This window comes from Coturnix japonica, chromosome 7, assembly GCF_001577835.2.
Source record: "Coturnix japonica isolate 7356 chromosome 7, Coturnix japonica 2.1, whole genome shotgun sequence".
Lineage (NCBI taxonomy): Eukaryota > Metazoa > Chordata > Aves > Galliformes > Phasianidae > Coturnix > Coturnix japonica.
The window spans coordinates 28497751-28552610 of NC_029522.1; the positions used below are offsets into that span (position 1 = coordinate 28497751).

Consider the following 54860-nt stretch of genomic DNA (forward strand, 5'->3'; position numbering starts at 1 on the left):
AAATGTGCACATAAAAATACCTGTGAAGATTAATTTCAGGTAACAATAAAAGGTACCAAATCTTTTTGCCCATTTTGACAATTCTCCACATCATAAAACCAGAGCTATTGATAGGAGGTTTGAGAAATTACACATTATAGAAGCTGAGAATGTTACATCTCATTTTCCCTTTTTATGCTAGTATTTGGACCTTTGAATACTCACATAGATACCATAAATGATGATATAGCTGTCTGTAAGTTTATGCCCAGTATCAACTGAAAATATTTGCAAATTTAAAAGAAATAATTTTCACCTTTAATTGCAGTAGCAAAACTATTCTTACTACTGTTCTTACCATAAAACTGCAGGGCTTGTGTGGGCAAATTATCCCTCTTGCTGCTAGATAAAAAAAGCAGAACATGAAGATGCTGAAATAATCTTGCAGTATGGGCATTTAAAAATGAAATTAAAATGTTATTCAGAGGTTCAGAGAATGAGCAGTAAAGAACTCTTACTGGTTTTTATGCCTACATGGTGATTTAGCTCATGTAATTTCTCTTACAAAACTGTTTCATTGTTCAAGTGGCTCAGAGAGCGTTCTGAGAGTGTCATTAGCAGTAAATTTGACAAAATGAAATGTTGCTTTCCATCAACATGTGCATTAAATCCATTACAGAATTTCCACTAAGAAGTTTATGCCAGTTAATATAGGAGCTGTATATTTCCCACTACTTACTGTATCAAATTAAAATGCAATATCTCATAATCAGAACTAGACATTAATACACTGTTTGCTAGGATTTAACAGAGAACCCTTAGTTGCATATTTTCTCAGCTTTCCCAAATCTGTGGCTAGGGAAATAAGAAATACGAGAACCAAAGGACAACAGTACTAAGAACAGGAAAAATGTGTGTTAAAGGAAGATTCAACAAGGCATGGCATGAGAGCTCTTAGATACTGATACCATAATCTCCATCTTACTGTTAAACTGTCCTTCAGAAGTACACACAGGGATTCCAGCACAAGGCTCTGATTGATTTTCTAGATAGCAGTTCCCATTGCCTAGACAGCTTGCTACCATCCTTTTAGTAGAGAGATGGCCTTCAGAAAGATGGCAACCTTTCTCTGGAGTCCATCCACAATCCTAATAAGCATTCTCCATTTCCAAGGGGTGTTAACTTACTTATAGCTAGAAGAAACCAACACCTTCCTACAAATCTGAGCAAGCCACACATCCTCTGAAAATGCTCCCTGCCAGGAAGACCTCTGCATGCCCATCACTCCCTTAAATTTTACAGCAATGTAAAGAATGCTGATTAACTAATATAGTTCCATTTTCTGCTTACAGCCTTACCTACCTGTCTCCCATTAGGTGTCTTGCTCCTGACAAGAAAAAGACTAAGTTCAATACCATTAATCAACCTCTCTGCCCAAGTCTGGTTGAGCAGGCATAGTGTTAGGACCTTCTCCTGTGAGAAGAGGGAGTAATTTCTGCTCAAGAGTAGTAGAATAGAAGTGATTTCTGATAAAGCAAATTTGCCGCATTACATGCCTGTAATTATTTTCAGTTTATCCTGATGTGGTCTAAACAGAATTGATAGCTAGAAAACCTGGAGCTGGAAATTGAGCCTAAAAGTGGAGGATAAGTTCACCTTTTCCCTATACTAAACTGGTTTGTTTATGATTTGCAATTGTAGCTAACTGAAGGGCAGGTTCCTGGTTTTGGAAGATTCAAGTTTGGATAAAAATGATAAAATTAGTTGCAGATAAAAAGAATAGAATTAATTCTTCCAAGCATTTATTAGCTAAATTGTCAAAAACCTTTCTATTAAAAAAAAAAAAAAAAAGAAAAAAAGAAAAAAGAGGGATGAGTTATGACTCCTCCAAATTCTGTTTTTGTTTGACATATCCAATCCATTTGGTTCCTACTCCATGTCACATCTGGTCAAAACAAAGATTCAGAAGTAGAGATGGTAGACTTAATAAGTACTCAGATACTATAATTCTTCCAAATCAGTTTTGCCTATATTAAAAAAGCCTCTACTAAGCCTAAGGCCATGAAGGTCTCTGGTTTCTCTGATTTTTAATCACATTTTAATGCAGACTACAGATATGACACCAGGAGAAATCAAACAGCTTATTCTACTTAAAAGCAGTACAGCATTATATACTCAAGGATGCAGTTTTGGTGTTACATTTGACTTAGTACTGCTGAAGTCTACCTATTTACAATTCCGAATAACTGAAGTCACTTAGGAGCAGTTTGGTACAACATTCTAAGAGTCTGTACAAGAGTCCTGATCATTGCAGTGACAACATAAAAAAGCAACACTTGCTGTTGTAATTACCATCTCTGGAGAACTTGTCTTTCTAAAGTGTGCAGATCACATTATGAGAACTTTGCTTCCCACCTGGGTTTCAAAGTGAAAACTGAGCCACTGGAACAGTGTGAAAAAAGAAAGAACCTTGGCTATTTTTCAGAATGAGATCCCCATAAGCATTCAGATGTAATTCACTTTCATATGTTAAATTGAAAAGGAGAAGATTTGAAGTTTCAAAGGCCTATTTATCTTCCTCCTAATCTAGCATGCTTGTTCCCTTTGCTGTGGAACTCTTATTGTTATTTGCTCCTGTCTATTACTGCACGATCCAGTTCCTCTCCAGTCTTTCTGACCTTCACCTGCACTTGCTGCTTCTTTCATTCCAAGTTCCTCCAGGGAATCCCAGCTCTGAAATGAAGTGTAGCTGTTTCTTTGCAAACTCCTTTTTGAAAATCCGCATCTGCTGTGACACGTGTAAGCTACGAGGTGACTAATAACAGGCCTACCAAAGGGAACTTGGGAAATATGTGACAGTAAAAATAACAATGCCTTCTTTTAACTTCTATCCTTCTTTTCTGCTCTTCATTGATTGGTTTCTTCAGGCACGTCTCCACTGTACAATGCTACATGCCACAGAGACACCTGAGCCACTACTGAATGAATAAGCTCTGCAGGACTGAGCTAATTAGCCCAAGCACAGTGCCTTGCCAGCAGCATTACATTGCTTTAAAGGAAGAAGTTCGTACATCTGCACAGTGCTGCTCACTGCCCTATCACTGCTTCAGTAGTGATTTCTGCGTCCATCAGAGAGGGACGTTTCATCAGCAATTGTGCAAATGCATCTCCACTGAAGTTAGCACCATTCATACGAATATGTTTCTGTAGGTACTTTTTTTCTTAAGGCGGGTGCAGAAATACACTTTATCTCATAAAAAACCACACTGATTTTCAGTTTCCATTCAGTAAGTATATAAATACACACACATGCATGTAAAAAATAAACAGTTTGCTTGTTTGCAAAAATATATTCAACGCTGAAAAAAATCAAGGGCATAAATTACTCAGAACTGGGTAACTTCCAGTGCTTGCATGTAAACCAGCCATTTAAAAGGTGTGGAAAGCAACATAACTTTTCTTGAAGCAAGGCACTCAGTCCAGCAGGTGCCATGCATGTGACTGCGCACAGCACTGACTGACCACTTAAGGAATAAAGGTCCAGGTGCGACCAACTTCAGCCTCCTTTGCAGGTACAGCTCTGCAGTATCACAGTCTTTGGAAATGTAAACATCTGGAAGCAAAGGGTTCATCTAGAATGCAGTGCAGTGAAAATAAAATAAATAAATATTCTGATTAACAGTGCACCGTGATTATTTATTTATTTATTTATTTATTTTCCAGGGTAATCAGTTCCATCAAATACACTTTTAGGATGTGTTCATCCTTGACATTTTGGCTTCTGTTTTTCCCCAAGTGAGTTGCCTAACAACAGATTTCCAGTATGCTCCAAAGTGACTCAGACATCATCTCTGCTCTAGCCTGATTGCCCTGCCACCAGTTCTCACTCACACAGATCACTACACCCACCTTCTGAATCAAACCGGGAGCCATATCTTATTGGTCAAGTGGCACGAAAGCTTTAACAGCAATTACATAAATGTTTTTCCTCTGCTGTAATTACAGTGAATTCAGCATTCTATTAACCTTTAAATTACTGGTATTTTTTCAGGAAAGAACTGTAACAAATAGTTAAAAGTTCTGTGATTTCAATGCAGAGAAAATGAGCAAAAAACAAAGCAGAGGCAGTATGTCTGGTGCAAATACACTGCATTGATGGGTACCACTGCCTTTCATAGGCCAGGCCCTCAGCCTGGATGGGTTAGAATATCTTCATTGATTCTGGGAGCCCAGGGTTTGTAAAACACTGCTTTTATTTTCAGCCCTTGGATCTCTACAGAAAAGTGACCTGGGACTCAGTCTGCTGAATGAAGGGTGGTAGGTACCTATGAATTGTAAACGGGGAGAAACTGCTCTTTTGGACATACTCCTCAGCATACAGGAACGAGCACTGTTCTGGGCTCACCTTAATAACTGTATGCAATAAAACACTAAAGATCACATAAGAGAAATTATTTTCTTCCTTTTCTGATAGTCTATTGTCATCTGTTACAAGGTTGATTTTATATTTTCTTCTGCTGGTGAGTTTCCTTAATTCTAAATTGTAATATCTCTTTCAAAGAAGCTTAAGGGAAGAACTGGTTGGCAGAGATGATACGGCACGGAACAAGTCAAATGTAGCAAATATTTTCATGCATTCTGAAAATGGTGTTAAATCATTTAGGGATGCTTAGTAAGAAGAAATTGGTTTTGTCCCTCTGTGTCATCCAAACATTTCTTTCCTTTAAAGGAAGTCTGTGATTATACTTCCCATGAGAAGAAGATTATCCAGGAAAAACATGAAACCGTTTAAGCTGATGCATATTTTTCACTGTTGTTTCTGGCGGATGTGCTTGTTCCACAAAAACACTTAAGTAGCCACATATGCAATCATCACAGACACTTTATGATGATGCAATTAAAAATTTCTGTTTACAATGACATATGCAGAGGCATAGCATAGTAACAACACAGGAGAACAAATGATGGAATAAAGTGACCTAATAACCTCATTCACATCTGGAAAGAACCCATTCCAGAAGATTATTCATTGAAACATTATTATTCTCTACTTCAATCACTCACTAGCTTTCATAGACAGTTCCTTATTTCATTTAGAATTCTGCTGTGTGTTCATTGTAAGTACATTTAGGAATATTACTTTATGCTGTCTGCTCTGTTTGGGTTTATTTATTTATTTTTACCGTATTTATATGTATCAGCTCTGTGCATTGTAAACTTCAATCAACCTATTTATTTCTGCAGAATGAGTGCTAGGGAAGAGAGCTTGCACTCAAAGAATTTTTTAAAGTCAACCCTCATTTTCATTTTTCAGCATCTTTTCTAAGAACTATTCTAGCTCATATAAATTATGATAATAGTAATAATAATAATAATAATAAAGACTTAGGTGAAGTAAATGCTGAGAGTCTCACCTAAGACTGAAATCTTTGATCTAAACCAGGCAGGGAAGGAACTTGAACCACCAACCTACTTCCTCACTGCATGACACGGCCACCATGCCATAGGCAGTACTGGATTGATTCTCTGTGTCTGGGTTTGAAATTTCAGATTGCACAAGAAAACAGAAACTGCCCTTCTCAATGGAGAAGTTTCAGCATTTCCTCAGAACAGTTTTGTAAAGGGAATGAAATATCATGACCAGCTGAACTATATCACGTTCTGAAACAGACAAGAGGTTTTAGTCATGAGAGTAATTTTGAATAGTTTATGCCTTTAGAAGCCTTAATCTCACTTGATTTCCTTGAAGGTGAGAACAGTCATCAAGGATTTACCACAGGTCAGATGAAGATTATACAAAGCCAGAGGCATACTGGAGCATGTAATGGCAGTATAACTCCTGTGGCATTAGGAGCACAGTGTTTTTCTGAGCCTTGGCTGAGGTGAGTGACTCCAACACATAAGCTCCTAAATTAGCACACACACTTACTGAAAATGCACCTACAAAAAATTCAGTTCTAATGAAGCGAATAAAAGGAACTGAAATTGCTTAGTTTATATCTTTAGCAAATCTTATTCATCTTAATATATTGGCATTGCTACAATTAATAGACTATTTGAATTTCCTTTACAGTTCCTATTTTAGGAGGTTTATAATTCATGCATAAGAATCTTACTGTGAGCTGAAACTTGTTAGTTAACTTTTAGCTCATTTCACGCAGCTTTTCTGCACAACTCAGCCCACCCCCTCCCCCAAACACCAACAAAAAAGGCTACGTGGGGTTCATCAACCTAGTGTGCTGATAAAGGGTCAGCAAGCTCTGCATGCTGTCTGCTTTGAAAATTGCAAGAGGATATTTCTAAAAGAATCACCCAGAGCTGCCCAAGAGTAGATGGGTCAGAGCTCAAGAAGTAGCTCCTCTAATTAAAACTTCTAACACCCTCAGGGACTACCCCTAGAAATGTACTGACTTCTTATTTGTGTAACTCCTCAATGAGGAACTTAATTGTACCTGTTACCTTAAATAAGGATCCTACTGGCCTACAGGTTTTTGAGATGAAATGATCTTGTAGAGGGCAGAAGGAACAAGCACAGCTTGTCTATTGAGAATGAGACTGAGAAAACAAAAGCAAGAACAGACCAACAACCAGGAACAGACCAAGTGTTAGACACGTAAGGGACTAAAGGATAACCTGGGGATGTATTCAAAAAACTTCTCAGAGATAGACAGGTAAAGGAATGAGCCACTAAGGGTATGGAAACAGAACCTTGTCTGGAAGAGACTTTCACAGTGTCAAGAGAATGATGACATTGGGATTCTTTCCAGAATTGTCATTACTATTCTGATGCCAGCCATGACACCACAAATATTGGCGCTCTATCTGTTCAGTTGCAAAGCATTTTTCCATGCAGATTTGATTCAAATCAGTCATGGATTCAAACTGCACAGAAGTACCTTTAGACCAGAAGTGGAGGTTACATAACATACATGCATTCTTATTTTGTCATTTCCTATCTTGTGAATGCTTGATTTTGCTCTGCTGAAGCTGTTTTTATGGATTTCTATATGGAAATGAGGAGATGTCACCCAGGGAACATCAGCTGGAATTGACCGTGCCACTCACCGTGACAGTCACTTTTCTTCTCTATTCTTCCACATCTATTAAACATGAATATCATAAGTCATTTACTTCACAAAAAATCTCAGCAATTCGGTTAATCAAAGTGCTTAACTGAAAAATAATATATATGAACAGCGCTTAAGGAAAGAGCAAGTAAAAACTGCAGTTAGCAAAGTTCCTGATGAAAAATTATAATGAGAAGAAAATTAGCAGTAAAATATTTTTAAGGGCTTTGTCAAACTTCAAAGGCTATCACCTATGAGAATGTGTTAGAACAAAATTCATATCGAAGTACCATCCTACTCTATGTATGACCACAGATTAATACTGAATAGGCAACCACCGAGGAAGCTGTGTTTCTACTGTCCCATCAGATCAGGAAATACTGTCTTCTTTTTTATGTGCATTGTGCCAGAGCATGACCAGATTCTACATCAATTCTTGTGCTCTGAGGCAGATATCTTATAAACAGGGAAAACTCCAAGGTTGAATTCACATATTTCAAATCTGAGGTTGGCAGAGTTTTCATGAACCTTGAAACTAACCTAATGCATAGGGTCTTATACTTATTCTCTCTTCTCAAGAGAGAGACAGTAACCTCTCAACTGTACCATACTTTGATACTAATGACGTCCACTAAGCCTGGATTTCAGCTTCACCAAGTGCAGGCCATCACATTCAGCCTGGAGCTCCCATTAAATAATAGATGCTTCTTCACTTTGCTCTATTGTGACATGTTAATTTGAAAGAGAAAATTAGGAAAAAATATACAAAATTCAATTCATGGGATGTTCCAACACTTAGTTTGGATTCGTATGATTGTTTCTGTAATACATACTGGATTAGAGCTGGGTGGAATGTTTCTGATATTGAGAGAGAAAAAGAACTAACTGAACTAGAAAGGTTTATAAATTCTCAGATGAAATGATACATGATTCATTTGGAGGCATCTACAGCTGAGAAGCTGTCCTCCACCGTGACAGATTGCAAGACTACAGTACAATTTGTTTTTTCAAGCTGTCCCTGAAAGAAGATTCGGGGTGAAGTTTTTCAAGTAAAGAAACATGTGCCATCTTCTTTGCTTCTAGTTTATATCCAGTTTACAGAGCTGAGAACACTTTATATCCTCTCAGTTTGAATGTTTGTCAGTCTACTTTTATAATTGTGACACTTGCGAGGTTTTGTTAGATCAAAGGCTGGGGTTTGTAAAACTGTGAAGTGTGAAAATAGCACAGTCATTCACAGAGAGATTTGTTTTCATAAATATTTAAAAACAGAAGACTTGCAAGCTCCCAGGTTCTCTTAGACAGATAGATGGGAACTGCTGAATCAAGGCCTGAACCACTGATTGAGCACCTGGGGAAAGGACCGGGTCAGCCCTGGGAGCACAGGTGAAGGCAATTCAGCCTGGCTGCACCTCTCTTAGACGTCATTTAAGGGCTGACAGCCTCTGGGGAAGGATTTCTTTCTGGAGATCCCTCCTTGGTGAAGCTTTTCCCTGTGAATCTGGAATCTTCTGATACAGGTGAGCAATTTTCTTCCCTTCCTTCACAGCACCTTTCTATTGTACTGGTCCTTATGTCATCACACCTTTGTTGTAGCATGTTTCCTTTTGTATTGATCAGTCCAATTGCTACAACAGCTTATACAATGCAGGCTTTGTCATGGCTCTCTCATATGTAAAGTGATGTCTTATCCTATAGCAGGGAGCTCTAACCTCTTCTCACTATCAAGGTACATTTTTCATTATTGTGGCACTTTCCCTGATTCCCTTGGCTAAATACTCACTATCAACCAGAATGTTGAGGAGAACTGACATTAGTGATTCTATGTCAAATTGTATTGAGGTATGTCTGAAAAACAGGTAGGTAGTGTGAGGAGTTAACCTGTTTGGGACTAGTGGAAAAATTCTGTTATACAAGTGTTTCATTTTGACTTTTCCTTATGGAATATTTTAGGGACCCCTTTAAAACAAGAGAAGAAAAAGAAATTGAAGTTATTTAACTTTATTTATAGGAGAAGTGAAACATGTCTGTGATGAGTCAACCTGTTGGCTCATGTGAGATACTTACTCGGCTGTTTTGGGAGATAGATTTCCTGGAAGGCAAAGCTCTTCTGTGCCAGTTAAAGAATACAGTCATCTTCTCATGAGGATTATTTTGAAAGCCAGCTCTCAAAAAGCTGCAGTTTTCTTCTCAGATTCACCCATCTCCCTTCAAATACAGTTGATTATCTTTGATGCTGGAATAAAACTGCAGCTCTGCCAGTCAGGAGAACCCAGCTGGCCACTGGTCCAATAGCTGAGTGGTAAAAGTGGCAGTCAGACTTTTCTGGGTATTAAGAGTGCCTATGGAGAACGCCAGTAAGAATCTTGTCACACACTATCAGTTCTTCTTTCGTTTGTTGTCTCTGTGCCTGATTCTAAGTACTTCAACTTTCATTTTCTTTGTTCTCCAAAGATACTTCCCTTGTCCATGTAACTCTCAACAATATTTGCAGGCATCTTTCTTCCTCTTGCAGATACGCTGAATCATAATGATGTCTTGACTACTTTTATTTTTATTTCAAAATCCTAAAGCTCTTTACCTGAAGAGACAGCATGAATGGATTAAAAGCACAGATAACTCTGTTAACTTCATGGCTGGGCGTTAACAGCTTTTCCTTGGACTAATGTTTTGAGCTCACGGGGGTAAAAGCTAAGGATGCCATACCATGAGTTTATAAAGAATCTCATGTCTAGAAAACCAGTGGTTAGAATTCTTCAAAGGGTGATGTTCCATGCTGCATCATAAATTGTATTAGATTATAAATGAGTGTAATTGATTGACATGGCACCACAAACTGTTTTCAGCATAGATGACAGGCATGTTCTCTTTAAAAAAAAAAAAAAAGATATAAGTTTTCCTTCAGTATATTTTAATCTTTTTTTTCCCTGTTGATGTCAAGTAGCTACTTATATACATGCACCCAAAATAGGTTTTAGAGAAGCCAGACTGATGATAATACACTGGAAAAATTAATCTCAGTAATGGTTGATAAAGCTTAGTCTATCAACAAAGACTGATCAAAGTACTAAACCCAAACTGTTCTCTACCCAGACATAATGGAATTCATAGACTTCTTCATAGGGTATGGAATGAAAAATTAAAACAGATTTCTAGAACAACAGAATAACAAAACTACAAATCAAAAGCATTTCAAAAGGCATTTTGATTAACTGAGCTCAAGTTACATATTGTGGCAATTGATCTCTGTTTCATTCTTGCCAGGTATTGCTTCTGATTTATTTCTCGTCTCTCAAAATAAACTGATCATATTCAACAGTGACCTTAAAATTATCATTAAGGAAATATGACTCAGAGAGCCTTGGATAGCCTCAAGCTATTCTGTGTTTATGAGATCATGACTTCCTTTGAATCTATTCATTTTGAGGATACGTTGCTGTCATCTTCTGTTACCTGAAAACTCATAGAACAGGATGGATGTTTTAGATGACAAATCCAACTGTGACTGTGTTCTTAGAAGATTGGTATTTTACAATTGCATCTGTGACTGCTGAGACTTTGAGGTGGTAACACACTTCAAGTGTGTGTTGGCACTCAAAGGCAGTTCAAGGTAATCATCCAAGATGAACATCTGTAGCTTATTTTTAACTACCTCATATGCTTGCAAACACATCTTGAAAAACTGCAACTCATTACTTTCCAGTTAATTATACAACTACAGAAGCACGAAAAGTATGTCCATTCTGTTATTTATCTGGTCTTTATCATCAGAGCACACTATTATTGACTTGTTCTGTACTTAATACCCTGCTACAATTGTTCCATGGTCAGCTCCTGCTTTCATGAAGTGATCGTTACTGGACCTACAGAGATACTCAGGGATACGATAGATATGAAAGTATCAGATTCTAAGCTTCCATTATGTCAAGTAAAATAGTGGAGGTATAAAAAAAAGACAACAAAAGAAACTAAACAACTCATTTGAGTTGGGATAAAATTGGTGTTTTAAAATATATATGGGAAAAGCTCTTACAGTTATTCTTTAAGACAAATAAGTATAGAATGAAATCTGCATGCAAATGTGATGTTACGAGGAATAACTACTACAAATCTCGAGTTTTCCAAATCAGTGGTGTCAATAGAATACTTAAACAAAAGTAACTTCTACATTTTGATGGACAGTGGAATCCTGAATTTCTCAGAGGATAATGTGCATGTATTATGTTCTGCACCAACAAGCACTTGTCTTAAGTAAATTTGATAGAGCAACTGAAAGGCAAAATCACAAATGGAATTTGTATCTAATTACAGTACTGCAAAATGACTGTTTTATCACTGTTACTTTTGTCAGACAAAATCTTACTCAGAAGATCATTATCTGCATCAATCCACCTTTTCCTGACTAGCAGTTTTAAGCTATCTTTACATATAGAATACCTCTGTCACATTTTACTCGTACTGCATTATTCATCTGAGCTTTTGCTGTAGGAACAGGATACTCCCATACTGGTCTCTCAAATCCCAGAGCAAAAGGAAGTTTATGAATCATGATGTCTTGAGAACGCAAACTGCTTGTCAGCAAGTAGGACTGAACTAGATGAAATCATCAGCTGTGCAAAATCTGTGCTAACGAGAACTACAGAACTTAGAGTGAGCACTGTTTTATAAATGGTGTTAAGTCAAAATAAGCACCAAAGTAAATAAAAATGAGTAACAAATCTCTGATTTCTCTTAGGATGAAAAAGTTTGCTGCCTCAAAACTTTAAATGTCAAGCACAGTCCCATTAGGAATCCCAGTGTTCTGTGTCCTCAACTTTGTATTCAGCATTTGTATTGGTATCTTTCATATAATTCTTTGATGTGCTTTAATTTCCCTTACTATTTATAACAGATATATTGACTTCTCATAGTTGACTCAGGTGTCATACAAATCTTTGGTGTTTCTTGGAGACACAGCTACCTGTTCTGTGCATGAAAACACATTTACTAAAATGACAGTCCAGATTTTAGTCATTATTATATGCAACATATTTACTGCTCCATGCTCAAATGTTTGTTCTGCAAAATATTATAGAAGAGCTCAGTCCTATAATACTAAATTTAAAGCAGTACTAGGCTTTTACTATGAGTAGTGACAACTGAGCCAAGTCCTGGCATGGAGCTCTACAGACTTTGGGAATATTGATGTTGGGAAGTGCTTTTATGAGGAGTACAGTTGGGGATTTTGTCAGGCAGAAAGCAGGAGGCAATTTCAAGAGGCAATGCCATAGGAATCTCAGACAAAAGCAGGAGTTCACAAGTGCTTCTCTTTGGAAGTTGCTCTTAAAGGTGTTTTAATAGTTGGTATTTAAATGAGGATGAAGACTCTGCACCTGGATTCACGATCAAATTCAGGAATATAAGCCACAAATTTGCTCTATATTGTGTTTTGGTATGAGAAGTGTACAAGCATATGTTATGTTGTGTGCATTTTAGAGAGCATAAAGAAAATTTCTATATTACATTTAAAAGTATAGATTTTCGATTTCACTCTTGAGATAGGAATGCTGATACAAAAACTAACAACAAAAAGGAGGCTTTCTCATCTTTTTTTTCCATAAAATTCAACAGAAACTCCATCATCTTTCTCACTTGAGAACGTTATTAAGTTTCTACTGCATTCAGGAATGTATTTAGTTTCCAAGTTACAACTTGGAAAACTATATTTCTAAAGAAATGTGAACAAAGCAGAACTTGGTGTTTTCCTCTTTCACGTTTTGGATGAGGATCTTTGCGTTTGTTTTGAATGCATGAAGAAAGGGAAGCATACACACAACATCTGCTGAGCTCAGTGGAAGCTTCGAAGTCCCAAGTTTCTACTAATATTTCTTTAACACTGCGTAAGCAGGGAAGAATGGGTAAATTTCCTACTGCATGTCAGCCGGTAGCTCGGCAGTTAAGGCCTTTTTTGTGGTGTAAAAGACAGGAGATCAGAGCTGTAGCCTGGAAGGCAAAGAACTGAGACTTGAATCTGACCCACCCAACACTGTCAAGACTCTTCGTGATAGTTCATGGAATAGCAGCTGTCTATTCAGATAGCAAACATGAAGTTTCTGAGAGAGTAAAATCTTTCCACCAAAGCTAGCATATGTTTTCTAGTGAAGAGTGCTGGTTTCAATACTTCGACCTTTTCAAGAGAAGGACCGTTCTGCTGAAATGTTACTGATTAATTTTACAGCAGTTTCACTAACGTGTAAGAAATTAGTTGGTTGTTGCAGCTTAATAAGATTTATTATTTTCCTTTTTACAAAGAATACCTAGAGGCAACATATACAAAGAAGTTAAGGTGATGAAGTCAATATAAGTTGGTAATGAATGTCTTAGCACCCTGGAATTCCAAAAAAGCAATTCGAATTTTTAAGCTGCTACGTTATAAAAAGCCTGAAAAACTTCTTTGATAAAGTTTTATAGCCTTTTAAAACTGAGCACAAAACAGGGACTCGTATCAGCCAAACAGGCTTTGAATTTATTTGATGCAAAACCAAACGTATGCCTTGGTAGTATTCTTGAAATGTTGCTCTTTTAATAAATAAATAGTGTAGAACAAAAATATTACAGATTGGTAATGATTCCCTCAAAGTTTTTTCATTTGGACAATAGATATGAAAGCAAAACAGAAAGCAAGCAGCACTGCCAGCATCACGAGTTGCCTGCCATTGATTTCTCTCTCTCAGTATCAGTTAATAAAAATGATTGACTCGCTTAAGAAATTAGACAAAATTACTACTCATGTTTTGACTTTGGCTCAGACAGTTGATTTTACTGATTTAACCTTGCTTTCAATCTGGAACGCGTGTTTGCATGTGTGTGTTAAATGCTTCCTTTCACCAAAGAGATCTCAAAGGGTTGTATAATGAATGAGAATGCATAATTTCACTATTGAAATGCGGTTACTTACTGAGTAGAGAATTACTTCCACTTGCAACTTCAACTTGCAAATCACTCAAGTGCATCTTTACATACACAACCGCTTCCCTTGAGTCTGTGGGCCTGCTCAGACGCCTAGCACTGATGAGAGACTATTTTAAACACTGTGTTAACATCATGTACAGCAGCTGAATTCATACAGTCCACCTCATGTCACCTAACAAGGGTGAGGAAATCCAGTCAGTAACACGGACTATATTCTCTGTTTCGAATAGCACAGGCAGACAGGGCTGTTATGCTGAAGGGTTTATCTAAGGTGGTAGTCCCGACTGCTTGAAATTTGGCCACCCTGGAAAGACGAAAGGTTTGTGTTGTTTGCCCAGATCACAGCAGTTCACATCTCCAAGTACCCCTACAAAGTGCTTCCTTACTCTTTGTAGGAGCGCTCCTAAACAAAATCTTTCTGTTCAGAATTGCTGAGCATGGTAACTAAATAAGTCCACCCTCAAGAAAAGGTCCACAGAGTAATAAGAGAACTTCATGGAGAAGGACGGCAGCACCTCAGTGCAGTGGAAACGCTGCTCTGTCCCAGTGGGAGATGAAAAGAAAGAACATCTACAGAGGTGTTTTTCTCTTCGGCTTTTACCTGTATAGACAGTAAAATAACACGGCACGTTTTCCCGAAAAGCTTTGATGAAGATATAGTAGTTTAAACAAACAAAAGTAAGATTTCTGCTAGAAATAAGCCTATACTGTATGCGTGTATCCCTGCGGAGCTTCTTGTCTGACTTGGGAAGTGTGATCTATGTAATACATTCACTCTGTATTGAGGAAAGTTGAGTTCTCCCTCTGGGCTCTGCTGGGATCTTTGCTCTCGAAGAGTTGTTTGACCGTTTCGTTCTGTCTTATTTTTGTTTGCTGTTTTCTGTCCTTTATAATTAGAATTTAAACTCTCCCTTTGTCTCGTATGTTTTGTAAAACGTCTGGCATAAAGGGCCACTTATCTCAATTGACCTACTAAGTGCTGCTATAATGCAAGAGATGATGAGTCCAGACTTGAGAGTATTTCACCTTAAGGTGATGCAAGAGGTCGGTACTGCGTGGTGCGCTCTAATTTGGCACAAAGGAGAAACAAATTTAGGATATGGAAATGGGAATAGCAGGGAACAGGATCGAGCTGTTGTTGAGGAAGGGCTGGGAGGGGGGAAGTGCAGGAAAATCATTTTCTCATAAAACCAACTGGAGATTCGGATCTGGAAAGTGCTCGTTGCTTTACTTGGCAACTACTTACATCAGCGGCATTTACCCACACAAAAGAATATCTGAGGGCGAGAGGAAGAAGTTTGTAGGCCGATGGATGGATGGATTGGTGGCAGCTAAAGAACTTCTGAGCTGTAATCTCGCCTTTTGTCCGCTGATAAATATGTATGCGTTCTTCACGGCTCCTGTTAATGATCTGTAATGATCTGCAGAGACTTTGCCTGAAGTGAGACTCAAAGGAGATGCCCGCCGGGCCCCGCCCCGCAGGGTGGTGTTTGTTAGTGGGGGTGTTATGGGGTTGTTATGGGGGGTGTTAGTGTAGGGGCGTGGCGTCGCTCCATGTCCCGGATGGAAGCGGCGCTGCGCGGCACCGCGTGACCCCTCCCTGTCCGGAAGTGCGGCGGCAGCGGTGCCGGAGCGGCGGTCAGCAGCCGGGGCTGTACGGGAGCCGCAGCGCTATCGGCGGTCAGCTCAGCTCGGCTCGGCTCGGCTCGGCTCGGTGCGGTGCGGGCAGCGATGAGGCTCCGCTCCCGCCCGACCTCGCCGCTTCCTTCCGCCGCCGGCCGTCGGTGACCGTCACGCCTTCCCCCGTCTCGGCGCTATGAGAGCCGCCGCGCCTCCCAGCCAGCGCCGCGCTCCGGTACGTAACGACTCCGGGTCGGCGGGGGGGAGGCCTTTGTTGCGGGAGGGGCGGGCCCGGCTCCTTGCCCCGGGGCCTGCGGGCCTGACCGAGCGGCCCCACCGCTGACGGCTGGTCTGCCCTGGGCGGTGCGGGTAAGGGGGGCCCGGTCCGGCCTCGCGGAGCAACCACTGCCGGCTTTGTGTGTGTGTGCGGGTCCCCTCCCGGTGTGCGGTGCGAAGCCGTCCTGCTGGGAAGTTGCCGTCTTGCAGCAACAGCTGAGGTTGGGGGGTGCTGTAAAAACTTATGGAGGTGAATAACACCGAAGGGTTGAGGCGGCGGTGCGGCGTGCCCCATCTTACACATGGGCAGGAAGTGCGGCTGAGCTGGGCTGGGTTTCACCTGGTGATGTCATCTGGTGAAATCCGCCGGGCTACCGGTGAATCAGTGCATCGTATGGGCGATGAGAATGAGAGGAGGGAGATAGAACTGAAACAGAAGAGATCCTGAGGCGCTCAGCCTTCGGCCGCAGCGTAGCGAGCACGGTTGTGTAATTAGAAAGATGGGCTGAGCTTCAGGAAGATATTCTTAACTTTTGACACGGTGTGAGGAGGTACAGGAATAGCGTTTGAACAAAAAGGATTGTTTTCCAACCTCCTGCCAGGAAACTCTGTGGGATTCCAGCTGGGTCGTTCCTTGTTCTTATCAGTTCTGCTGAAGGTGTTATTTTGATGGCTGTTCCATATGGTCGGATGGGTTTGTGCCACGGCGGTGCTGAAGCTGAGCTCTTAGTGGTTTGAAGCTGCTCAGGTGGTTTGTTTGAGTGCTTTGATGATACAAACGCTGTCAAATTTCTTCAATTTTTCAGTTTCCACTGATTTTTATTTCAAGAATTAAAAAAATCCTATCAGTAAAGGTCACTAAACAGTCACTGTAAAGTGCCCCTTGTAACTAATCGGCTGTTAGAACCATAGAATTGCTCAGGTTGGAGAAGACCTTAAAGGTCATCAAGTCCAACCGCAACCTGATCATCATCCCAACTCTAACAACCCTCTGCTAAATCGTGTCCAGGAAAATCAAACTGAGATGATCGCTTTTAATTAGCGTATCAACCTGATACTTGAAGAGTTGATGGGTACAAAATACTGCACCATCAGAGCATGAACATGAAAAAAATGTCAGTGTTGTGTCATTCTCTCCTGTGTATTTTTAGGTCACTACTAATAGTAAAGCATTTTGTCTTAGCAATCGCAGTTGGTGGAGGTGGTTAAGGAAGCACCATATCAGCCAATAGGCTGCCCAGTAGGTGATGGGCTGGTGTAACCAATACACTGGTATATCAGCTGGTGTGAATTGCATGGCTTCAGAAGTCAGTTATTATGGTGAAGATGGAGGAACGTGCAACCCCCTCCTGACTCTGGGGGGGCGGGGGATCCTCATGCTGAAGAGGAAGTAAAACCCAGTAACTATAAACACTGTTTAGTCCAGTCTTGCACTCCCAGGTTTTGGGGATAAAGTTCCTACTTTAAGGCCCTTGCCTTACTGGTTATTTGGTGTCTTGGAGCTGTTGTTCCTGGCTTGAGGCTGATAGAGTTCTGCTTCATCCTCTCAGAGATGGTTTTTTGAGAGGTTTCCATATCATTGCACGTGGTTCTTTCCTCTTTCTTTAAAATCCTTATGTATTCACAACAGATTTCTTTGGCCACTTGTTCATGGATGGCTTTAAGTAATGTGTGAACTCTGTTATATAGCATGTCTATTGTGGTGCATAAAGGCTTCGGTTTTTGTAGTGCTTTTATCTGCTCAATCCATGTACTTTGGCAGGACTGTGTTCAGTATTGAAACAAACTTAAACAAAAACCCCTCAACTTTCATGATACCATTTTACTTCTATAACAGCTTTCCTCTGTGGTTTTGGTAACCAGCTTTAAATTTGTTCTTTGTTGGCTATAAAGGTTTTTATGTGTTCTTTGTCTACATGCTTGCTAAGAGATTCCTTGTATCTGCCAGTGTCCTTTTACCAGTGTTTGCATAAAGCATTTAGGAAATGTAGTGGAAAGTGAGATGTTCTGCTGTTTCACAGGCTCATTAGTATGGAATAATCTAGAGAGATCGTGCATACAGATTCCCTCAATTACCTGAGTGTGTTACCTGTGATGCTACCTTCCATATCCCAAAAGCCATTTATTATTATCTTTATGCAGAACGTTGTGTTTGTTCTTGGTTGGTTACTACTCTTTCTCATGACGCAAAGCCATTTTAGTATGTTGTCCTGCTTCACAGTTGGAGAATTTGATAGTTGCTTCAGTGGAAAAAAAGCTGTCATCCTTTCAGTGTTGCTTCTTCAGGTGTTAAAGATGGGCTGATTTTAAGTGGACTTTGTGTAAAGGTGAATGTTGGGTGGGCAGAGTCATCACTTCTGTGATGAGTCTTTATGAAAGAAGCTCCTGTACATACTCAGATGCTTTTAATCATTTCTTTGTTTTGTTTAGCATTAGAAATATCTGATATGCTCTTCCTCTCTAATTCATTTCTAAATGCACAGAATGAAGTGGTGAAGTTTTATAAACACTTGCAAAGTGGTTATGTACATTTTGTGACTCTCTCCCTAAAAAGCTGTAGCTTGCTTAGGTAGGAAGCAGCATTTGAAGCTCGGGTTTGATCTGTTCTCTTGCTATATGATTTCTGTAGAATGCAGAACTCCTTAGCCTTTAATTAGTGGTACTTTGTGGGTTCAATATTGAACAGTTGGTGTTATGTCCCATCCACTTTCCTAAGAGTCGTGTTTGCTCTCTGCACTTTATTGTGACCTTCCTTCTTGAGTAATACAAACTTGAATTTATCATTTGACATGCCGTTTACCTTGTTGCTTTATAGAATGAAAAAGTGATTGTGTTACAGGAAGGGATGCAATAGAGTAGCTCCTGGCTAAGGCAGTGCTGCTCGTAGAGGGAACGGCTCCAATAGTTGGGAAACTTCCAGAGTTCACGGGGTGGGAACATCTTGTTGTACCAGCTTGTGCTGTGCTATGGAGAGGATGAAACTTGGGAGAGCCAGGCTTTCTCTTCTTCCTGATTGATGCTTTAATGCTTATTCCCTCCCAAGTGCTCGCACACCAATTGGTCGAGTCACTTGCAAGTCAGTTTTTATGCAAGGCTGCAAATGGTGAAGAAGGGGATGAGGGGATATGATGACTTGCACTTGATTTATTTGAAATGCCTTGTTTTGTTGCATATTAAACGTTTGGAAAATTAATTATGCTTGGCTGTTAAAGGGTTTGATGTTAGTTGCCTTAAACTCAGCTGTTGCTTCCTGAACATCTGAAATTGCATGTAGAAACAGCTCTTTCTGGCCTGAAGGAGAGTAGTTGCTGTAACTTTCTCCTCTGGTGTCATACTTTCTGGTTCTCTGTTCCATATTGACATTTTCTTTGGAAAACTACATTTCCCAGAAGTTTTATTCCTGGCTTTCTTTATTCATACTCAGTTTTTAATGGACGGATCTGTTTTCTCCATTAGCATTGCCTGTGGCCTCTGAGGGATGATCATTTGTAACGTTCTAATAAAAAAAACAAACAAAAACCAAACCAACCCTCTGCTTTCAGTTGAGAGCTGAAGACGAGTCACTTATTTTGAGCACTTAGTGTATGGGTGCAGAGATTTGTATTAGCTAATGATTTCTTAAAATTCTTTGGAGCAAGGACTTGTTGACTGTCTGCAGCATTTAACACAGTAAGGCTCTGAATTGCTTAATCTGTAGACATTACCTCAGCAACAAAACAGTACTCTTAAAACTGAAGACAGTGGCACCAAACAGATGGATTCTTTGGTAACTAGGTTTATTTTCAGAGTCAGTTGTAATCAAAACCCTTGAAGCTAAAATCAGAACTATTTGGTAATGAATTTAGCAACCAAGTGCTTGATATACTTTGCCTCAACTTCTTGGGATGGAGTAATATGTTATAACATCCAACTTCTTTAACTGCTTTTAGTGAGCATCATTTACTGGCCATGGTGACAGGTATCAAACTGAATAACTGTTCTTGTAAAAGAGGACAAAATCCTTCCAACTCATCTGATGTGTGTGAAGATAATTCCATCGTTAATCACATACAGCTGTATCTGTACCTGATTTTAGGTGCTTTTTCTATGCAGGCAGAAAGTTCTGTTTGTAGTCTGCATCAACTCATTTAAAGACTTCCTAAACTGAAGTTGTATCAATCAAATGTTAGACTAGAAACCAAATTACCTGAAATCTCTAGTTAGCTTCTTTGGGTAGTTGTAGGTTGATGTATAGCAAGTGCATTGCTGTATTGAGCACTGAAGTTGATGTGAGCTTAGTGCTGTTGGTGTATGTGGTTTCAGAGGATCAGACTGAGTGTAATCTAGTTTTGATGTGTTCCATCCATGCTGAATCTGCCAGTGTAGACTTTAGCAGTTCTGTGCATGTAGGAAACAAACTTCTGGTGTTAAAATGGAAGAATCTTTATGTTGAAATATGTGATCTCCATTTGTGCAGTGATTTTTTTAAGTTATAAAACTAAAAGCACTGCGCTCGTGGTTGACCTGAGAACAGAAGTGTGGCAAATACACGTGGCTTGATTTATACTGTAACATACTGTAACAGAGAGGCTCTTGTAATGTTTATGGCAAAGTTTGTCTTGTTTACAATCACTTGGTCTTGGTGACTTCTTGATTTCCTGGTAGTAAATAGCCTGTTTTTCTCCTGTTATCCTTTTCTGTGACAGCAGTTTTGTGGAGCTGCTGGGTGGTTGGGGAGGCCTGCTGGTGTGACTCAAGGTGGGGTTACCTCAGGTGCGGACTGGCAGAAAGCAGCTTTGATTCCAGCCTCTGTGAAGATAGAAGCAAACCGACTTGCTGGGACTTGTGGAGACCTTCCTTAAGCTCAGCTGTTTGATGATGAGAGTCAAGCCAGAAGGGGGATTTGACTTTAGGTGCAGTTGAAAGGCCACTGTGTCCAGGTCTTTGGCCTGCTGGCCAGAAGCCATGCCTCCAGCAGTGCAGATGGCCGCAGTGGTAGTTAACAGCATTCTGTTCAGCACGTTTCCCACAGCAGCTTTGCAAAGGCAGCTGAAGATGTTTTTGATAAGCCAGCAAGGCTTGGTCTGATTGAACTTGTTGCCTTTTGTCAGCCCAGTTGCTCTTGTCAGGCTGAGATCTGCTTCACCTTGCCCGGATAAGCCCTGCCACCCCAGCGGCTCTGTAGCAGCCTTTGTTGTGTGCCTTATTGCTCCTTTTAACCATCAGTAAAACAATCTGTGTAGGGGAACAAACGATGGTGTGAGGAGGTGAAAAAAGTGAGTAAACATCCTGCTTAGGAAAGGGTGAGTAAGGTTTTATGTATTGGCACTTTGGTCACTAGGGCTTTTTTGCAAGACAGCATGTTTTCCTATTGCTCTGGTGCCAATCCTCAAATGTTTTGCATGGATTTCATTCACTTGAGCAGATAATGTTTTTGCTTTCTGGGGGACGAGTTCTCAAGCAGGGGAGCCTGATGGGCCACCTCTAGGTAAGTGGCCTGCAGCTGCAATAAGAGCAGCTGGGGAAGTGATGGGGCTTAGTGTTGTAAAGCCAGAGCAGTTGTTGCTGAGTGATCATTTCTTGTGAGGCAGCAAATGGTTCGATGGAAATTGAAAGCCTTAGAACACTTGTAGCAACTTTTAAAGAGATAACCCTTGTGAGGGAAAATAAAAAGTGAATGCTGCTTTGCAAAACAGCAAATAGCAGGTTGTTTCTGAAACAGCTGAGTAGGGATGATTGTGTACTTGTATTTGAACTTTGGAAACCAGCCTCAAAAGGTTAAGAACTCTTAGGATTATCTTTTTTAGCATTGTGTGATCTTGTTGACATCTGTATTGGGCTGTTTCAGGTCCTGTTGGTAGTGATGGCTTTCACCAGGTGTATTCACACAGCTGTGCTTTCAGAGGCTCCTACTTCAAACTCACCAGAACAAGTGAATGTGCATCTCAACTCTTGATGCCTGCCTTTACTGTAGTGCAGCTTAATCAGCTGCTGATACCATCTCCACTGATATTAATTCTCTTTGGAGACTGTTAAGGTGAGCTAGCATCAAGTGCAGTGTAGTTCTCTGGCAGTAGATGGAAGAATAGTAATTGTTTAATGTACTTTCACGTGCCATTGATTTAAGTAAGAGAAATGGAGTGAAACTAAGGAAAGACAAAGATGGCATTGGCTGTATACCATCGGGTGTAAAAAATGACAGCAGCAGATTATTAGGATAGAATAGCTTCCTGAGAGGAGTAATGGTGGAAATGGCAGTATTTTGGATGCTGTAAAGCTAGGCTGAAATGCAAAGATTCTTCTTACAGCATTTCAATTTCAATTCTTCTCCAGGGAAGTGTATAGATGAGTCCTATGGGGAATAGTTTAGGTTATCTAATATGGAACACCATTGGTTTCCTATACTATAGAACAATAATGCAAGGCTAATGCTGAGGGTTTTTTATTAATAAGCTTGGCTGATGTAAACTAGACAAAGTTCAAACTCTGCGTTTCCTCTTGGCTGAAGGAAGATGATCTTTATGTTTCAGAAGCTTAAGGGTAAGAAAATTCTGAGAAAAGCCTTTAAGTGATGCATACTCAGCTGTAGTTTTTACAACTAATAGTATAATCTTGTGAAATTTGAACTACCATCTTCAGTGCTGTCATTAACAGTTGCAAAGCCATCCTCTAGAGGAGCTGTGCATTTTGCCTTGCTGGGGCTTCTGCTGTAGGCACCTCAAGGATGTGCTTTCAAACTCTGATGTCTCAGCTGCAGCTATTTTAAGATGTGTTCTGACCCCAGCTGCCTGTTCTTTTTCTATGCTGGAGTTCAGTGTCCCTGTCATAGAATGGCAGGGGGATGCATGTGTAGTTTCTCAGCTGTCACAAGCCAGGCCAGGGCATTGGTTTTTCTTTCTGGAGTTACTGTTCAGCTCACGGTGTGGGTACTGGAGGTTGGTGATAGTGAGACCTGAAGCAGCTAAAGCTTGTGATTTATGCCCCAAAGCTGGTTTAGGCTTGTGTGGTTTCCAAGTAAATACATGCTTAAGTAAGCATTTTTAGTTTTGTGTTCTATAAACCCTCTTTTAACTACTACAGACCTTGCACATCTTCAGGAAGTCTCCATAGGGTTTCTCTGTGTGTGACCCAGCTGCTGTTCCCTTGTTGCACTGAAAAGGAAACTTTTGTGTTAGAAGTGCTACAAGTAACATTGAGATGTAGTATGTGCTCAGTCAACAGCTTCAGTGTGAAGGAGGTGGGAGTATATAAATACGTTTGTGTGTGTGTATGTATATATATATATACATATGTAAATCCACAGTTAAGTATCAGTAACTCCATGCACTCCAATGCAGGAGTGATATAGATTAGATTCAATAAATACTAAACGTTACATTTAAATAATCTTCAAGGTGTATATCCCGGGTCTATTTTCAGGCACGCAAATGATGACACTGAATAAATTGGAAAACTGCCTAAGCTAAATAGATCCTTCAGATGTCTGTTATTGTGCTGTGTATCATCCAGCAGAAAATTCGGTTATACAATACAGTTGGCTATATAGGAAATGTGTAGCAATTCTTTTGTAATGCTCAATCGTGAGGAAATACAAATCCTTCCAATTAAGAACAATTCTGTCTTTTACCATGTGTTCTTTCTACTACTAATGTCTTATGAATTTTCTTAAGCGTAATCAGCTTACAAGAGTAACTCTTACACAGGAAAAAAAAAGTTCTCTCTTCAACGGAATGATATTTTTAAGTCTCTAAGATGTGGAGAGGAAGATGTTTCTCGTGGATTTAATCAGCTCAGGAGTTCCATGCCTCATTGAGATAAGCCTGACCCAGCTGATGGGGGTTTTTACACCAGTCAGTACTTCTACACCAAGCTGGAAGGAGCATGGCTCTGTCACCCTGATACAGTTGGCCATGTAGCCACATCCTTTGGCCTTTAAGCTGATGCTACGTGGAATTGTGAGAGTCAAGTAGACCATCAAACTAGGAAATCAGATGGGCAATTCAAAAAGTACTTAGTTTGGGGCCTAAAAATGGCTTTACCTTCAGATTTGACTGTTTTGCTCTGGTTCATTTCTGTTGCTTCTACCTTTGAGTCCATTTTTGTATCTTCTCTTACCCAAGAGTGAATTTTAATACAATTTGGTATGTTCCCATGGCTTTTTATTTTTTTGGATTTTAAAAAGCGTGTATTGAAAAATAAGCCCTAGCACCTTCTTATTCATTGGTGATATTTCCTCAAACTGAATGTGATATCTCTGTAACTAGAGTGTTTATTTAGACTAGATAATAGGAAGAAACTCTTTACTGTGGGGGGTGGTGGGACACTGGAACAGGTTGCCCAGCAAGATTTTGGATGCCCCCTTCCCAGAAGCATTTGAGGCCAGGCTGGATGGGGCTGTGAGCAACCTGGTCTAGAGGGAGGAGGTGTTCCCTGCCTATAGCAGGGGCTTGGAACTACATGGTCTGTGAAAGGTCCCTTCCAACCCAAACCATCCTGTGATTCTGTTGTTTTTGAATTGGATTCACAACACAAAGTTTTGGCTGGGGGAGCAGACAAATTACGTGTGGTTTCTGAACTGCCTGTTTACTTGGAACAAAAAGTTGGAGGAACACTGTGTTGTTCAGCGATTATCCTTCAGAAAGTAGGTTTTCATTTAAATTTCAGTCAGTGATGAAATATCAGTATTTCCAAAGGTTGGGGAGGGTGGGGTTAGGGAACGTTCGTCACAGCTTTGTGTTCCTTGAGATGTTCAACCCCTTTCAGGAAAGGCTGACCATCCAGATGAAATACACAGGACACGCATGTGGAATTGCTTGGCATGCTCATTTATTATGCTCAGCTCTATCATGCAGTGAGCGCTGAAGTCCTGCGATGTGCCAAAATGCAGCAGGGGAGGGAAATGCTTTGATCCTGGAGGCTGAACCCTTTGCCAGAAGGGACAGCAGAGGAAAGCCAGGGAAGGACTGCCCTTCCAGCTCACAGTGTGCTTTCCCTCTTGCTTGTGACAGAATAGGATGGGGTCATTGATTTGCTTGGCAGACTGATCTGTGGTTGGGTTCTGGCAGGCAGGGGTGGACTTCTAGCATCTGTTGGATGCCCTGTGGAAAGCAGTTTGTCTGTCCAGTTCTATCAGTAATTTGTTGGCTAATACTTTATTGAAGTAGAAAGATAAAACGTTGCTGTGCTCGCTGCTTACGTAACAGGTGCACACAAGCACATGTTAATGCTACAACTACTCTGATGAAAGAAATGCTAGAGTGTAGTTATACTGAGCTTCCACTGCTACGTGTGAGAGCTGGCAAAAGATCCCGTTAACACTAATGACAATTCTTCAAGTAAGATTTGAAGTGCTTTGTGGGTTTATTGAGGGATTAGGGAATTCCTGTTGATACTTTTGCGGTGCTTTCATAATATGTTGTCACTTTTCCAGTGTAAAAGCTATTGATTCCAACACAAGATGTAAGACTGAATGTGGTGTACTGTAGATCAGAAGCTGAGGAGTAACTTTATCTAGAATAACCTTCAAATTGTGCTTTGAGGAACCACTTGGATTTTTTGCCTCTTTGCCCTGTCCTGCTCTGCAAGTAGTGCTGAGCTGTGGGAAGTTCTGGGTTTTAGACAGACTGCTTTATTTGACAGAATGATTAGCAGTTGCCATCAGTGCAAGAAGCCCATTATGTTTGGGATGTGAGAGTACAGGTTAAGTAACAAACTTTTGAGCATCTCTTCTCTTGTTTTGCAGCAAGACAAAGTAAACTCTCAGCGTAAGAATTGGCAGTAACTGCTGCATGGCATCTAGTATGGATATATCACCTTATTTAAAAGAAGCAATAAGCTCCTTGACACATTTCAGAAATAAACCTATTTTCCATTTCTTAAAGCCAGAGATTTTTGTCCTCATCCCCTAAAACTTCACAGTGTTTCCAAGTGAATGTAATCATGCATGTTTCTTGTGGTTAGAGAAGTCTTCCTAGCAAAATGGAACTGGTTTGTTAAGCCTTGTCCAGACAGCTATAACATTGCCTGAAAACGTTTGGAGGGTGTTGTGTGGCAATGTCCTGTCACCTCTGATGTTTTATGATGTGCAGAGGAGTAGATGCAGATTCCAGTGTAAAATTGTCCCTTACAGTAAGTGGTTTCATCCTGCAGATAACAAGCCTGTCTTTCTGCACTTCATTGATTTAATTCCACACCGTAATTTGCTGACAGGTTTTCTGAACTACAGCTCTGTCTGTTCCCAGCCATTTGATCTAATTGGCTGTGAGGGGGAATTGGTGCTTGGAAACCTCTTTGTCTGAGCTGATGACAGTGGTTGATCAATGATTCATAAACACTTTCTTCAAGGTAGTATTTAGTCTTTTCCCCAAGCAAAGTGTAGTATGTAGATCAAAAGGTCAGCATGTAGATGCATCTTCTCACCTTCAGTCTGTCCTTGCAAGGTCCAGTCTTGGTTCTGGTGTCACACAATCACAGAATGACCCGGGTTGGAAGGAACCTCAAGGATCATGTAGTTCCAACCCCGCTGCCTAGCAGGGCCACCAAACATACACCTTTACTAGATCAGGTTGCCCAGGGCCCTGTCCAACCTGGTCTTGAGCACCTCCAAGGACGGGGCATCCACAACCTCCCTGGGCAGCCTGTTCCAGGGCCTAACCACTCTCCTAGTGAAGGTATCACTTTCAGTGAGTGAGGAACACGAAACCAATTGGGCACCAACACCTGGTGGGAGGAAATCCTTCCCTTCTCCTTGATGCCTCTGTGTGTCAGGGTAGCATTTCTATGGCTCGTTGCTTTCAGCTTGTAGTTTTGGTAAATATCCCTACCACTGCCTCCAAATCCTAATTAATCAGCTAGGTAAAGTTAATTAAGATGATTTCAGTACTGCCGATAGCTCCCCACTGTTCTCTGGCAGTCCTTGGGTATGGCTTGCCAGAGCATCTCTTTTGTTCAGTTTCCTGGGTTTGGTGTGTGTTCTTCAAAATTATGCACTCAGGCGTATTTAAAAACAGGACAAAACCAAGCAATAACCAATCTACGCTCCTAAACTCAGACTCCAGTATGTCTACCTGTTTAAAATTCTTGTTTTCTGTTCTGCAAAGGCATGTCAGCAGCTCAGGGAAGTCAGTCATCTACTGCTAATGCAGTAATTAGAAACTTCACGAAGAGCTGGAGTTTGTGAATGACTTGAAAAATGTACTTAGTCATGGCTTCTGTCAGAAGCTGTAGTAAATAACAAAAGCCACACAGCAGGTTGGAGCAGTCTCTGAAGCACAGATGCCTGAATTAGAAGCAGGCTCAGCGACAGACTGACTTGGAAGCGATGGAGTGACAGTTAACCACCTTTACAAAGATCACGTGTGTCCGACCGCTGGTTTTATGTTTTTGTTGCCCTTTTTTTAGCGTTTTAATTTTAAAAAGGTTCAATTACTTGTGTACGCTAACTGTATTGCTTATTTCATATGCAGCTCAAGACAATTCCTCTTCACTTAGTGTGGCACTTAGCACTGAAAGGATTAGGGATGTACTAGAACTGGGTCAGTCGTGTGTACTGACAACAAGGAACAGTCTATATTTCTTCTTCCTTATTTATTAACTTTGGAGAATTGAAGAGCAGGTGGGTTGAGTGAAGCTGAAGTAAACTCCAAAAAATATTTAAGGTATAGTTTTAATAGTTCCATCAGCTGTTTGAGTAATAGCATTGGTTGTTACCACTGAGTAGGATGTACTTCCAAAAGGTGATATAAGCACTAAAATTCTTGCTTTATGAAAGAGGGATGTTCACATATATCCTTTCAAGGAAATTTTTTTCTGGATAGCTCTGTCTAGAATATCAAAACAAACTGAGAACAAGAATCTGTGTAAATGCAGCTTATGGAGTACTTGTGATTCCTACTTAAAAGAAAACCAGAGAAGGAGGACCAAGCAAGTTCCATCATCTTATACATACAGTGGCTGATGTCACCTGTTAGCATCTGTGGAAAGCTCTAATTAAATACTGAGGACTGCCATAAGTAAATACAGGTTTTATTTGGAAAGAAACGTTCTACTACTTATGGGAGGCCTGCTGAATTGTGTTTTTGATTACACTTGAACACCTTGGTGATCTTTATCTGGCTGGAGACTGAGCTGCTGATTTCTTTGTTCGCTGAATTCTATTAAGAGCTGATTACAGCATCTGCTTCCTTGTCCGGTGAAAACTGAGAATTGTGTTTTTTCCCTTGAAGGCTTTATTTGTGCATCGTCCGGAGTGATTCCCATGCCAGCAGGCTTTAATGTATGAGAGTAATTCTTACAGGAGAAGAGAAACCTGAAGGGCATGGGATAGACCATCCACTGAGGATCAAAAGATGATTATTATGGAAAGCAACCACATCTATATTCATTCCATATTTGTTTTTATTTTAGAAGAATTACTGAAGTTTGGATTGCTGTTCAGATACTATAATCTGCAATAAGTGGCAATGTCAAGGGTTCCCACCCCACCTCCTCCTGGGGAGATGTCCAGTGGACCTGTGGCTGAAAGCTGGTGTTACACACAGGTAATTTGCATGAATTCCAGGAGCTTCGCTTTCTATTCATCATTACCATGAACAAAAAAACCCCGACAAAACAAAACCCTAAACACACTGAATTGTGCTGACAGATTAATATTTTCACAGCTAATGGCTGATATGCAAGCTGCACTTTATTGAAATTTTCTACATCTTTTTTCCAGGTCAAAGTAGTAAAATTTTCCTACATGTGGACCATAAATAACTTCAGCTTCTGCCGAGAAGAGATGGGTGAAGTTTTAAAGAGTTCTACATTTTCATCAGGGCCAAATGACAAAATGAAGTGGTAAGGTTTTCATTCTGCCAACTGCTTTCTTTTTAGTTTTCACTAGCAAAAGTTGCAAAGTCAAGTTGCAAAGAAGTATCAAAACTTTGTGATGTTTTGTTGCAGGTACAGGTTGCTTCTAGTTACATAGTTACAGAAGTCACAGGGGAAACACTTGTTTTAACATCATATGGCATTCTCTCTTAAAAAATGCATATCTGTCTATTTGAAATTACTCTGTGTATGATTTTTTAAAGGCATGTTTTTTTGCATTTCTTTCAGGTGCCTGAGAGTGAATCCAAAGGGATTGGATGATGAAAGCAAAGACTACTTGTCATTATACTTGCTTTTAGTCAGTTGTCCAAAAAGTGAAGTCAGAGCAAAATTCAAATTTTCACTGCTGAATGCGAAAAGAGAAGAAACTAAAGCAATGGGTAAGAGAATCTTACTGTGGTACACACAGATTTATAAGAACCTTCCACTGAAGGTTAGCTTAGTCATTTTTTTCTCAGTTGAGCAGAATTTAACTCTGAGGAGACCTGACAATATCTTCCTTAAGATCCTTTTAGGAACTAAATTAAAAAATCTTGTTTCACACAGTTCTATTCATGGAGCAGTATAAATTGCAGTGGGTTACTCACTTTTTCACTCTGGATTCGTGTACCCTAATTTTTCTAGCAGTTTATTCTCGGTTCCTGTTAATAGAGTTGATTTTGCTTTTTTCTAACTACAGTGAAAGTTAGAGTTCCATATTACATTAGGGTAAACGTTTTTTAGATGCTCCTTTACAATGTTTTTGTGTACTTAATCTGATTTATACTATAATTAGTTTAAAAACATGAATCACGTACCCAAGGAACTAGAAGACTAATAATTGACAAGTTGGTTTAATTGCCTTCTTGTTTTCCAGCATGCAATCACAACCTTTACTGGAAATGCTTTTTGGTAAAGCTGGAATTCTTATTAAAATGTTTGTGAAAGTTGGACTTTACTTAACACTAAACAGTATGAGGTCCTTGATAGTGTAGCAGTCTATGGACATTTTAGACTGAGTATTTAAATAAAACATTTTCGTGTATGGTAAGGAAAATCATAAATGGTGGTATGACTTCTGCAGGGTAGCCTTCAGCCAGATGTAGGGTATAAAAAAGATCACCTTGTCTGTTCCCCTTTGTTGAGTAAATTCAAGTATACTTTCTTTTTTGAGCCTCTTGAAATGAAAGCGCAAGTCCCCTGTCACCTTTCAGGTGTTACCTAAACCCACTTGTAATTTTGAATGTAAATCCACAAAGTTCAGTGCACTTCTATATTACATTAAATGATTTGACTCCTGGGAAGAAAAATAGATGTACATATTTTGCTCCATAATCGTCCACTGATAGATTTTACTGCATCAGTCCTTGCAGGAGTCATCTCCATGAGGCCAATGAGTTCTTAGCCCTGCAGATGTACACAGGCCTCTCATTCCTCCTGTTTCTTCCCCACACTGTTGTGCATGACTATGCGCTTTAGAAAGGCACCCAGTTGTGCTCTTTTCTCAGTAAAGGTGTGAAAGCTGCCCTAAGTGAGGGCTGTTCAGTGTAGGATGGAAGGATCTGAAGATCATTTCCTTCTTGGTATTCTAAATGCTAAAATTCACAAGGTACTAGAAAAAAATACAATTAATTGATGTCTTCAGTTTCTGCAGTAGTAGCAGACCCGTATTTGACACTGCAGAAATTAAACATCTTTTCATCTTGGGAAATTACCAACAGAAATCTTAATTCTTAGACTTTCCAGCCACTTACCATCTGCTTGTGGAGATGCTCCATTTTTATATATAACACATAGTGTTGCCCAACTTTAGACATCCTTTGTTAACTGATAATTCATGCTCAGGCTGCTGCTTAAAGCAGTGCTTGTATAAGATAGGTAAAACTAACATTTTGACTTCATTAGAAAGAAAACACTTCATGCTGTTTTAGTTCTGTGGTTTTGTATGTTTAAAAGGCTACTGATCTTTTAATTTCTGAGGGCTAACGCTGGTTCTTGCTGGTAGCAGTGGCATCGAAGTCTGCAGACTAACCTTAGTGCATGTATTTGCACTGATATGGCCCTGGGAACCCTTTTGTGGCTTGTGACCATTAGAACAGGGAAAATAAAAAGTTTTTTTGTGGGCAAAGCAAATTGTTAAGTTTAAAAAAATAAATGAAAATAGTCATAGAGTGTGGCTTATAAAAACCCACTTGTCAACATAAGGTTTTACGACCAGAAAAATAGTTAGCTGAAAGCTTTCATTTCTGTTTTGCTTTTTTTTCCCCCCCTGCTCTTTTACTTTATTCCAAAGTAATTTGAACTTGGGAAACAAGATTTTCTGTTTCAGAAGGAAGCCCAAATAGATTGTTGTGACAACTGCAGAAGTGTTGTCAGCATGCATTTGCAATGACAAATTCATTGTAATGCTGCTTCCCAATGAACGGTTTCTGTTTTGACGCATCGGCACTCTTAAGCTTGAATTGGAAAATTCTCTTGCTGGTTGGTGCCTAAGATAAATCTGAAGAGATGCTGTGGTTTGAATTGCAGATAGCATCGACTTTTCACATGTTCACGTCTGTTTATATTTTAATTTGACTTGCTTGATCTGTACATAACTGTCTTTTAAACAGAAAGCCAAAGAGCGTATCGGTTTGTGCAAGGCAAGGATTGGGGTTTTAAGAAATTTATCCGAAGAGATTTTTTACTAGATGAAGCTAATGGTCTTTTACCCGATGACAAGCTTACATTATTTTGTGAGGTGGGTATAATCTTACCTTTTGTTTTAAAAATGCTGCTTTATGTTTATGTTTGTTTAAAGAGTAATGTGACAGTTGGCTTCTGTAAATGATAGATATGACAGGAGATGCTTTTACTTGCATTGTCTATGTTGTATTTTCTTTCCTTTTTTGATATACACATATCAAAATGCAGAATAATTCTGAAATGATTGCTTGTGAACTCCATGAATCAGCCAGAATACTCTGGAGCTTGCTGTAGAATTATCTTTGGAAAGGTGGCTGCTGTGTGATGTCTGTAGGAGTATCATTTTATTGAGGTCTCCTTTAAATAAAGAAGTGATCATTTGGAATTCAAGAATTGTTCATCATTGGGTAGGCAAAAGGGAATATCTGTGTGCTGGTCTGCATTTAAAAAAATACAGAAGCACAACTGATAGCTGGAATCTACACTGTGATATTATTTGTGGGTTCAATCAGTGAACAGATTTTTCAAGTAAATTAAACACTTGATTTTTATGGCAGCTGTTGTATTTGGTTTTTTTTCTAAACAAATGCGAGTTTTCTAGGATATTTCTTAATGCCGAGAATGAATGTGGAAAACTGTGGTATAAATTTAACTTCCTGGAATGTTATGAGATGCTTTTATAGTATTGGTTTTGTTGGTAACCTGATAAGTCATTAAAATGGAGTAAAATGCTTACGAGATGTTAGAAATGCAAACTAGAGAAAATTGCAGTATAAGAACTGTGTATGTTAAATGCATGTTGACTGGCTATCTCTGCTGCCATGAAGTGATTAGTGGCTTAGGAGGATGATAGATGCTTTAAATGCTAATAAGTTTGCTTTGATCTGTGTATTTACAGGAAATGTGTAAAATTGTCTTGGCAAGATTACAATTTAATTATATGTCATTATGCTGTGTAGGAAGAATAATTGAAATGTGGCCCTTGAGACTAGATATTGCAAATATAGTGCATCTTATTTTCACATAGGCAAGTTAAATTAGCTGCATGATAAATTTGTTGTGAATACAGTTATTTTGGTGATAAAAGCAAGAGGTAACAAGTGTTTTATACTTCTGCAGACACTCAGGAGTATTTCCTCACTTGAAGTTTTGTTGTTATGAATAGCTTGCTATAAGGAGCTCTTAGTGTTTGTTTTTGGATCTGCGTCTCTTTAATTTTAGTGGGAACAAATACCGATCTTGTTTTCCCCTCCAGAATGCTTTGTCTTGATGCTAATTATTGAACACAAGTGTGTTTCATTACAAAACATCAAGAAGTTCTAATGAGTGTTCAAGTGTTTGACCTACTCTGATTGCAAGTGTTGCAGGAACTACAACATTTTAGTTGTACGCAGTGAGGGTTTCAGAATATCTTCTGACTTGTTCCAAACTGGAGCAAGAAGATTGGAAATGCAGATTCTTTAAGACTCATTTATTTGCACGTGCTCTTCAGCTACTAGAAATTACAGGTATTCTTTGAAAGACTTGTTTCTGTATGAAGGTCTGTGTTCACCTTCCTGCTTGTGTCTGAGTTTGAAGACCAACTTATCTTCCTAAGAAGGTTATGTACTTAGCTTGGTTCCTGGTCATGGTAGGTGTTCAGTAATGATCACTGAATAGCACCTGTACTGGCTTTCTCCTGTTTATCCCACTGCTTTTGCAGAAGGATTATTTGGTCTTCCCAGGCAGTGTGTACCAAGATGTTGCAGAATGTTCTTAAGATATGTTGGATATGTCTTCGGACTAAAAACTGAAGGGTTAGGACAAATACATAGCAAAATCTAGTGCTGCCCCTGCCAGCCCTCCTTACATAGAGAGCAGTATTGTCACAGCTTATCACAATTACTGTTGGACCACTAGCTTCAAACTCAAGAAAACAATGACTTTTCACATGTTAGCTGTCATCTTGCCTACTGAACGTGAACAAGTCATAATTCATATATTTTTACACATCCATATACACGAGGATATACAGTTTTAAAAGGATCTGTGCAGTCACTGATGTAGTATGAAAAGCTGCATCTTGCATAGTTTTTTATGACCTAAGTACACTAGATGCTGTGGAATATTTGAATCTCCTGCCTAAAATACTGCTCCTCTTGTTGTTTGCAATTAGTTTTAGGATCTCCTTATCTAGCATTTTAGGGAAGAAATAAATAACACATGAGAGTAAAGCTTATAAACCCTGCTATGAAGTGCCTGAAAGAAATACATAGTACAAGATGTTTGGGGGAAAAAAAAGAAGACTGCGGTGTTAATGTGATTGGGTTCTAGCTTGATTTTAGTGATTGATTTGCAGCGAACCCCAAAGAACTTGGATTCTAAGCGTACTGTTTGGGTATGTGATAGATGAAACATCAGGTCTGTAAGTTAGTAGTAACTTCTAAAGATCCTACTAGTAGACAATATAATATGTTTGTTCAGCTATGGGAGGTAATAATTTTGTTCAGTTTTCGTCTAAAAAGAGTAACTCATGAAGTGTTGCACAGCCATCAAATATGTATCAGAAATCATTCTGAAATATGTTCTGAAACATTGAAGACCAGCTTGGGTAAATACAAAGAATATGTAGATGACCTTTCTAGGAAAAGTCTGTAGCTAATGAGGAAAGAGATTCGTTTGCTGACAACTTGGAGCAGGAAATTAAGGTGAAGTCTTGACAAGCAAATTCTTTCCATTGAGAAACGATAAGCTTTGTGAAGCTGAGACTCCATTTGTGTGTATGCATGCTTTCCAAGATTGCCTTGTGTGAAAACTGGAGGTTTGATCTTGGAATGTTCCAAAGAGACAGTGTTATTGTGAAAGTGAAAAAATGTTTTCATTCCATTTTTTTTTTTTTTTTTTAAGGTGAAAGAATAGAAGGGAAGTTTTTATAGTCACAGGGGGGTATGGGATGAAAGGGAATTAGCACTTGGAGGATTTGACTTACTGACTGTCTTAATTGGATCGTCATCCTCTTCTGAGCTGGTTGGTTCACACTGACTTTCTGTGAAGCTTAGCTGTGCTATTTTTACTTTATGCCAGATTTATGCCTGATGCTTTGCCTCTAGAAATCAAACAGAGCTCCAATCTTAACAATATCAGCATTTTCTTGATATGTAATTCTAATTTTCCATATTTGAGAGTTGCAGTAATTGAAATCCCGTAGCTTTTCTCCTTTAGGAAGGTTTTATTTTAAGGAAGGTTTTATTCTCAGGCAATGGAAATAAAACCTGCTGAGCACTTCTTTTTTCCCAACCGACTGATTAAAAGGAGTTAGAATGCGAAGGTATTTGACAAAAGCAAGTAAGAATGCTGCTGTTCTGTTAACTTATGTGAAAGACTTAAGCATGGAGAGTAATGGTAACATTCACTTCAGATGCATGTATTTCAGATTAACTAGTTCTGTACAGAAGTTAAAACGTGTGAATATGCATTTCATTATTTTAATTATTTATTACGTTTTATGTTCTGTTGATACACACTTCTCAAATAATGACTTTTAATCTTGCTTGAAGAAACAATTACTTGTGAGAGTAAAATGGTAAAATGAGAGTAAACAAGAGCTATGATACTTGTGTTTACAAAATGTTTCTGTGCTCTAATGATCCTATTGATCTGTTTAGAGCTTGATTTTTGTATACATAAATGTGTGAAGACTGAACTGTTAGTTTATCTCTGAAATAGGGTTAACATGTATTTATGGTGTCAAAGGAACCATATCTTTTGACTTATTGTTGCTTTTTTATCATGTGATGTGTTGGGTGTGTATATGCGCAGTGTTAACCTCTAAGATCCTTTTTGTTTTATGTTGCTTGTAAGTAAACTGTAAGAAAACTATTTTATGGTTCTGGCGTAACTCCAGGGACGCCACTGCGTTTTGCTTTGCTTTGGAATTGCTGAACTTTTAGCAGTAGGTGCTGTAATTTAATTACTCTTGGCATTCAGTTATGAAAGAATTGTCTTGCTGTGATTTTCTGTTAGGTAAGCGTGGTCCAAGACTCAGTAAATATATCAGGACAGTCTAACACAAACACTTTGAAGGTACCTGAATGTCGACTAGCAGAAGATTTAGGGAATCTCTGGGAAACAACAAGATTTACAGATTGCAGTTTTTATGTAGGAGGACAAGAATTCAAAGCACATAAATCCGTCCTTGCAGGTACTTTCTACTTTTGTATTGCTATTACTTTGTTACTAAAATTGCAGAAAGCTTAAAAACTGGTTATATTTAACAAATACCTCTCTTGTTCTAGCACGATCTCCAGTTTTTAATGCAATGTTTGAACATGAAATGGAAGAAAGCAAAAAGGTAAGCCTTACTGAAAACTTTGCACGTAAATACTTGTACAGTGTGACAAAGGGATAACTTGCTGAATGTTTCAGGTGTTGCTAACAGGAAGGTGAGTACTGTTTGGTGGTGCATGATTGGAGGGGTTACTCCTGCAGTCTTCTGTGCATGAGTTCTGTGAGTTTCTGAGTTTCTTTGTGTAGAAAGGACATATAGGGCTGGCTGTGGAAAGGTTCTGGTAGACTTTGTTCAGTCAAATATTTATATTTGCTCTAGACAGCATTTTAATTTGTTATCTAACACTTTAGCTGCTAATGCAATTGATCTTGTCTTTCCCTTTTTGCTTAAGCTTCTACTCCTATATAAGTCAGTTGATTTGATTAGTATGATATAGCAAAATGTTAAAGTTCTATATGGTCATTAGGACAGAAAGGACCAACAGGTAAGTTATAATTCACATTAAGCTTTGTGGCAGTAAAGTGCTTTTCATTCAGATTCCTTGCAAGCTCTTGACCTGTATAAGTGTTTTGGATAGATAGGTATTAAGTTAGTAGAGAGTTGCCTCTGCTTTTATGGATATCTAAAAAGGGTTGGTTATAGGCAGAAAGTATGAAGAGGCAAGGAGATGATCAGCTTGCTAAAGGATCATAATGGATGATCATCATTTAATTTTGCAGGCTGCCATAGTAGCACTTGTGTCTATGAATCCATCAAGTGCAGTACAGCTGTGTGGCATTTTTTCCTTCTTGCAGTTTCCCAGTGTGAAAACTTTCTCGGGCAGAATTGGAATATAGGAAGCACTTGCTTGGAGTTCTTGATTTAAAGAAATTCAGATGCGTCCCACCTTCAGTAGTGTGCTTTGCTGAGTAGCTTTATATCCATTCTTCTCCTTTACCAGAACCGCGTGGAAATAAATGATGTAGACCCTGAAGTTTTTAAAGAAATGATGAGATTCATTTACACAGGAAAAGCACCAAACCTTGAAAAAATGGCTGACAATTTGTTGGCAGCTGCAGACAAAGTAAGTAACTATAACCCCTATGGTCCCAAAATTGATGTTAGTTTGTGGAACATTCTTCTTCAAATAAATAAATAAACCTTCCTTCAGTTTGATCTATGTTTCAATTTTTGAAATGCCATCAGAAAGTTCTCATCTGAAATAGAGAAAGATGGGAAGAACAAAGTTCTTTATCAGTAGAATTTGTCAGTAAGTCTGTCTTGACTCAAAAGCATTCCAGACTTTAAATGAATGGTAAAAACAATACACTGTAATTAATTAGTGTGTCTTCCTTGCTCTTCTTTTACCAAACTGAAGGAAAACAAACTCTTCAATAAGTTACTTCTTGTTTATTTTTAATAAAAGTTCTTTTAATGATGTCTAACCCAAAGTCTTACCATTTGAAGACTCAAATGCAGCATATTGAATTTCCTGTTGCTTCTTAAGCTTGAGAGACACTTCAGTAGTTTCATGGCTGGGCTTGTCTTAAACTGTCTTTTGAACTAACAGTAAAAAGAAGAAATTCAAGGAATAATTAGTGTAGTTTTTTCTTTTATCAGTATGCACTGGAACGGCTGAAGGTCATGTGTGAGGAAGCACTCTGTAGTAACCTCTCGGTAGAAAATGTTGCTGACATTCTTATCCTCGCAGATTTGCACAGCGCTGAACAGTTAAAAGCACAAGCAATAGACTTTATTAACAGGCAAGTGATATTTATGAGAATCTAAATATATTTTCACTTACCCTTTGAATGCCTTCTCAATATTCGTACGTATTCTGTCTTACAGGTGCAGTGTTCTTAGACAACTTGGGTGTAAAGATGGGAAAAACTGGAATAGCAAGTAAGTTTCCCTGCTTCCTGATGTTCTGTACAAACACTGCTACATAGACCGCAGATCTTAAGAACTGTTACTTCATTTCCACACTACTGAGGCCTGTCACTCACTGTAAGTAAAATAGGATTTGGCAGATAATACCACAGTTCTGATTGTGACTTCCCTTATAGATGATACGGGGAGTTAACTGCCCTCTGGTGCGAGCTTATAACAACAGATTGATAGGTTTCAGTCCCTTTCCTGGGAAGTATCAGTGCTGTGAGAAAAGTGGCATCAGCCCTTAGTAAAGGAAATTTTTTTCTCTGTTAACCAGGTTTTTGCCTGGAGCATTGGCAGCGCTGATGTGATTTCAAGACTTGCTTAGGTCAGTCTGAGCCCATACCACTACCGAGAACAGAAAGGCAATTTCTCTTTGTGCCTCTGGCAACATATTTGTTGCTACAAACCTGCCCATGTGCCAGTTCTCGTACTTTTGAGGCCACACAACCAGTCATGTACTTAGATCTGACTGATTCTCCAAGTGCTCATACCTGCACTAAGCATCAGTTGAGAATATGTCCCTCATACTGTAGGACTGATTGCAGTGTGTACTTAAAGCAGTTCAAGTAAATCATGGAAGAGAAGACAGCCAGCTTCACAGTGAATAGTGGTAAGCAGAAATGTAGTAAAAGGACAGCAGGGTTTTACTTCTTGCTGTCAGAATCTGAAGAACAGTTAAAGAACTTGTGCTATATATACCAGGTACCTTAATAGTGTTTTCCCTGAAGAACTTGGTTTTCACATGTGTCATGAATGAGCACGATGTGGAAAAGGAGAATGGTATGGTAGAAGGGAAATCATGACATACTAAGTAGGAAAACTAATAAAACTCTGCAATCAATGTGGACTAGTCGATGTGTTATTTTTCCTGTGATTTGGAACTCACTTTAGTCTTGGGTAATTGCTAGTAAAGATGCCGGCTATCTTTATTTCCCTGATGTATTGCGGATGATTTAACAGAAGTAGTTTGAGAGGACCTGGCTTAACTGACTGAGAACCGAGGAGTCCAGACTTTGGTGTTATTGCTCAGTGCGCTTACCACTGTTGAATTCCAGCAGAAGATTAAAGGCTGGCATTAGAAATCCCCAAAACATTTTCTTTTTGAGAGAATATACAGATCAGTAGAGATCAGCTGCTAACTTTATGCCTGACAGTTTCCCAAGACAATATGAAGATTCTTATGGAAATGCAGCAGTGGAAATCTGGGATCAGTGGCTAAGCTGTTTGTTCCAAACTACAAATTTATCCTGTGTCCATGTGCCACGTGTCTCAGCCAGCAGAGTATTCTTCGTTTGCAGAGTAAATGTTATGGTTTTGCTTTATATTATTTCATAGCAATATTGCACTGAGTTTTTACGTAACTAATATAAATACGCTGAGAAAATACATTATTATTTCATGGATGTCAGTATGGTGCTTGCTGAAATCTGTTGTTAAAAAGTGGCAGTGGCTGCTGAAAGCTATTCCGAATGCAGCCTTAGATCTTGTACTGAAAAGAGTTGAATATCCCCTGGTATCTGTCATTCACTGGTACTCAGACTGCAGTCTCTAACTGAAGGGTTCTGCTGTCACCCAGCTAATCTTTCTTCATGACTTTCTCTAGTACACAAACTACTCATTTTTGCTGCTGTTCCAGCTGATACATCTTGTCATCTTTCCTCCTTCCCCACACTGAGTGTATGCTTGTATGTAATGAGATTCTCGCATCTTCCCCTGGTTTTCTTTTCTCAGCAAGGTATTTTTATTGGTTTTTTAGTTATCTTCTTAACATTTTTATTGCTTTTCACGTGTGATTTAAAGGTGGTTACGTTACTCTGTGCTCTGTATTGGACACAGTTCCCTACCTGAGGTCTGCCTAGTGTTGACTAGAGCAGGATGAGTAGCCTGTGTACTACACACTGTTACTGGGATACCCAAATTTGGTTCTGCTTCCCAGCAGTGTTGTTACTGCTACTCATCATGTTTGTCTTGTAATGTGTGGCTGCTCTTCCGCTGTAATCCCGCTCTGCCTGCTCTTCCCCACCATGTGTTTGTGCGTTTGATTTGTATAAGTGTGTGACTGTTCTCAATACTTTTGTTTTCAGCCAAGCAACAGACATAATGGAGACAGCAGGCTGGAAGTCCATGATCCACTCCCACCCTCACTTAGTAGCAGAGGCCTTTCGCGCACTTGCGTCTGCACAGTGCCCACAGTTTGGCATTCCACGCAAACGGCTAAAACAGTCCTGAAATCTTCCATGAACTTAAAGAAATTGAATTGACTCTACTCCTCCATGTCCAGAGGTGTTTTCACAAACCATAATGAGAGTTTTTGTTATCCTTGTCCGCAAAACAGAAGCTGAAAAAGCCAGTTGTTTGCTTTTCAGATGGATAATTTATGGTTTAATCCTCAGCTTTAAATTAGACTGATTACTCTAATTCACTGAAAGGCCTTAAATTATCTTCAATGACTCTAGTCCATATAGTCTAATGTATCTTGATTTTTTTATTATTATTATTTTTTAATGTGCCTTGTCTTTTTGACTAGGCTCTGCAGGATTGCACTAGCTCCATAATGCAGTAAAGTTGATAACTGAAGATTAATTTTTTGAAAGGGATCTTCCATTATTTTCAGAAGAAAAAAGGAAAAAAAAAAAGATTATTATAGTTTGGTCCTGTGCTAACTGGAAGGTTTGAACTAGCCTCTCACTGAAAGCGCTTGAACCGGAGGCACAAATGCACCCTAGACAAGTGCTGTGTATGGGGAGAGCCTGTTGACCTCCAGCGAGTACCCACAGGCTATTTATGGCAATATACTGCTTTGAACATAATTTATTTTTCATTGTGGGGGCAAATATGCAATGGTTTGGCCCGAAAATGTATTTTCATTACAGTTTGTAATGCTTATTGTGTGTGTGTCAAAGCTGTCCGAACGGTGAAAAGAAACACAGAATATGAACCTCTTGCTTGTGTTTCTTTGTGGTCCATCGCTAGTTTACATTTAATCCAGAACTGAACGAGAGGTGAAGAGTTCAATGTGAAAAGAGACAAGTTTTGTATATGGAAAAAATATATATCCCACATGTACGGTTACATAGCAAAGTAAAGAACGCATAGGATGACCAAATGTAAATTGAAGAAAATGGGCCAAATGGATTCTTAATATGCACTTTTAAGGTGTAACTTTTGTATGTTGTGTGGTACATATATATTTTGCTTTTGATGAATCAATGAGGTACAGGTAATTGTGGCTTAACTTTTTAGATACGTTTTCAGATGCCCACAGCCACATGGGATTTAGTTTTGTTAGAAGAGAAAGGCATGCCTTTTTAAGACTCGTTTGAAGGTGACTATTGCAAGCTTTCATATTTAAGTGACAGAATACTTTCGCTTATTTGAAAGAGGTATGTGGAAGGCAAAATTGCAGAGGAGAGGCTTTCACCATCTCAACACATGCACAGCTTCTCTTAGCACCTGGGAAGCTCCATATGCATCAGGAAGACACTTTCCATGGAATGTCAGATGTATCAGCAAGCAGCGACTTGCTCAGTCTTGCATTTCAGTTATTGTATAGCATGGTGGATGGTATTGAAACTCTGCATAATGTGAAAAGGATGAAACGTTTATTAAATGCTTCTCATGGGCCAGTTCTTTATTCCATGAACCTTAGCTTTAATACCAGTGTCCTCGGTGTTTGATAGCTTTGTTTACAATTGAGAGGACAAGTTTGCAGTAGTGCACACACAAAAATGTTTCCTGAGTTATTACATTGAGTTTACTGTAATAGTGATGTGTTGCATTTCTTCTTTGGGAAGACTTGGGTATTAGCAATGGGGATTGGGAGGAGATCTCACCTAATTTATGATCATGTTTGGATAAAGGCTTTACTTTGCCTGTTTGAAAACAAAAAATATATGCAGGGAACAGAGAGGAGGAGTTGTTGACTGTCTGACGGTCTTTTCTCCATCCTCATTTCATTGAGGTTCTTCTGAATTGTGCTAAATGAAGTTTTTAGAGGAAAGAATGTCTACTTTTATAGTCTGGCAAAGGCAAATTGGACAAAAAAAAAACCCGCTCATGCTCACCCTAATTTCTTAACAAAATAATCTCTAAACATGCATTCTTTTTCTTACCTTCCATCTAAATCTTTTACGATAATTAAAGAATAAAACCAGAAACTTTTAATAGCACGTAAGGCATCAAATTATATATTTACAGAGATTTAAATCAATTTTTAAATATTTATCTAAAATGAGATCTCAGAAGCATTTTTCACAATGAGATGTGAAGGTAATTGTTCCCTCCAAAGCAGTGCTGCTTTTGCTGCACTGTGCAATGTGTGCGGACACATTATGCCCTCAAACCCACCACTGATAAAACTTGCAGCCCTAACGAACTGAGTGACTTGAATATTCAGTACTGCAATCATTGTGCAGTTCGGCTCGTTCTAAAGTAACAACGTGCAGTAATCTAATGGAAAGCTTAAGGATTTTACAAAGACCCTTTTTTCAGAAGCTTAATAGCACACTTGTACCAAAAAATGTCAGCCACTGTGCTGCAATATCACCTACAGAGTGAAGCGTCCACTTTTCAAGTTAGGCAGCGTATACCGTACATGATGCCAACAGGAGAGAAAACAGACCACGTAATCTGATTGGATTTGGGTTTATTTATTAGGTATGTTTTGATGTTTGGTCAGCTCTTAAGAAAAAAGGTAAATCAGTTGCTGTATTCTTGAGTGCACTAAAAATCACCTCTTCTGTTCTTTGAACACATGCGGTGTTTTGTCTTATTGAAACGGGATAGCTGTTAATTGCAACCCTCTCCTTTGGATTCAGCAGCTTGTTTTCATCCCCTACAACTCAAACACTTGCCCTTTAAAGCATCAGTTGTCAGTTCTGAGTGCAGCAGGTAGAAAACTACATCATACGATGGACAGATTGGGGGTTGGTTTTTCTTTTTCAGGATGGAATTTTAGGATTTTTTTCTTAGTTTTGTATACAGATTAGGAATATATTGTATGAAGGTGCCACGTTTTGGCTTGCCAACACTACTCCCTTGGATATATGTGAACCACCGCTTGCATACTTTTCTGGGGAGAACCCTGCATGTGTGTGTCCTGTGTGTGTGTGCGTGTGTGTATGTATGACTGTGCGGTGTTTTTTGTCAAGAATGACTTTCTAAATATAAGGACTCAATTTGCTGTTAAAATGCTATTATGTATTATATATATATATATAAATATATATATATTTGTTTTCCATTTGAACCTCTCCTAAGGAGATGCTTTGGGTGGAAGAGGCTTCAATAAACAGTCCTCCTTTTCTAGTCCATTTACTGCATGCAGAAGTGTAAACACATCGTGCCTTTTTAGGAAGCCGTTGCAATGAAGGGAAGATTTAACAGGAAACCAAGTCTTTTTAAAAGGTATTATTTCAAGGTGAAGGAGAACGTTTGGAACACAGTAGAGACTTGAGGCAGAAGTTACAGATCATGCTTTGAGCTCTGTTGCACGTTGACTGCTGCTTTTGCAGTTAAGTTTCGCTGCAAGAGTTGTGAAATAACAGATACAAGTTGAATAATGGTCTGTTTTGTGGAAGCGTGAAAACATTTGCTGTTACAACCTGAGTGTGTGTCAAAATCACAGACACTAAGTTAGTTTTATAAGTCACTCTTACTCTGATGTTTTTCTCAACAATGGGTGTTTAATACGGCATTCACCTTTCTGCAGGTCAGTAGGAGACCTATGTGGAGATTATTCCTTTTAAATCCTCATGGAAAGGCTTCTCCCTTGGGGGAGAATAAAGTGATGTGCAGTGTTTGAAACTGTGTTTCGTAAGGCAGTGAATTGCAGATGTGAGGTGTTGCTGCCTGAAATGTTGAGTTAGGCTGAATTTTACAACTGGTTGGTAAAATACCTTGATATCTTTTTATTTTGACAAGTGGAATGTTCTTTATCTGATGTTGGTATCTCCTGTAGTGCAGAGCTTAGCTCGTTAGCTAGCAAGTCACTGACTTAATTTCATAACTTGGCTTCTGCTTACAGTAAATGGACTATGTTTGTAAAGGGAATTCACTATTTCAAGTGTTTTGCAAGGAACTTCACTGTATTTGTAACCTGTTTTTTGAAGGCTTAAGATAAATGAGTCCTATTTTAGAAATCAAGCCAGTGAAATGACTTGGACCTGTTTTGGGGTGGAAATGATTAAGAGAATTCAGACGTGTAAACAGTCGTATCGAACCATCCAGCCTTTTTTATCAGCTGATGTTAATGGTGAAATACTTTTTGTACCTTGTTGCTGAAAATATTTTTGCGTTTCAGCACATCAAGTTACAATAAAGTTGTTACTTATACAGAACGTGTCTGTGTGGCTTGTATTTTTTTCCCCTCTACTGTCTGTATTTACGATGGGCTTCCTAACTTTCTGTCCTTTCAGAAAGCTGCTTTACCAGTGCTGTGTATGGGGCTGGTGTAAAATGTACTGCTGTCCTTCTGGATGCCTTTGGGTAGGCTCCTATAGCTCTGGAATCCAATCATTATTTTTCTGTGTTGACACTTCAGAGTATCTGAGAGCTTTCTGTAGTTCATAACTTGCTGACCTAAGCAATGGCTGCCTTTGTGTGGGCTCCCACATCCGATGCTCAGTGTGAGGGAGAGTTGATGCTATGAATGTGAGGCTCGTGGCTTCTGAGAGGATGACTTGCCTTACCTACAGTCCCTCTTTCTATCCATGAACACAGGTTTGCAGTGACCACATGCACTGCCACGCACTTCCCGTTTATGTGGGTGAGGTGGTTTGTAAGAATGATCTATGTGGATGGGTCACGGGTTGTCATCCACGTAGATATATTTAATAAAGTATGTAGAACTGTTAGTATGCAGCTCTGCATGTGTGAATTTGGAAACACTGGACTGAAGATGAAATCAAGGTAGGTTCCCTTTTGTACAGCGATTCAAGCCATTGGAATGAATGCAGTTATCTGCCTTGTGTGGCTATTGCAAGAGTGTTGCACAGTTGGTAATTGCAGCTCTTCCCAAGATGATTTGGGTAACCAATATGGCTACAGGGATGGCTTGAGCATCTCTGTGTAGAATGTCTCTTCTGTGTGTAGGTTCTCATGTATGTGGTTGCATGCTGTCCTGGCTATTCAGTAACTCCTTAATTTTACCTTAAGACATCCAGATTTATTCAATGCTCTTACCTGTTTGACTTACTTAAGCTTAATGAGTGCCGTATGTTTTGTATGGAAGAATAAAACCCTGCGACATTTGTGTTCCACATTTCAGGTGGCTTAAGTTAAAATGAGGAGTTAAACAACAGCACTGCACACTTCACTACAGATTTTACCATCCATATTTGAGCAAATTACGTTAAAGATAAAACTACTTCTGTTATGCGTGAAGGAGCTTAATACTGATAATAGAGGCTACAATTACTGTTAAAGCTGTAGCATTTTTGAGTGATGTTTCTGCTAATTTGGCTCAGTTTCCCCTCAAGTAGTAGATCTCTACTTCCATCATCTTTCTTGAGGGTTCCTCCTTGTTCTCTCAGAGAAAGCTGGAAGAAATTCACATGTGGAAGCCGAATGAAGAACTGCAGATCTCTAATGGGAGGCTTTTTTCTACTTTAGAACTGCAGCACCCAGGCAAAGCAAAGGGGGGGGAAAAAGCAGCTGTGAGGATTCGTGAGTGCTTTTGAATAGAGGCGTCAGTCCTGCGGTTGCCAAATAATGGGTATTTTAAGTTGTAGGTGAAGTTGATGCTTTAAGCGTAAAACTGGGTTTCTAATAAGTATAAATGACAAATGAGGTTATAATTCCATGCTTGGGGAAAAATAATTATGAAGAGTTTGCTTGGCCTTGGCTTGTAGAACAGTGAGTTAAGGTTGCTCTGAGTTCATTTAAACTATATTGGAGCAGACTTCTAGCAGCAGGAATGTGTGGTGGCCACCCTGTAAAGCACAGAGGCTGCTGTTGCTGCTTTGAAGGCGTTACCCGACACTCACATCTGTGCTGCGTTCTTACCAGAGTTTGGAGCATAACAGTATTTCTATGCAGACACTGTAGTTTAATGAGGGGCACGGATATGATGAGAGTAAAGCTGCACTCTGCCTAACTGAGGCGTGTTTCATTTTTTAGCAGTGATGGTCGTGTAGAAAACAAGCTGCAGACTTTGTGCTGCTCATCAGAAGGGAGGCAATTTGTGCTGAATTTCAAGCACTTACAGTTGTGACTTCCCACGTTGCTGGCTGCAGAGTCGGCCGAGCCATTTCTGCTAGCAAAGGTAGATTATGGAGAGAATGCTAAACATTCTAATAGCATGACTTCTTAAAGCATAGCAGTTTTAATTGCAAGCTAACGTACTTCAGCCTTAATTACCAAGTAAACTCTTGAGTTTTTCTTCTTTTTGAGTTAATTTGTGAACTGTAAAATTAATGTTATGTATTATGTATGTGTAGTTTTCTGAACCAGCTGTGTTAGGTTGATCAGGCCTTGAAATGTTGAAACGAACCTCCTGCCTGCTAGAGAAGCACAGAGCTGAAGTGTTGGCCTGCTCTGCTCAGCAAGGACTGAAGCTCGGCAGGGTCCATGTGCCACCCCGAATTAAGAGCTGTGATGCTCTCCATAGAGCTCCCACCATCTGCTGTAAAAGAATCAGAAAATGCCTGTAAGTTGTTCATCCTGTCCCTGTTCGATCATACATGGTGGGTTATTCCTCTCAGACACATGTGGGAATTTGAACTCCTGTGCTAAGGCACAGCCTGCTAAAAACACTGCAGCTGAAGCTGATCAGAGCTATTCAGCTCTGATGGTTGGTGCAGTGTCTTTCTGCATATAGGCAGCTTCTAAACTACCTCACTGTTCCTACTGTGGTGAATGATGTCCAGAACTTGTTGTGTAGTTTGTTGTGCTTTCTGGCCTACAGTACGGAGATCTTTTTCACCTTTCCCTGTAAGGTCTTGTTGGATTTGCTGTCTTTTTGCCCTTTTTATTTCAGAACATGGCCTGGCACTTTAGAATTGATATAAATATTAACGCCTGCAAATAATCTTTAATAAAATATCGGCACCTTCACTTTCATCACTTATAAGACAAGGAGATGGAACTTTTACCTACTATGTAGCAGTATCACATCAGCTTGAGTCAGCTGAGAGCAAACTACAAGAGGTGTTAAATCGTATAACAGATGAGAAAAGGAGCCTTTTACCATTAATGCCAAAGTAGCAAACATCAACTTCTGACAAGCTGACAGACCAGAGGGCTGAAACTTAATGAGTCTTCATGCTTTCTGTCATGTACTTCAATTTTCTCAAATTATTTCTCCAATTAGTTCTAGTCTTTGTGAAGGAATGACTAATGATAATTAATGCTTTCTTATCATTTGCATATTAGGGCTCCAGCGTCTCTAAATGAAAACATAAGAGATTTGTGTATGAAGGTGAGCCACGTTTCTGTTACTTCTTTGGGGTGTTGGGAGTTTTTCAGCTTTTCAAGTGTGTGTTTTCAGCTGAGCAAGGAGAATACGGTGGACACCTTGAACAGGCTCTTATGCTTTTGCCATAGGAAATAATTCAGGCATAACTCGTATCTGATACCTAAGAGCTCTTCTGCAAAGAAAAATCAGTAGGATGTTTTTGCTGTTGCTTCTGTTGTATTTCGTCTGCATTCCATGCTGCTCTGCAGGTACTTAACCTTTAACTCTAAAAACAACCTGGTTTCTGCTTAATTAGTCTTGCCTCTTATGCAAATGCTAATTCAGAGGGCAGAACAGAGACGAAACAAGTACATATTTTCTCCATAAATAAAAAGGACAGCGGGATAAAAATCTGTAATGGATCGGTGGGATGTGAAGAAGCAGCTTGAAGAACTGCAACTCAGTATTTAGCAGAATAATCAGCTGATTTTGTGCGAAGGAGATGCTTTAAAGCTGCTAATGCAGAGAAGTACCTTGAGATTCTAATGAGTGCTGCAGGATGGGACCTTGCACAAGCAAACAAAATAGTTGGCTATAAACTTCCAGCATTCACCTTGTGCTGGTGCTGCCCCATCGTCTCAAAGGGTTGCTGTGTCCTCACCAGCTTCTTGTTAAGAGGATTTTGCCTGTTCTCCACAACTTTCCAGCCTGTAACCTGGAAGGCAGAAAAGAGATGAAGTAAGATCTGCTGAAATTAGGTGTTGGGATAGTTTGTTGCTGGTAGACCCTCAGAAAGCTGCTGGTTGATTCGAGGGCTGTGTTATGCCCATGGCTGGTTTAGTGCTCCTAAACTGGTGAGATTTCAGTGCTAGTGATTGAAGCTACCATGGGATCTGGCACAGGTGAAGGAATGAGTCTGATAGAGCCCTGGAAGCCTGTGAGGGCTGCAGTCTGTGTGTCTGAAATCAGCATCTCCAGAAAGCTACAGAAGGGCAATTTATTCAGATGTGCTTTATCAAAGCAATGGAGCGCTTGCAGCCTCAGCTGCTTTATCAACAGTTATTTCATACCTGCCTTGTCACTGGTGTAGTTAAGTATGCAGTAAGGAGCCGGGTAGCGAGCCCTGGTCATGCTCACCTCTCTGTATATTCCATATAAAGTACTTGAGCAGAATACCAAAGCTGGCTTTCCTAAAGCATTTTCTTGAGAGAACTGTTGTATGTACATCCAGGGATTGCTGGGATGAAGTCTAAGCAGTCGAATAACACTTTCCACGTAAGCTGGTCCAAGTGCCACAAGGAGGGCATTAGATAGCACAGAAAACTACTTAGGTTTTGGAAAGCTACAGGATAGAGGGACAAGGGTGGGGAGGGATTAGGCAGCATTGTTCACAACTTGGAATATACTGGTTGTACCGCTGAAAACAAACCCACTGAAATGCAGTGCTAGTTCAGCAATGCTCTGTGCCACCGAGTTCACACAAGTAATAAAAATAAGAAGCTTATTTAGCTGTATGTAGAGATTCCTATCGCAGAACCATCAATATTGCTGGCAATATCAGTAGTGCGGGCATAATTTTGTCATCTTTATTGGGCTCTTCAAGGCTAAATTTTGAGTGTCAGAACTGCCTTTTCCTGCAGATAAGAACGGTTTAAGTGTCTAACAGTGATGCACCTGAGCTGTCCAGAGGAATGGGAAGGGCCGGGGCCTCAGTTCTGTGTGTGCTTCTCTTCTGCAGTCATTTGGGCATTGGTGGGACCTATTTTGGTGCTGGTTGCATCTTAGAGCCAGACTTCAGCTGTCACCTCAATACCTAATGTACCTCCATGAGCATCCTGCATCATTGGAGATTGCAGCTCAGTTCATTGCTGGCAGGATCAGAAGCTCTGTGTACAAAGCAAAAACACCAGTCTAGGGTTTGCTAAGTTGTTCATGCTTAATTCTTACGCATGGGCACAGTCCTGGGTGGGAATGTCTTCTGCAAACCAGGAGGAGAAAGATGCTGTTGCAGATCTCTTCAGTTCTGGATTTCCATTTGCACCTAGCTGATTTTTCTTGTTCCCACTCTCCAGGCTGACAGCTGCTCCAGGAGCAGACGAGGAGGAATGACACTGAGAAATAGAATCCGGCTGTGCTGTGAGCACTGGTCAATAGCGAGCTTCTGTGTAGGTGGATGGCAGAGTTATTGCAGCTGCGCTGGGGCCATCTGCAGCAGGAATTCAGGGGGGGGACCAGTCACCTCTTTGCTCCTTGCCCAGAACTGTGTTACAGTGATGTGTGCCCTTCTGGAGCCCTGTAATGAGATTGGAGAAAGACAGGTGAGAGCTGCAGGTTGTAAATGGTGCTTGTCGAGCCGGCTGTAAACGCTCTTCAATTTGTTAGCGGTTCTTTAGATATTCTGCTGCATTAGCATGCTAGACATGAATATTGCTGTCTTATTAGCTTTTGAAAGCGGCAAAGTTATAGAAGCCATTCATTAGATTTGCCTTCACTTGAAAATCATTTTAAAAACTTTTTTTTTCTCTTAAAAACGGGTTGTACACGTTTGAAAATGTCCTTACAGGCGGGGAGAAATGCTGAAAATCAATCAAGTGTGGGTTTTATCTCGAATAATGCAAGTAGGTGTGTGCGAAGTGAAGAGAAAAGCTCTTAAAGCAGATCCTGGTACTTCTCCCTGACAACTCTCAGTACCAGCTCTTAATCTGTGACCCTCACAGAGTTTTGTTAAACACTCCATCCTCTTAAATGAAAGCAAATTTTGGGGCTGTGGCTAACTACTGAAGATGCTTAAAACTGGTTAGGCTTCCAAAGAATGATGACTTCGAATGGGCTGTAGTGGTGATTTGGAAGTACAGTTGTTTGTTTTACTTACAGAAGGCCCTTTTTGGTCCCTAACTAAGCCTATGTGTGAAGATGGCCACAGCAGAGGTTAGAGCTGCAGCCCCTGAATGCAGTAGGCTGACCAGAGGGTCCCTTGCAGGCTTTTAAACACTGCTGCAATGGAAATAGTAAAGCACTTGAGGTTTTCCACTGAGAGAAGTACAGAAGTTGAGTTCCGACATGTTAAATATGCTCATATATCCTTTTTAAATTGGCCACAACATTCAGGCAGTCCTATACTCTGTGAGAGTCCATGGTTCTCAATGCTTGCTGAAATAGAGCTGTTCTGTAGGTGGAGCACTGTAGTTGTACAGTATGGGTGGCAGAGATGGTGGCTGGGGAAGGGTATTCCAGATGTGAGCCTTGATCCATTGAGGTCTCATCAGATGAGTCAGAACATGACTGTGAAATCCCACTGGCTCAGACAAGACTGCTGTGGGCTCTGCTTCCAGCTTTGTTACTTGCTGCCTCCCATCAAAAAGTGATGCTTCCCATGGAAGCAGTTGCTTTCTGTTTCTGGAAATGGGCTCTGCTGGCACAGGGTAGCTCAGAGTTGGACCCAAGTGGCCTTCAAGGGTCCCTTCCAACTCAAAAGCAGTTCAATGATTCCTTTGCAAAGCGTATCCCAGTTAGGTGTCACTTTGTATTCTGTGATCATCTGAAATCTGCTTTATTCTTAGTCTGCCGTACCGAGTTATCGCTGTGTGTGAGCCAGAAGATTCAGGGATAGAAGGCACAATGACGGCACAATTTGTTTTCTGAAGAGCTGAGGAGAATGCTTCCCTTATTACAGAAACGCATTAACCCAATACGCACGCATATTTTGAGCATCAATATTATGTTTTCATATCCTGCAGTAGATTAAAACGTCAATCACACCATCCATATTTCATAGCCCTCCGAAGCCTCAGGGAAGGTGCACATGTCTGCTGCTGCTCGTGCCCCACCAATAAAACAGCCCTCTAGAAGGAGATCTGCGCCGGCCATATAGCAAGATGTCAAATTAATTGTGCCAAAATAATGAGTTAGCACCAAATGCTAATTAAATATTGATGGAAGTCATACTTTCAATTATATTCATTATGGTGCAATGTGTTATGTAGACACGAAGTGCTCGGGATGTGGGCATGTTTTATAATTAGTCTTGTCACATAAAAGCACTGGAGTTATTTCTCTTCTGTGAAATCAGTTCCTAATGCAGTGGAGGTCCGTGTGTGCTATCCTGTTCCAGTTCTTCTCATGGCAGATTTCAGAGCCCTTGCTCTGATTCATACTGCCCCTGTGCCTGCCCTTCTCATTCACAAGGTGCTCTTTGCAGGGAGCTGCAGCAGTGTGGGGTCGTGTTATGCTGCAGCATCGCAGTGTCAGAGGATTGCAGAGCAGAGAGGAACCTCTAAATGTGATGTCAGCCAGAAGAGTATGAGCACAGAATTGTAGGGGCTGGAAGGGACCTCATTGAGTCCAACCTCCCTGCAAAGCAGAGGGTGTGCAGGGCCTACTGCTCTCTGCTTTTGGGGGAGCTTTTTAAGCCTAAGATGTCAGAGAACAGCTCTTTACCAACAGGGATTGGTTTAATGACTCAGGTTTTAAACCCAGAGGGTGATGATGCACTGGAACAGGTTGCCCAAGGAGGCTGTGGATGCCCCATCCCTGCAGGCATTCAAGGCCAGGCTGGATGTGGCTCTTGGCAGCCTGGGCTGCTGGTTGGTGACCCTGCACACAGCAGGGGGTTGAAACCAGATGGTCATTGTGGTCCTTTTCAACCCCAGTCATTCTGTGATTCAAAACCAAAGATTCAGAACAATGTGCTCATAGGACATCCACCAATCAAACGTGTAAGGCAGGCTGGGCCCATTACTCTCAATCTCCTTGAGATCTTAGAAAGGCCAACAAGTAGCTTCTGAGGTCACTTTGCCCTCCACCTGGAGGATGGGAAGGGGAGGGGGGAAACACAAACTTGGTGGCAGGGATGCTCAGAATGCATAGCAGTCAAGGCAGGTGGGCAGGGTGCAATTAGAAAGGAGGCTGTGGAGCTTTTCCTTATAGAAGGGGCAGCCCTAGTGGCGCTGACCCAGTGTAAATTGTTCCTAAGAGAGAACTGATATTATGCACTGTGGAATATACATGAGCCCAGTGAGAGGCATGTGAAAATTACCAGCGGGGAAGCATTGGAGAGCAAAAGGAGCAGTTGAGCCGAAGAATGGATAACACCCAGCAGAGCAGAACTGTGGCACCAGCTGCTGAGAGGGTGATTCAGTGCTCAGAATGATTTCCAGCTTCGCTCTAAAGCTATCGCTGTGGAAGCATTCCTCATCTAAAGTACAGAACTTCTCCGGACCATCAGAATGGAATCTCTCCGCATCCCGAACGTGTGAAATTAATGACTGAATATTATGCTGAGAGCCATTTAATTAAAAACGCTTCCCATTAATAACGTGGTTGGTGAGAGCGTGTGTGTTATGTAATTAAAGATAGCACATCAGTAAATGATACTATGCAAAACCAATTGAAAACATTCAAATGAGGCAGCGCAACGTAAGGAACTCAATTCGAGTGGGAATAGAAGTCGGTGTGAAATAAGCTCCACTTTCCCTGGAAGCTGCAATTAATCTGCTTCTGGCAACACCACACAGTGCTGGTGGTGTAAGCTTTAAGCAAGGGGCTCTTTTGTTGCGGTGTATCAAAATACCTTTCTCTCTCTGCTCCTTTGGCCAAATAAAAGGGCAGCTGCCACTCAGATCTCAACAGAGAGTCTGAGATGCTGAGTGCCATTCAGACACGGTGCCACTGTTACTGTGAGCAGTCAGGTTGTGCTCGATCTGCTGTTTGCATCTGCCTGGAAGCCAGGAGGAGGAGAAGGTGGAAAAGGGAGCAGAGATGGCAGCTGGTGTGAAGCATCACCTTCAGCTCAGGTGAGCATCGTTTCCTTTGCTTCCCCAGAGCTCTTGGGCTAATCCAAATCTTCAGTGATGGAAAGTCAGAAACGCCACAGTTAAATATATCTGACATAAGACTGCTTAATTTCAATCCACTCAAGTACTGTATGATACTGAATAGATTTGCTTATCATCCTACATGTGGCATCTTGAAATATTTTTAATCCCTTGGTTTCCCTCCCCAGAAATGTGTGTTAAATATCCCACACTGAGATGTGAGGTCAGCAGTGAGTCCGCTCAGCACCTCCTGCTGTTGCAGTGTGTGCTTTGGGAACACCCAAGGGATGGGGGGAAAGAAGCAAATTCTACTGACTTATGTGGACCAAAGGCAGCTCACTGCCCAGTTCTTGCTAAGCTTGGAACACATCAGCTCAAGTTTGGAAACATTTGAGCTAAAATCAGCCTGCTACATTTTGAAAACCCAGCCTGATAGTTTTAAGAGCAGACTACAAGAAAATAACACCAACTGCTATGTGGTAACTGCAGTTGGCACAGCTGGATCTGCAGCATCATTGCCCCCTGTAGGATCCCCACACCATAAGATCCCAAGTCTCTTGTCTTAGGAAGTGGTGTTGGATGTAGCAGACAATACAAATCTCACAATACTAGGAGTTAACTGATAGCTTTGGTTCTTCTTCCTTCCCCATTTTTACCTTAAGGGCTAATGCAAATAACCTCACTGCTTCCTATTGCACTGTTCCCTTCCTTGCCAATTTGGACCCAATTATAATGTATCACCTTTCAGGAAGATCGCCCGCTTATTTGGAGCTGTTAAGATAAGGTAGCCAAAACTTAATTGGCTGCATAATGACAAAAGGGCCGCATACGGTCTGGGAATGAGGCAGGAGAATAGAGAAGCTGGGTTTGCATTTGAGGTGGCTAAAATGTGCAGCAGGAAAAGGCGGGGATATGGAGTGATAGCTGAGATGTGAGGCGATGGTCTGGGATCGGTGGTAATAGGACCGTGCTGCTTCCCAGTGATGGCAAAGTGAGAGCTGCAAGGAGGGCAATGGGACACGGCAGGTGTTTCAGAAGCAGCTTTTGGATAGGTGGAAGGGGGGAGCGTGGCACTCTGACCCCTGCTTGGCTTTCATGAGGCAGATTTGGCTCTTGGTATGGCCTGATGTCGAGCTGAGGCTCTGCTGCGGTGATGGCCTGAAGGACCCACGTTCTCAAAGCACAGCTCAAAAACAGTTGCCAATCCATTATGAACATTGTATCAGATGTATTAAAATAAAAGAAGGAAACTTTTGTTTCTGCTGGATCATCTGAAGTGCTCATAGGGCAGGAAGGAAAGGGGCAGTCTATTTGTACAGATGGGACAGCCTACAGCTAGAAGTGTGCTTGAATGATGTGCATCCCATTGAGCCGCTTGGTTTGTGACTTGTTATTGTCGTTTCTGCTGTGCATATTTGAATAGGAACAGTGATAATGACAAATCATTATTATACTATAAATAAAACATTATCCAGATTACGCTGGTCAACAGAGCATAAAACAAACAGCAAATTCTAATGTCCTTGAATTACACATGATTGACAGGGGAGGAAGGGCAGAACAGGATGCTGATTTACACCCAATGCCTTCAATTGGTTGCTGTGAGAGTGTTTCCAGCCACATCGGGACAGTTCAGGGGTTTCCATGTCCATTGAAATGGTTATAAATAGAACACCAAGTGGCTGCAGTTCCTGCACTTACATACTATATACTGCCTGAATGAAGAGCCACCTGACACCAGTGTGCATTGCTGCTTGCCTTCCACCTCTAGCTTTAGCGATGTATAGCCAAGTGATGGGGAGAACAGGAATAGGCACACTGAGTAAGGACTTGATATCAACATAAATAAATACTTACAAACCTGCAAAGCTATACTGTTAGGTTCACTGGTGCACGGTGTGCTGAACCTGCCAGGTTGAAGCGGTTTCTTTTTCCCCTGCTTTTCACTGCAATCAGATGGCAGGTCTTTTCTTGCAGTCAGTTTCTCAAAATTGATTAGAAAAAGCGTACCATGATGCTTTTAAGCTGATTTTTAAAGCACTGACTGGAGAAAAAATGCTGTGGTT

The 54860-nt window shown here is 40.2% G+C and overlaps 1 protein-coding gene across 2 annotated transcripts; it reads left to right on the forward strand.

Moving 5' to 3' along the window:
- Positions 1-15737: 15737 nt before the first annotated feature.
- On the forward strand, positions 15738-43925 carry SPOPL (speckle type BTB/POZ protein like). Of its 2 annotated transcripts, none has more exons than XR_001556660.2 (11): positions 15738-15852; positions 28278-28411; positions 28588-28709; positions 28971-29122; positions 31334-31461; positions 35409-35586; positions 35681-35736; positions 36614-36736; positions 37273-37415; positions 37501-37659; positions 39672-43925. XR_001556660.2 is itself a non-coding variant. In XM_015869112.2 (11 exons), the coding sequence occupies exons 2-11, from the start codon at positions 28334-28336 to the stop codon at positions 39814-39816; spliced, it is 1179 nt and encodes a 392-aa protein (XP_015724598.1). In that variant the 5' UTR covers positions 15738-15852; positions 28278-28333; the 3' UTR covers positions 39817-43925. The 2 variants fall into 2 exon arrangements, 1 of the variants encoding a protein (XP_015724598.1); XM_015869112.2 differs by having other exon boundaries at positions 37501-37554.
- Positions 43926-54860: the final 10935 nt, after the last annotated feature.

Excerpts from the sequence above, each read along its gene's own strand:
- SPOPL (XM_015869112.2), top strand. The coding sequence starts at position 28,334 with ATGTCAAGGGTTCCCACCCCACCTCCTCCTGGGGAGATGTCCAGTGGA. Across the intron at positions 28,710-28,970 it reads CCAAATGACAAAATGAAGTG|GTGCCTGAGAGTGAATCCAA; the intron begins GTAAGGTTTTCA and ends CATTTCTTTCAG. Across the intron at positions 31,462-35,408 it reads AGCTTACATTATTTTGTGAG|GTAAGCGTGGTCCAAGACTC; the intron begins GTGGGTATAATC and ends ATTTTCTGTTAG.